The following is a 71454-nucleotide window of genomic DNA, read 5'->3' as shown; positions in this document are numbered from 1 at the left end:
GAATTTTTTTTTTTTTTTTTTTTTTAATATTTTGCTCCTTCAAACTAAAAATTCTAATTTTGCCCCCAAGAATCGAATGCCCCAAAAATGGTTATCATTTTTTTTTTTTTTTTTGATGATTTTGAACCAATAGAAACCTTAATTATGTTCCTATTATTTGGTATCCATTTTCCTGTCTTTTTCAATATTTCTCTCTGTAGCGGGTTTTCTCTCCTGTGGCCGAGAAGGTGGGTGAAAGTGGTGTAAGGCCGTGGGAGTTAGCCGCACCTGCAGAGTTTCTAGTTGAGCTGAGTTGGAGAAGAATGGAACGTTTGGCTTCTTAACTCCACTAAAACAGGTTTGGTTCCTATATTAGTACACGAATAGGCTTATTCAAGTATAAGAATTCTTCTATTCTGGTTTTGGTATTTGAATTGTTGCTGTTTGGTAGCAGGATCACAATAACCCTTATTTGATTGCCATGAGACTCCCTTTCTTTTTCTTTTTTTTTGTTCTTGATGGTTTGATAAATCTCATGAGCCATAGAGTAATTGTATTCTCATGAATAGATTTGCCTCTATAATTATAAAAGCAGGTTGAGTTGGTCTCACAATTTTGTGAGGAATCGTTTGATTGTTGCAAACGGTGAGTTGAGCGAGCATGGGCAATCTGTTGAGCTAGCGAGCCTAGCATCTCTTTCCCTTCGGATTGACCAAATTTATGAAAGTCCGACCCAACCGACATTAAAAGGGTTCCCAGCTATCACGGGTCGACGCCCATTATGTAGATTAAAAAAATCGGAGCAGTCGATTTCGGGGCCCGGCCCACCCCAACTTCCTCCCCTTTAGGCTTTATCCTCCCCAAGCGACCTTGAGGCAGGCTTCGAAGGCCCACAATAAGGCCCAAAATGACCAAAATTTGCCAAACAGGTAATAGAAGGATTTAGAGCATTTTTATTGGGCTAGCTAAAAGTTATTTTGGTTGGTCCAATAATAAAATTCGGCAAAAAAGTAGCTTTATTCTACTAGTCATTTTAGCTCAAATAAATACAAATGAATAAAAAATTTAATTTAAAAAATCAATCTAATTCTCTTTCATTCTTGAGAATATTGAGAAAGAAACAATATTTTATGAAATAGTAAAAGTGAATAGATAAAATAAAGAGGTCCTTAAAAAAAAAAAAAAAATTAACTTATATTTGGATGAGGCGTAAGACATGGGTTTTACAGCCTCCAATAATATGGTTACACCTAAGATAAAGCATAAAAATAGCACAAAAATACCATAGAACAAATACAAACAGATTTTGGACTCAACAGAGAGAAAGAAGAGAGACAGAGAGAAAGGAGAGAGACTAGCTAGACCCACGGCCATGACCTAGCCGTGGGTCACCCTCTCTGGCGCCGTGAGTCACCCTCTCCAGCCTTTAGGGTAATAGAATCCCTAAAGGATTAATTTTCCACTTCTAGGTATTAGTTTTAAATCCATAAACGGGTTTTGAAGCATTGTAAACAGGTTTTGAGGCATCCAGAAATGGGTCACGGCCAGCCAGACGCCAGACCCAACCGGTGGTGGGTTTTTTGGGTTGTCGGTGGTGGCTTGCAACGAGTGTGTTTTCTGTTGGGTGTGTTTTCTCTTTTCTATTTGGAATGGGGGTGGTGCCCGGTTGGGTGGCAATGAAGAAGAAAGGGGGCTGCAAAACATGCTTTTGAGAACGTCAAACCTGCTGAAAAAGAAAGGGGGCTGCAAAATAATCCTGTGTTTTCAACCCTATTCTATAAGATGAGTTTAGCTGAGTTTAGCTTACATATCAAAAATGTATTGGGGCCTGCAAAATGGGTCTTTTACGCCAACATCGGAGAATAGGGGCTCTAAAAAATAAACTAATAGTTAAAATAGAAAATAAATAACTAAAATTTGCTAAATTGATTTGAATGCTCGTACTATTGATTGGTCTTTTGGAGTCACCAATTTGCCGTGTACAAATTTTCTTGCCGTGTAATGGGGTTTGACCCGCAGTCAGCACTGGAGGGAGGAAGACCCAAGTCTTCTGGGCTCCCTTTGATCAAATTTTCTAGCCGTGTACAAATTTTCTTGCCATGTAATGGGGTTTGACCCGCAGTCAGCACTGGAGGGAGGAAGACCCAAGTCTTCTGGGCTCCCTTTGATCAAATTTTCTTGCCGTGTAATGGGGTTGGACCCTTTTTCACTATGCTTATTTAGAGGGTCATCACCAAAATGCTATAAGTCCTTTTGGTATCACTCTCATATGACTCTTGTGTCCCTTCAAAAATAATATAATTTTTAAAATTATAATTAGACTTGTGATTAATCATAATTGAATTTTGATTAAATTATGATTTTAAAAGTCACCTCATTTTTAGAGTGACTCAAAAATAACACAATAAAGACTTCTAGAATTGCTCGAGTGATGAGTGGCTTGGTTGGAATTTGGGAAACATGGTTTGGAATACGTACCACACTTGTCTTAGTTGCCTTTTAATAAGTTGCATAGTATTTCTCCTATGATTCCTTCACACTTCGAACAACTTGTTAGGGCGGAATAATTCTCCACCAAAAACTACAAAATTTCAACAATAACCAGTAATTCAAAATCCTCATTCTCCAATTTTTCTAAAAGCTCACGTTACAAGCCCCAGTTGCTTTTTGATGTACGGGAAGTGGGCATGTTGTACTTTAATGTAACAATTCGTGAACATTGGCAGGAAATTCTTTGAATTTAGTATATTAAATTGAAATTTGTTTTTAAAGTATTTAATCTTCATATGCATTTTAATCTGATAATTTTATTCAAAATACATATCTTTTAAAAACATATATCAATTTAATAGGTAAACTAAAAAGAAAACTTTATCCATAATAATTAAGCTATAAAAAATGACAAAATAAAGTTGATTGTCATTGGCAAACACGTAACCAATTACAGAAGATTGTTGTTCTCAGTCAGGATATTGTCAAGAAGGTCCTTCCTATTTCCTAATAAGTCTCCTCTTTTTACACCATTTGTTTTGGGTATTTTGCGCATATAATTGGAAGCCAGCAAGAAAAGGGAGGGCTGGCTCTTTTCTTTCTATGGCCATTACTTGTTTTTGATTGTACTCTGATTTGTAATCAAAGTCTTGTTAGTTATTGTATAAAAAAACTTGGGTTTAATCAACTGCCCCCCCAAACTCTCCTTTAAATATTTAATTAAAAATTATAGCTTATTATAAAAGTTTAAACTTGTAAAAATTTTCTTCCTTTTTTTTAAAAAAATTTTTTTTTTTTTCTGAACAATACATGGGAAGAGGGAGTGTGAACAACCCAGAAGCTACAAAGCAGAGAAAACAGTCATGTTTAACAGAGAGGGATAAGAGCTGATGTGATATTTCTTATGATTGGAGGCTTTGGAGCAATCTGCCAATCTGAAATAAGAGAGGGATTTTTGATAGCCATAATGACAATCAAAGAATCTCTCCTTCCACATGTTTAACAGTCAACAGATTGGAATTCTTTAGATATGTCGTCTTGAAAGCATTGATCTAGAGAGGATCTTCTCCCTTCAACAGTTTTCATCCAAGTTTTGCAAGCAATGCTTTATTCGAAGCCCCCTATGGATTTTAAAGTAGATATTTGACTCCAAGCCACTGGAATGAGATTGTGTTTTTCTCCTCCTTTTAGCCCCCACCCAAAACCTCTTTAGAGTGGAGTCAATTTGATGACAAAATCAGTAGCATTTACAATCCCTAGCTTCACCATAAACCTTGATAAAATCATAAGAGTCATGATTCACTGCACGCGGCGTGCGTAGCACGCCCGTGCAGGAATCACTTTTTAAAAAAAAAAAAAAAAAAATTTTGCACGCGCCATGTTTACTCTCAAGGCTCTTTGTATCTTTACCCAAATCATAATATCTCCTGAACCTTGGTCAATCACTGGGAGAGACCAACTCACGCATGGCAGCAATAGTAGCAGCAATAACTCTTTTATCTCGCTCTGAATTTTTTTTTTCTTTTTATGTTTGAAATAAGATAAGGTCACCTTTGAATTTTGATTCACCAAATGTTTAGTTCATTAGAAATGATTAACTACTACTGGGAATAGAAGAGTATGGAATAGATTAGCTATTCATATTCATTTATCTGGTTGTAACACTGAATAAGAACACTGATCATGTATTCCTTTGTTTGGTACAATGCAATATGTTGGTGAATGGAATCATATTGTGATCAAATTTTCTAAAATACCCTTATAATACAAATACAATTTATATTATTAAGGACTTTCTTTTTTTAATTTTTTGAAACATAAACAACTATACTATAATTTTTTTTGTCTCTTCTCTTTGTCTTCTTTGTATGTCTCTCACACATTTGGGAGCAGATGCACCTCACCCTTTTCTTTTCTTCTTTTTTTTTTGTTTTTCTTCAGTCGTTCATCACTTTCACACGTCTCACTTACAAACTTTCTATTTATTTATTTATTATTTTTGGAAAAATGCCCAATTATCAAATCTTGCCATTTTATTTTATTTTTTTCAGATTTGATAATTGGGCATTTTTCCAATCATAACAAGCCTTGCTAATTATCAATTTGAGAGTTAGGAGCTTACCAATAAGAACATAAGATTTGGTATTTTGATTTTCCGATAAGGATTCCAACTGAGATGGTTCGTCCCATCTAACAGTTTCAGTCTGAGAAATCAGGTCTTGAAGGCCTGTGTTGGAAGCATCCATTGAGTTGATGTGAGTCTTGAAACACAGAGGCGATGCAGAAAAGAGGACAAAGTCTGAGAGTGAGAGAGGGTTAGATGGGACGAACCATCTCAGTTTGAATCAATCTTTTTGATGCAGTAATCAAAAAACGAATCACCCAAAAAACTGGTATGTCATAATCCGAGAATGCCATTTAAAAAAAATAAAAAAAAATAAAAAAAGAACAAAAAAAGGAATAAAAAAAACAGAGAAACAGAGAGAGGCATGAAAATTTTTGTCGAGAGGGTGGAGTTTTTTGTGTCAATTTACACGATTAATTTAATCCTATAGAAAATAATTAGTTAAGCAACTCATTTTTTTAGTGATTTAGTTACCTGTGTGTATGAAATTAGTAGTCCCATAAAAATAAACTATTCTTAGGAATATAGTGTTACCAAACAAAAGAATAGCTATACTTAGAGTTAACTAGTCTATTCCAAATTTTTCAAAGGACTATTCTGCAACCAAACGGGACCTAATAGTAACGATAATAGAGTTATTGGGGGATTGATCCTCGAATTCAAATAAAGAATCAAACTGACTACTCATCTTTCTAATATATATGGGATTAAAGTGTTACAATAAATGCACAGCTATTTGTTACCAAAATAATTTACATACATGCATGTACGTGTTAAAAAAGTAACGCCGTCCCAACACTTCATCAAATATGTTTTAGCTCGACACAATTTGCTTAAATGAATTTCCAAGAAACTGTAGCGTTCAATAGTATGTTTCCAGGAAAATGACCATTCTTGTCAAAGATGCTCTGCATTAGACCCGTAATTAGAATATCTAAGTTATTTTAATCTTAAAATTCCTCGTCAGAGACGATTTGTATCAAATATATTATGTCTAAGTTATTTTATTCTTGGTGAGAGACGCTTTGTATTATATGTTATGTGACTTATGTATTAAAATAACTTACGCATGCGTCTGTTATTTTAATCTTAAAATTATTCATATACTATAACAGACCCGTTGATTGTCAAGTCTTCCATGAAGTTTCTCTCAACAATTAAAATCTAGCATGCATCCCCCGCTGATCATATTATAATTAACTTGTCAGAGACGCTTTGTATCAAATATGTTATGTCTAAGTTATTTTATTCTTGGTGAGAGACACTTTGTATTATATGTTATATAACTTACGCATGTGTCTTTTATTTTAATCTTAAAGTTCTTCACATACTGTAACAGACGCTTTGATTGTCAAGTCTTCCCTGAAGTTTCTCTCAACAATTAAAATCTAGCATGCATCCCCCGCTGCTCATAATATAATTAACTCGTCAAAGGCGCTTTGTATCAAATATGTTATATCTAAGTTATTTTATTCTTGGTGAGAGACGCTTTGTATTATATGTTATGTGACTTATGTATTAAAATAACTTACACATGTGTCTGTTATTTTAATCTTAAAATTCTTCACATGCTGTGACAAACGCGCTGATTGTCAAGTCTTCCCTGAAGTTTCTTTCAACAATTAAAATCTAGCGTGCATCCCCCCGCTAATCATATTATAATTAACATATTTAAAAGATTATTGGACATGACTTTTACCAAAAGTTGACCCAGTTGATAGAAAAAAAATAAAAATAAATTCGAAAGAAATCCTCCACTACCCCTATGAAACGCTGATCCGCCATTCACCGTTTACTACAAAAAAAAAAAAAAAGTTCTCGATCCACTATGATTATTTATTATAAAGTTATAGTTTTTAGATTATTATATATAATGCGAAGTCACTAAGAAAGAGTAGCCAATAGCAATACAAATACAATCCCTGTGGTTCACTTGGGACATCAAAACCAGCAGTGGCATCTACTAAAACCTTTTTTTTATCTCTTACCCACAAAGATCGAGAAGGTGAAATAAAAATGAGAGGCCCTAATTATGCTGAATTATTGGTGTTTCTATTTCTATGTAGTGCGACTACTCTTTGTTTCGCTTTCAATTTGAGTGATTCTGAGGTGATCATGAGATGCATAGAGGAAGAAAGACAAGCACTCTTCAAATTCAAACAAGGCCTTGAAGATAATTTCAGTATGCTGTCTTCTTGGGGCAGTGATGAGGAAGATTGTTGCAAATGGGAAGCAATTAAATGCAGCAACCAAACAGGTCATGTTGAAGCGCTTGATCTAAGCGGTAAATATTTATCAGGTGAGATAAGGTCTTCATTACTTGGATTGCAACATTTGACTTACCTCGACTTAAGTTACAATCATTTCTCCATCCTCCCAAAGCTCATTGGTTCACTCACTAAATTACAGTATCTCAATCTTTCCGACAACAATTTTTTTGGAACCATTCCACCGCAGTTTGGAAATCTCACAAATTTGATTTCTCTTGATATCAGCGGCTATGTTATGCTGAGTGTGGACCATGGGCCGACAAAGGTCCTTTTTCTGACTGAGGACTATAATCTTGACTGGCTCTTTCATCTCTCCTCTTTAAGACACTTAGATATGAGCGGTGTGAACCTTAGCAAGGTAGTGAATTGGCCGGATAAGGTTAATATGCTCCCTTCTTTGTTACAAGACTTACGTCTAAGTCATTGTCAGCTCTCCATGCCTGTTCCTCCTACACTTATCAATCCTAATTGTTCTTCGCCACTTTCATTCCTTGATCTCTCTGCCAATCAATTCAACTCCTCAATATTCCCTTGGTTGTTCAAATATTACAATCGCCTTGTTCATCTTGACCTCCATTTTACCAAAATAGAAGGTCTTATTCCAAAAGCTCTTGGGAAAATGGTGGCTCTAGTTCATCTTGACCTCTCTTACAACAAGCTTGAAGGGGTGATACCGAATCTTTCAAAATTATCTTTGTTGAGAGAGTTGCATCTGTCCAATAATCAATTAAATGGGAGTTTAGACAATGTTCTAGGAAAACTTTCCAAGCTTCAAGTTTTGGATTTGTCCTTAAATTCTTTGAAAGGCGTCATCACTGAAACACATTTGTCGAATCTTTCCAACTTAAACCAATTGGACTTGTCCTATAATTATGATCTATCTTTGAAGTTTAGTCCAGACTGGATTCCACCATTTCATTTGGATTACATAGGATTGAGATCTTGCAAATTGGGGCCAACTTTTCCTCAATGGATTCAAACACAAAAGAATTTTTCATCGCTTGATATATCTGATGCAAGAATTTCAGACACCATCCCCAATTGGTTTTGGGATCTTTCTTTCAATATAAAGTACTTAAATATCTCAGCCAACCAAATCACTGGTACCATACCTTTTGAATGGTTTTCGACAAGATTTCAAAGTTCTTATGCAATAGATTTGAGTGATAACCGCTTCAGCTGTCCACTGCCACAACTTAACTCTAATTCATGGGTGTTGAATCTCTCTAATAATTTGTTCCAAGGAACTGTGACATTCATATGTGAGTCCGATGGATCCTTGGAATTCCTTGATCTTTCGAATAACTTATTATCTGGAGAGCTCCCCAAGTGTTGGCCAAAGGTGGGGCCAGCATTCCTTAATTTGGCAAACAATAATCTCTCTGGGAGAATTCCTGAATCCCTTGGAAAAAATTGTTTGAACTATAGTCATTTTGCATCATTGCATTTCCAAAACAACAGTTTCATTGGAGAATTACCTGTGTCATTGATGAACTGCTCTTCACTGAGTGTAATAGATTTTGGAGAAAACAAACTATCTGGGAGGATACCAACATGGATCGGCACAAGCTTACCGCAATTGATGATTCTTCGCCTGCCATCAAATGAGTTTGTTGGTAGCATACCCTTACAGTTATGTCAACTAACATCTCTTCAAATCTTGGACATCTCTCACAATAGTATTTCAGGGACTATTCCTCGGTGCATCAATAATTTCGCTGGCATGACTCAAAAACAGAATTTAAAAATAAGTCGTCTTGATTTTGGAACTACCACAGCCGAGGGTTCTATGCGTATTTATTGGCAATACAATGAAAAAGCATGGGTGAATACAAAAGGAATGCCTCTCGAGTATAAAAAAATTCTTGACTCAGTAAAAGTTATTGATCTTTCAAGTAATAGATTGGAAGGAGAAATTCCAAGAGAAGTAACAAGTCTCTTGGAATTGATTGGGCTGAACCTATCTAGAAACTTATTGACTGGCGTCATCCCTCAGAATATTGGTGACCTGAAAAGCTTGGAGTCTCTGGACTTGTCAAGCAATCACCTTTCATATGTAATTCCTCAAAGCCTCGCTACTTTGAGCTTTTTGAGCTATTTGAATTTGTCAAACAACAACTTGTCAGGTAGAGTTCCAACAGGCACCCAGCTCCAGAGCTTCACTGCTTCTTCATATGCAGGTAACTTAGATCTTTGTGGCTTGCCTCTGAACAGGTGTCTCGAAGATAACATGGCTCAAGGTCCTCAAATTGGAAGCACACATGAAGATGGCAATATTGAAGAACATGAAAACTCCCATGAACACCTATGGTTTTATATGAGCATTGCAATTGGATTTATTGTTGGATTTTGGGGGGTTTGTGGATCGTTAATCCTAAAGATTACTTGGAGGCATGCATATTTTCAGTTTTTAGACAGAATGGGAGACAGGCTCTTTGTTACAATAGTTGTCAACATGGCCAAGCTGTTGCGGAACTTCAAGACTCAGTGCTACCAAGAAAATGTTTAGCAGAGGTAGGCATATTATTTACGGTTGCTCCACTATCTTCGAATAATTATGTTTAACCATTCATTGTCCTTCAAGAAAATCGTACAAATGTTGCTCTTTGTACGATTAACTTTTACTTTGCCTCTATTTAATTAAAAACCTTTTTCATATACAAGAAAAGTGTACTTTTTGAATACTTGGGCTAAAATATTTTATGTATTTTTGTTCTTTTTCTTTATCCATCCTATTGGCATAATTAAACATAGTCATCTTGAATTTTCTCTAGCAACATTAATTGTGTTTGGGAAAATTCTAAAGTTTCTAAGCTACTTGTCTCGTGTCATCCTAAATGTGATATGACTTCTAAAATCATCAATAAATCATGACTCATATAAAAACTATAATCATATCATATCATAGCATCTGATCATTGCCACGTAGGACCAAGAGGCCACATCAGCCTAATCCAAGATGCATGGTCATTGCAGGAGAGGATAAGCAAGAATCAAAGTAAGCAAGAGAGGCTGAGAAATGCAGAGGGAGTTTGCCTGACTTCTTGTTGTATTTTGGGAGACCAACTCATGCATGGCAGCAATAACTCTTTAACGTTGTTGTATTTCTTTTCTTGTTATGTTTCTATCTTTATCTATTATCGCTACTGTTTTCTTATTTCATAATAGTTGCTTAGTCGTGGTTGTTTGCAGTATTAAATAAAAGGGAAAAAATGTATGGGAAAAGGGTATTCAGAATTGATTAAGTTAATTATCTTGTGGTTTGTCATCAATCTTAATTGGAGTTCATTATTTATAATATTTTTGTTATTCATGGTGAATTTGTAGAACGCTCTTAAAATTAATTAACTAATAATTAATTTAATAATATTACAAGATAGCCAAATTCTCATAAAGCTATAATACCAAAAATATTATAACACTGATAAATCGACACATCAAGTATCTAAATCCTAAACAATTAATTTCCAAAAATAACATATTAAGAACGATACATAGAATAATTCCACTAATTTCCTCCACACCCTCTCCCTCTCCCTCTCCCTCTCCAACTTTTGGGAGAATGCAAATGGGAAAACCCCTAGGATTGCAACTAATCTTTTTTATAGGATCTCCCAACTCCAAGTAAGTGCATTGATAATAACAACATAAGATCTACAAGTTTCAAATCTTGTCAATTCTAAAAGAAAAGTAAAAGGAAAGTAAATGTCCTTTGGCTATTCTAAAAAGAAAATGTTCCTCTTGATGGTTTTTGGGTGTTCTCTTCATAGTATGTAGATATTGTTTTTTTAAAATAATATGAAGAAAAAAATTGCTCCACCAGTCATTTCATTTTTTTTAAAAAAAATATATATATATATATATATAAGGAAAACACCCGAATGAAGCAGCTGGAGGAGCAGGCCGCCAGGGCCGAGATTTCCGGTGCGCTTAACAAGATGAAGAAGGAGACCGAGGAAGAGCTGGAGCAGAAGCTGTCGGAGGGCAGGAAGAAGGTAGAGGTGGAGTTGGAGGAGGCCTTGGCCAGTTTGGGGGTGCAGAAGGAGGAGACCATTAAGGCCCTCGATTCCCAGATTATTGCTCTCAGTCAGGATATTGTCAAGAAGGTCCTTCCTATTTCCTAATAAGTCTCCTCTTTTTACACCATTTGTTTTGGGTATTTTGCGCATATAATTGGAAGCCAGCAAGAAAAGGGTGGGTTGGCTCTTTTCTTTCTATGGCCATTACTTGTTTTTGATTCTACTCTGATTTGTAATCAAAGTCTTGTTAGTTATTGTATAAAAAAACTTGGGTTTAATCAACTGCCCGCCCAAACTCTCCCTTAAATACTTAATTAAAAATTATAGCTTATTATAAAAGTTTAAACTTGTAAAATTTTTCATTTTTTTTTTTCCTGAGCAATATATGGGAAGAGGGAGTGGGAACAACCCAGAAACTACAAAGCTGAGAAAACAGTGCAACAATATGAGCTCTAAAGTTTGCTTTCCTCCCTACTTTGTGGGCTTCCCAAAGTGACAAAGATGAAAGAGCTATGATTGGAGAAATCTGCCAATCTGAAATAAGAAAGGGATTTTTGATAGCCATAATGACAATCAAAGAATCTCTCCTTCCACATGTTTAACAGTCAACAGATTGGAATTCTTTAGATATGTCTTCTTGAAAGCATTGATCTAGAGAAGATCTTCTCCCTTCAACTTTTTTCATCCAAGTATTGCAAGCAATGCTTTATTCGAAGTCCCCTATGGATTTTAAAGTAGATATTTGACTCCAAGCCATTGGAATGAGATTGTGTTTTTCTCCTCCTTTTAACCCGCACCCAAAACCTCTTTAGAATGGAGTCAATTTGATGACAAAATCAGTAGCATTTACAATCCCTAGCTTCACCATAAACCTTGATAAAATCATAATATCTCCTGAACCTTGGTCAATCACTGGGAGAGGCCAACTCTCGCATGGCAGCAATAGTAGCAGCAATAACTCTTTTATCTCGCTCTGAATATATTTTTTTTCTTTTTATGTTTGAAATAAGATAAGGTCTCCTTTGAATTTTGATTCACGGAATATCATGTTAAAGCATATGGGAAATAATGAAGAGGAAGGGTGATAGAATTAATTCATTTGAAATGAAAACTGAGCAGTGAAAATTTTTTTAAAAGAAATGGCCACTCTATAAGGTCAAAGGCATTTTCCATGTCCAGTTTGATTGCCATGAGACCCCCCTTTCCCTTTTTTGTTCTTGATGGTGTGATAAATCTCATGAGCCATAGAGTAATTGTATTCTCATGAATAGATTTGCCTCTATATATATAAAAGCAGGTTGAGTTGGTCTCACAATTTTGTGAGGAATTGTTTGATGGTTTGAAAGATTTCAATTGAAGTAAGGATTGAATGCAAACGGAAGAGATTTGATTTTATGATAAAAGAGGAAATGAGGAATGGTTGCAAACGGTGACTTGAACAAAATATTAAGAAATTGTAGCGAGCATGGGCAATCTGTTGAGCTAGCAAGCCTAGCATCTCTTTCCCTTCGGGTTGACCAAATTTATGAAAGTCCGATCCAACCGACATTAAAGGGGTTCCCAGCTATCAGGGGTCGACGCCCATTATGTAGATTAAAAAAATCGGAGCAGTCGATTTCGGGGGCCCGGCCCACCCCAACTTCCTCCCCTTTAGGCTTTATGGACCTCCCTAAAAAGTAAAAACCACTGGAGCAATTCCAAGCGACCGACCCGGTTGGGGTACTTGAGGCAGACTTCGAAGGCCCAGAATAAGGCCCAAAATGACCAAAATTTGCCAAACAGGTAATAGAAGGATTTAGAGCATTTTTATTGGGCTAGCTAAAAGTTGTTTTGGTTGGTCCGATAATAAAATTGGGCAAAAAAGTAGCTTTATTCTGCTAGTCATTTTAGCTAAAATAAATACAAATGTATAAAAAATTTAATTGAAAAAAAAAAATCAATCTAATTCTCTTTCATTCTTGAGAATATTGAGAAAGATACAATATTTTATGAAATAGTAAAAGTGAATAATAAAATAAAGAGGTCCTTAAAAAATAAAAAATAAAAGGAGTTTAACTTATATTCGGATGAGGCGTAAGACATGGGTTTTACAGCCTCCAATAATATGGTGACACCTCAGATAAAGCCTAAAAATTGCACAAAAATACCATAGAACAAATACAACAGATTTTGGACTCAACAGAGAGAGAAGAGAGACAGAGAGAAAGGAGAGAGACTGGCTTGACCCACGGCCTTGACCAAGCTGTGGGTCACCCTCTCCGGCCTTTAGGGTGATAAAATCCCTAAAAGATTAACCTTTCACCTCTAAGTTTTAGTTTTGAATTCAAAAAGGAGTTTTGAGGCATCCAGAAATGGGTCATGGCCGGCCAGACGCCAAACCCAACTGGTGGTGGGTTTTTTGGGTTGTCGGTGGTGGCTTGCAACGGGTGTGCGTTTTCTGTTGGGTGGGTTTTCTCTTTTCTATTTTGGAATGGGGGTGGTGTCCGGTTGGGTGATGGGTTTGGCTAGTGATGAAGAAGAAAGGGGGCTGCAAAACCAGCTGAAGAAGAAAGGGGATTGCAAATAATTCTGTGTTTTTAATCCTATTCTATAAGATGAGTTTAGCTTACATGTAAAAAATGTATTAGGGGCTGCAAAATGGGTCTTTTACACTAAGACCGGATAGTAGGGACTCTAAAAAAAAAAAATGATAGTTAAAATATAAAATAAAGAAATAAAATTTGCTAAATTGATTTGAATGCTCGTACTATTGATTGGTCTTTTGGAGTCACCAATTTGAGCATGCAACTGGGGCTTGTAACTTGTAATACTCTGTTGTCCGGATCAAACAATTTGCTTTTTGACGTACGGGAACTTGGGAAGTGGACATGTTGTTTGTATGTTAATGTAACAATTCGTGAACATTGGTAGGAAATTCTTTTAATTTAGTATATTAAATTGGAATTTGTTTTTAAAGTATTTAATCTTCATATGCATTTTAATCTGATAATTTTATTCAAAATACATATCTTTTAAAAACATATATCAATTTAATAGCTAAATTAAAAAGAAAACTTTATCCATAATAGTTATAATTACGCTATATAAAATGACAAAATAAAGTTGATTGTCATTGGCAAACACGTAACCAATTACAGATGATTGAAGATGCAAACAAACAATTTCATGCACCAATCCATACACAAACCACCTCTCTATGTTGACCCGTAATTGCAATATATATCCGCCACTCATCATTCTCAACAACTGGGGATTTTTTCTTCTTTCTAATATATATATATGTGTGTGTGTGTGTGATTCTCATATTATATGCAATTTTTACGTGCTCTATAAACAATTATCAATTTTTTTAACCTAATTTAGAAGAAAACATGATGCTATCATTTTTTTTCGAAATTCTTCTGGCGAAACTTATGGGACAAGCATCTAGCTTGTACTTCCAGCTAACCCTAATTTTCACCATATAATTAATACAAGTTCTTAGCTACTCACACATGATTGCCAGCACAGCATTGCAATGAGTCAAAGATGTGAACCTTCATATATGTTATGGATCAACTCACGCAACATATACAAATGGTTTCATTAAATTTCCAATCACCGTTGAGATTAAAAATATAAAGCCAAAAACAAGCATCTTCCACTAATAATATAATTATATTTAATAAAATAATCATGAATTCATGAATCATACATAAGCTGCAGGCTGGCTGGCTACCGTTAAGGTTTCATTGTCTCAATTTAATTAGGTTGTCTTGTTTACTCTTCTTTTTCATTCGAATATTGCAGCTAGAAAATCCTCTATCTAGCTAGGAGATGTTTGTGTTTGAAGCTATTTTGTCGTAGTCATTAGTTAAAGTTAATTAAGGAGGAAAAAAATTATTTATAGACGATAAATATATATCCAATAAAAGTTTTCGTCCTCAAATCATATTTCTTTGTGTGAGCCAATAGATTTTATTTTTAATTTTATGAAATTTATTGAGGTCGGAGATTATCATACTAGAGCCATTAAATGAGGGAGTTGACATTTTTTTGGGGAGGGGGGTATGTTAATACTTCGGACCTATATCTTAATTCTAAGTGATATTAGATTTTTTTATTATTTTTTTTTGGAGTAATTATACTTATCACATCATTATCCTTCTAAAGTTGATGAGGCGTAGTCCTTTCAACAACAACAAAATAAAAATCAATCTAATTGCACGAGATACTATAGGAACCAACATTAGCTCTGAGAGATCAAACAGAAATAAGAGGGTAATGTATAGCATTACTTAGATCGGACAGATATAAGCTTTTTAGTATGGTCTAACAAAATTAAAGACAAAAAGAAGTTCAACAACAAATAGGACAATTTTTCTTTCAAATTATTCTTCCAATTTAGTTTAAACTGGTGTGCTTTTAAAGCATATGATTCTCATTTCTCACATGCAATTTTAATAAAACATATGATTTTTATATTATTTTTAAAAATATATGTAAGAATCACATGCTCGAAAAATATATTTCAGTTTAATATACTCAAAAAATACATGTTAATTTAGTAGATTAAATTTTAAAAAAAATAGAGAATGTTTGTAACTATAAATTTGACTACAAAATCATTTACAAACTAAAATGAAAATCCATTATTGGTGAAATAATTAAAAGAAAATGAAGAGTCAGATAGTTTGCTTAATTATTTACCAATTATAGATTGCTACGTTAATTTATAAATAACTTTATAGTAAAAGTTATAGTACTCTTAAGACTACTCTTAAAAAGAATTTGACTTAGGTATTGTAATAGAAGTATTAGATTTTGTATATGTGATATAGTTTTTTCAACTGCATAGACTTCAATCCAAGTATTTTATGAGAGAGAGAAATTAAATTAGACCATTGAAAAAACTATAACAGAAATAATATATATATTTCAAAACACATTAGCAGATAATCGTGAATGAACGGTGATTTGACACCCCCAAATGGCCCTCAAGGTCAAGATGGGAAATTCCGGTGGGCCCATCAGAGATACCGAAAGCCCGAGGGGAAAGGGGGTTCCTTTCCTTTCAGTTTTCTAGTCTTGATTCATTGATTCAGCTCCTTGCAGTGGGTGTATGTGTTTTTGTGTATATAACCGTCTCTTTCCTTCACACCAAAATCAAAAATATCTCTCCCAAACTCTCTCTTCCCTCCTTTGGGATTCCAGTCCCAGAAGCTCTTTCTCTCTCTATTCCCTCTCGCTGTTGATTTTCATTCCTAATTCGTCGACACCCCACTTTCTGTAAGTTGTTACTTTTATCATTTAAGCTTTGTTTGGTTTTCACAAAGCCCCCCCCCCCCACCTTTTTTTTTGTGTTTTGATTTTTATGCAGAAATGAGGAAAAGGGTGTAGTTAACTTTAGGATTCTCTACTTTTCCTTGGTTTTCTCGGCAGCCAAACGTAGGCTGGGAATTATTTGTATTTTATGCTGAGCTCAGCTTAGTGCGTGGTATTTAGCTTTCTTTCTTGGTGTCATCATAAAGTTTTTGCTTTGATTTTTGTTCAGTTATTACTATTTGGGTATGCTCTATGCTGCTAATATTTGTGTCTGCCATTAATTATTAGAGGATTAGTGCTTCAATAATTAACTAAAAAACTTAACTTTGTTCGATAATCAAATTCATGTTGATTTATATCAGATTGAGGGAATGGCTAAACAAATTGTTCCCACACAACCGGGTGCTTCTTTTGAGTACGAGCTTCTTGAAGATGATCCCGACCACCCTACAACCGTTGTGGCCTCCTCAAGCCAGATAAGTCCATGGATTGAACCTTCGAAATTGAAACTTAGACACAGAATCGGGAGGGGCCCATTTGGGGATGTTTGGTTAGCAACTCATCATCAGTCGACCGAGGACTATGATGAGTTTCATGAAGTGGCTATCAAGATGTTACAGCCGATCAAAGAGGAGCACACGAGGGCTTTGTTGGATAAGTTTGCGGAATTGTTTTCTAAGTGTCAAGGGGTAGGAGGTGTTTGTTGGCTGCATGGGGTTTCGGTTATAAGTGGAAAGGTAAGAGTATTTGTATTTGTGTTTGTATTTGATGCACTGTGGGGAGATTGTGTAGTCTGACATCAAGGTTGCTAAAGAATGATTTTGTATTTGATATATTACAGATATGCATCGTTATGAAATTCTATGAGGGATCGGTTGGTGACAAAATGGCTTGCCTTCGTGGGGGGAATCATTCATTGCCTGATGTTTTGAGGTGGGTTGGGTTCAGATTAGATAGAAAAGTATGTTTTTATTGTGTTTCTGTTTAATGCATAAAAATATCAAGCATTGAGTGTTCAGTTTTGAATGTATGTTACTGGTTACAGGTATGGTATTGATTTGGCTCAGGGAATTCTGAAACTGCACTCAAAAGGGATTTTAGTGCTTAACCTTAAACCTTCTAATGTGCTTCTTAATGAAAATGATCAAGCACTTCTAGGAGATTTTGGTATTCCTTATCTACTGGTTGGAATCCCATTGCCAAGCTCAGATATGGCTCGCAGGCTTGGAACACCAAACTATATGGCTCCAGAGCAATGGCAACCGGAAGTGAGAGGTCCAATATCCTTGGAGACCGATTCATGGGGATTCGGGTGCACCATTGTTGAGATGTTGACTGGTGTTCAGCCTTGGCGTGGGAGATCTCTAGATGAAATTTATCATTCAGTTGTCAAAAAGCAAGAAAAGCCATGTATTCCCGACGGCCTTCCTCCACTACTTGAGAATGTTCTTATTGGTTGCTTTGAGTATGACTTGAGGAGTCGTCCTTTGATGACAGACATATTGCGTGTGTTTCAGAGGTACCTCTCCCCTTCAATTGTATGTTTTGTTTTGTGTTTACAGATATCAAAACCTCACCTGATATAGGAGGTTTCCTTTTGAGTTAGCTGCAGGAAATTGTCATCATGTTATACTTAGTTTGCTCATTGGTTGTCGTGTATGGGCACATGAGTATTTTTTATTTTTTTCCTTTATAAGTAATTCAATCTTATTAGAAAGCGCAAAGAGGCGTGCAACCCAAGTATATATGGAGTATACACAAGCTACACCCACTTAGGGAGGAGAAGAACACAAATTAAAAAATTTGAAATTATAAAAGCGAGAACTGTTGATAGTAACCATCCACTTATAAAGAGTTTTGAACAATATATCTTTTAACTCTACCACCGTTCTTTAACAAGCTTCAAAACTTTGGGAATTGTGTTCTCTCCTGATACACCACATCATGTAAAGGGGAGCCATCTTCCAGACTTCTAAAGTACTGTGACTATTAAATTGGCCTCTCCAACTAGTCAATAACTCCACCATCCGTTGGGGCATTACCCACTTTATCCTGAAACGATGAAAAACTAATACCCACAACTCTCTAGCTACTTCGTAATGGAGCAAAAGATGATTGATTGATTTCCCGCTCTTTTTGCACATGCAACACCAGTCCATTGCTATGGCATTTCTCTTTCTTAGATTATCCAAGGTCAAGATCCTCTCTAACATTGTTGTCCAAACAGAGAAAGCCACTCTCAAAGGTGTCTTATTGCTCCAAATGCTCTTCCGAGAGAAAGAAAAGCCAGCATGGGGGACTAAGCGCATGATGAAAAGATTTGACTTGAATATCTGCCTTTTGGAAGGGATCCAAAGCTGGATATCCACTTCGTTGCTCATGTTATTTAACTTATCTTGACATGCAAGATTTAGTTACAGTTTCTTAGGTTTTTGGTTTTGCGGGTTTTACCATCTGAATGATTAGATTAAAATCAAAATTTACTACTAGAAAGGTCTTGTTTAGTGGATTAAATGTTTAATTTTAGGGAAAAATATAAAAAAGCCCCACAAACTACCAGCCGTTTTCGATTTAGCCCCCTAATGTTCCAAAAGTGATAAAGTAGCCCCCCAAACTACCAAATTATTACATTTTGGCCACTCCGTTAGTCAAAACCGTCAGTTTGGACGGAAACTGCAAAACGACGTCGTTTGTTACGGGTAAGTTACTACAATGCCCTTTTGAGAAAAATATAAAAAAGCCCCCCAAACTACCAGCCGTTTTCATTTTAGCCCCCTAATGTTCAGAAAGTGAGAAAGTAGCCCCCTAACTACCAAACCGTTGCAATTTGGCTACTCCGTTAGTCATTACTGTCAAATATGATGGAAAATTCAAAACTACGTCGTTTTGACAATGGTAAGTTACTAAAATGCCCTTTTAGAAAAAAAAATCATATTAAAACAAGCACGCTAAACGGCGCCGTTTTGCTTGAAATTAGGGTTTCCTTACACTTACCAAAACGGCGCCGTTTTGATAAGTGTTAGGAATAAAAAGAAAAAACCTTAGACACCACGCAGAAAAAACCCCCAACCCCAGTTTATCTCTCTCCCCCAAACCGCCGACCACCACATCGTTCTATCTCCGGCAACCTTCTCCCTCAAGTGAAAAAAACGCAACGCCCCTCTCTCTCTTTCTCTCAAAACGACTGCCCCTGCCACCACCATCCATCACCGCCGGCCACACCATCCACTAGCTACGAAGCGTCACCGAAAAATTCTTACCCATTGTAGAAATCAAACAAAAAAATCACGTTCGTAGATAAACAACACCGATCCGATAGCTATACCATGAAATACAATAAAAAGATTGAGTTATGGGTAAGATTTACAGGCTGTCAGAGATAGACGACGTGGTGGTCGGCGGTTTTGGGGAGAAAGATAAACTGGGGTTGGGGGTTTTTTCGTGGGTCACCTACGTGGGGTCTAGGGTTTTTTCTTTTAATTCCTAACACTTACCAAAGTGGCATCATTTTGGTAAGTGTAAGGAAACCCTAATTTCAAGCAAAACGGCGCCGTTTTGCTTGCTTGTTTTAATATGATATTTTTTTTCCAAAAATGGCATTTTGGTAACTTACCATTGCCAAAACGATGTAGTTTTAAATTTTTCATCATATTTGACGGTAATGAATAACGGAGTGGCCAAATTGCAATTGTTTGGTAGTTTGGGGGCTACTTTATCACTTTCTGAATATTAGGGGGCTAAAATGAAAACGGCAGGTAGTTTGGGGGGCTTTTTTATATTTTTCCCAAAAGGGCATTGTAGTAACTTACCTGTAACAAACGACATCGTTTTGCAGTTTCCGTCCTAACTGACGGTTTTGACTAACGGAGTGGCCAAAATGCAATAGTTTGGTAGTTTAGGGGGCTACTTTATCACTTTTTGAACATTAGGGGGCTAAATCGAAAACGGCTGGTAGTTTGGGGGGCTTTTTTATATTTTTCCCTTAATTTTAATTGAAAATAATGACTCCAATTTCAAGCAAACTTTATTAATGAAAATACTGTAATAGAAATGAAACTGTGGAGTGTGGATCAAAAGTTGACAGTGTAGTAGACAGCTGGTTTTTGAGGTATCCATTTTTGGTTGAAAATAGAGTTTTAATTGATCACGTCAGGAAATGAGAAATTGACTTCCCTAGTTGCAAAAGCAGTATGTGCCAATATCATAGTCCACCCAGTTGGGAGTACACGAGCTTCTTAGGGTTTGCAACATGACAGGTGTGTTCTTGATGGCAGATGCATTCATGAGAAGTGAAATAGAAGGAGAGGAAATGATTGACTCAAACTCAATTGACGTGATTCTTAGTTGCAAGTTTGATTATTTTATGGTGCACGAGGATGTGAACACTAGGAAAAGAAAAGAGAATAGTAAACGATGGAATACTCAAAATCTCTTTTCTCATTCGGATGGATATCATCTCATAGTTGTCCATGACTATTTATGCTTAGGTTACACTTTGCGCTTTTAATGATATTTCGATTACTTATTAAAAAAATAAGATTGTCCATGACTATTTATGTCTATAGCATGTCTACATTAGACGTGTCATGCGTGTATGTGTGTGTTTTTGCATGCCTACATACATCTTTGTCTTTAAGTCAAAAGACTTGTGCTATGCATATGTTGAAGTTTCATAAATGAAATCATGATAGTCTTGATAGATATACCTGTCTATGAAAATCTATTTGGATTTCCATGGTTGATATTATGCTGCACTCAGTTGCATTTTGTTGCTTTTATTGTTTGTCATTCTTTGTAGATAGCTTACATTATAAAAATCTCTCTAAGCAGCCGTCCCCAATAAATGATCAAATTATTACTTGTGGTTTGGAAGCAAATTACTTTGTGTAACCAGTTGATGTGATTATATACAACAGGAAAAGTTGGTAACTTAAAAAAGTGTGCAAAATAAATTAGAGGGCTTCCAATAGTGGTATACATTATGAAATCACTCATTATTCTGTTAATGTCTTTTCTTACATTTAAAAAAAAAAAACTATGTCTTATTTTCCTTAATTTGCAGCTTGAAGAATACCATCAACGATGATGGAGGCTGGGCAGGTCTTGGAAGTGGATCAATCTTGGAAAAATCAAGTAACACTGGTTACACAGAGTGGTTCCTTTCAAAGGATCATCTGCAAGTGGGTGACACGGTGCGTTCCAGAAAGCCACCAAACTCGTGCAAACCTGAAAACATGGAAGTCCCAGAAGGAACAGTTGTGGGTCTAGAACACGACACAGATAGAGATGGTTTTATTTTGGTGAGGGTCCATGGCATCCATGACCCATTAAGGGTTCATGTCTCAACTCTGGAGCGGGTCACAATTGGCTTGGCAGCTGGTGATTGGGTACGCTTGAAGGAAGAAGACAAGAAGTACTCACCAGTGGGTATTATTCATTCCATCAATCGTGATGGAACTGTGGCTGTTGGATTTATAGGGATGCAAACTCTTTGGAAGGGAAGGTCTTCTGAGTTCCAGATGGCAGAATCTTACTGTGTGGGCCAGTTTGTTAGACTGAAAGCCAATGCTTTGAGCCCTCGATTTGAATGGCCTCGTAAAAGGGGTGGCGCTTGGGCTACAGGGAGGATTTGGTGGATCCTACCCAATGGGTGCCTTATTGTCAAGTTCCCAGGGATTTTGACTTTTGGAGATGAGTTGACCCCCTACTTGGCTGATCCAGCTGAAGTAGAAGTGGTTACATTTAACACTTGCCCAGGGATGGTAAAGAAGTATCAGCACCTTGAGGATTTTCACTGGGCAGTGAGACCACTTTTGATTACACTGGGCCTATTTACAGCCATGAGGCTAGGCATCTTTGCTGGAAAGAAAATGGGGATGTCGAAAGCGAAGAAGCGTCAGGCCAGTGCTATACAAACAGACAGTGAACACATGGATAGCCAAAATGCTGGCAACCCTGGATGGATCCCTCCAAAAGTGGCAAATATGCTTTTCAGAGAAGGTGTTAGCACTGTTCGGTAGTTTCTTCTGCTTACTTTATTTGCCCCAAGCTAGTTAACTTTGCTACAATGCTCATATAAATTGGCGTAGCTGGGATGTTAGCTAGTGCAGGGCATTTTACTGACACTCTTGGCTGAAGTGCAATAGAATCTAAATATTTGTGCCAAATGTTTATTTATAGCTTCAGCTCAAACATACTTCTGGCTGTTCATAAAATTGTAAAGATGCACTCATGCTAGATCAGTAATATGCTGTAATTATTCTTATATTCGTTGGTTTAGCTGGTGCACATGTTCTTTCAAATCTCTGGAAAACTTTGTCCTCAAACACAGACAGGTTTATGAATATGCTGGCAGCTCGCAGCTGTGGGTTTATAGATTCTTGGGAAAATTACAGTTTACCCTCTCAAAGTTGACAACGTTTTTCAATTTGAATACCAAAGTTTCAATTTTTGCAATTCATCCTCCTAAAGTTTCAAATTTTTGCAATTTGACCAATTGTATCCAAAACTTTCCATATTGTCCCTATTTTTTATTTTTTATAAAAAAAAATTTTTTTAAAAAAAAGAAATTCGGGGTGGCTCCTTTGGCCATTTGGCTATTTTTGCACTTCCAAATTTTTTTTTATTTATTATTATTTATAAAAAATAAAAAATAAAAATAAAAATTAGGGGCAATATGGGAATTTTGGGATAATATTGGTCGAATTGAAAAAATTGAAACTTTGTAAGGGTGAATTGTAAAAATTGAAAATTTAGTGTTCGAATTGAAAAATGCTTGTCAGTTTTAGAGAGGTAAACTGTAATTTTTCCTAAATTCTTTTTTGGGCTACTTCCAATGATGTTGAATTTGGACGTATTACCGGCCAAGCAATGTAGAAGAAAAACCCTCATGAACCAGGTTAACCCAAGCTTCCCTTGTCAATTGTGATGTGGAGTTGTTGCCCAGCAATTAAACAAAAAAGGAAGATTATGTGGTTTCAGAAGAAACCCTTCGGAAGAAATAACTACTTGCACATATCAATTGTTTGTCATATTACTGGAATTTTGTTATTCAGCTTCCTACGCTATATTTCTATTTTCTGAACCAAATGGAAAAGCTCCTTTGAATTCTTGCGACAATTTTCATGTATGATATTTTTAGGGCCGATAATTATTTATATTATCCATGAACCTAACAAAAGTCGGTACGAAATTAGCGAATTAGGATTGAAGAGTCTAATTTGTTTAATTAAATGGATTAATTTAATGTTAACCTATATAGTCTTATATTTATGTTTCGACATAACCTAAACTTGACATGTGACATTTAAGATTGATAATTTTTTACATAATATGCAAACTCAATGTAAACCCAACATAAAATTAGTGAATTATAGTTGAGAGATTTGATCCATTTAATTATATGGATAAAGTTAGAGTTAACTAATATAGTTTTACATTCATATATCAACACGATCCAAATGTGCATGTATGGGTTCACTTTTCATTGTAGATACACCAATAAACATAACCAAGATGGTAAACTGCATTACTTTATCCAATACTAGGAGAGAGCGAGAGAGAGAGAGAGGTGCTGGGAGCTCAAAAGAGGTATCATTCACATGATAATGGCTTCAACCCCGGATTCATTATCAAAAGATCTAAAAGAACAAAATTTTAGTTAGCATACAACAAAGAAACAAAGCCTTCTTCACATGTGGAAATTGGATGTCAAGAAGGTTAAAACAGTGGAGCGGATCGATAATGACTTTTAGCTCACACAGAAGTCAAAGCTGTAAGATATCCATTTACACTATCTGGCCACAAGCTTCATAGTTTACTAATCCGCACAAACAACAATACCAGCCCCTCGCACAAGCTGCTCCGTCAAAGCAGAAAGCCGTGCAACTTCCGATTTAACAAGCTCCGCTGAACATTCACTATGATCAGCCACACCTATTATAGTATCAGAGCCATTTTGAGGGAAGACACTTCCATCACTATCAGCATCAAGGCTAAGGAGGCTAGCTTTATTTAAAAGTTCTCGACTCATGCCGGCGAGTTTGTGGAGGGCACTAGTTGCAGCTTCAACTTCCAGTTGAGCTGCCTCAAGTTGAAGCTTCTCAATTGCCAAGTCCCCAATGCTTCTATCACCTATCCTCTCTTGTGCCAAAGCGTAAAGCTTCCTTAGATCATTAGCTTCTTCTTTCATTTCTTCCTTCATCTTTTTTAGTTCTTTCTCCTTCCCATCTAATCTCCCATGAACAGTTCTGAGCTCCTCGTCTTTGACTGTTAGAGCCCTCTCTACAGCTAGTAATTCCATTTCTTTCATTCTTAAGCTTTCTATGGTCAACTTGAGCTCAGTCTCAAGTTGTCTTTTCTGCATGCTAAACTCATCCTTAGGTTTCTCCAATAGTAGCTCGAGTGAAGTGTGGCCCATGTCATCAAATGCTCCCATTGCGTTAGAGTTTTCAACCTTGATGGAGACGACCAGTTTATTTGTGAGCTCTACAATCCGTTCAGCCACAGTTTCAGCTTCAGAGGATTTCAGCTTTGCATCATTTAACTCATCTTGCATCATCTGAACATGTTCGTCTTTCTCCTTGAGCAAAGTTGTGGCCTGGATAAGCTGATCCTCTCTACTGTTCATAAGCATCTTTAACTCTCCGATTTCCTCGTTTAGCTCCTCCAACTTTGTCCTCGCATTTAAGAGTTCCAAGTCTTTCTCCTCCAAGATAAGCTGGAGTGCAGCCTGCTCAGATTTCAAATGCTGGATTTCTAGCTTAGCGTCCACTGACTCTGACTCTTTAACCTGAAGAATATTATGCATCTCTTCAAATTCTTTGTTTTTTTGCTCAAGCTCTTTCTGAAGAAACGACATCTCCTGGACTGCCTGCTGCAGAGAAGATTTCTCTTTCTTCAACTCCTCCTGCAACTCCTCCATTAGCTCTTTCTCCATGGATAAGTCCCGTTCAAGCTCCTTATTTCGAGCCTCTGCAACCCTAAGCTTCACTCTCTCAGTCTCTACTTCTATTTGGGCATCCTTCAAACTCGCCATGTAAGACATAACACTTTTCTTCAGTTCTTCAAGTTCTGTTAGTTGCTTTTCCACCTGCACCTCCTGTTCTTCCATTTTCTGTCGAGAGGATACCAGAGATTTCTGAGAAGAAACCAACTCAGACCTCACGTCAGCAAGAAGCTTTTTTACTCTTATGAAATCCTCAAGAGTTTCATTTGTTTCCCTTGCATGTTGGGATGCTTCTTCCGCCAGCTTCTTCAGTTCTTCCTGTGCTAATAACCATTCCATTGTCCGCTTCTCTAAATTGGCCTCTGCGACGTTCAACTTCTCCTCTTCAAGTTTCCTCAGGGTCATAGAAACTTCAAGTTCTTCTTCTTTCTCCTGGAAAGCTTTCCGGAGTCCTCGAAGCTCATCGTCTTGTTTTCGCATGATTTCATTGGCCTCATTTAAGAGCTGAGCTTTAGATTTAAGGTCAGAATCAGTCTTGGCAGCTTCTTCACTCTTCTTCACCAGTTCATTTCTCATTTTATTCATTTCATCTTCTTTTAAAGACAGTGCAGATAGGGTAGCTGCATTCTCCTCGTCTCTCTCCTTGAGTTGAAGCTTTAGATCTTCTATCTGTCTGACTTGAGAAGCTAAACTAAGATTAGCTTGCTTCAGCTCTTCTACTAATTGTTCATGCTTACAGCTAGCAGCACCAATTTCTTCTTCACGTCGCTTCAACTCCTCCTTTGCACGGTTTAAGTCACTATGCTCCAACAAGACTATCCTTTCAGCATCCTGTAGATCTTCTTCCTTTTTCTTCAAGGCTGCCAATGCAGCCTGAAGATCAGACTCCAGGATCTCAAGGTTAAGCACCAGCTGAAAATCTTCAGAGAGATGAGAATCTCCGCTCATCTGTTCTTCCAATTTCTGTGTCTGTGCAAACAATCTCTGAAGAAGAACCTTTGCAGGTTCACTCGCCCCATTATCATTAATGCTCAACTTCCTGTTATTTAAGACTGAACTGATGACCCTCAAGGAGCAGCCACGTCTTTTTGACGTTTTCATAAAAGTTAGTTTCTCCTGCTTCTTGTTGAGTCTCAAGGAACATAACTGCAAAAAACATTACACAAAAATAAATATTTGCTCAAACATTTGGAAACCTATTGATCCAAACGCATCAGTCCAAATTTCAAAGTCACTACCTTTCACTCCATTTTTAGTACGAATCCAATGTGAAGTGCTAGAAAAAATGTACTGGTCCAGAAAGGAATTACGAATAGAATGGGTACTACCCAAAAAGGAGATTCACGTCATTGAGACTAAATTCATGAGAGAAACGTGGAAGACAGTGAAGATACATGAAAAAATGAATAATTAATAAGTCAAAAATAATATTTAGATTTTGTGACGATCTCAAATGTCCAGGCGTAGGGACAAAATTGTCTTGCTGAGAAGCTCATGAAATCATTTGAAATTTCAAAATTCTGCGGAGAGCACAAAGTATTAAGTTTAGTTTTATCTACAATTTACCAAAGTTTTGTCCAAATATTGGCCAATTTCGTCAAAAAATATTTCAAATTCTTCGAAGGGAGTAGACAGAATCTTGTCAACTGTCACAAAAAATTATTTAATATAAGTATGAATGCAATGAACAAGAAACAAAATCATATAATGCTCTACAAACCACATTTTTACCAAAATATGCCAAAAGTTTCAAATTTCTTTAGAACCATAGTTTCTAACATATAATTTAGAAATATTATACTTAGTGCATTGAAGGACACATCCTCGTCCTTTCAAATGAGCTAAAAAGGCATTAATGAGCACTGGCCATTCAATGGTTAAATGGGGTTCTTCAAGCATTATCAGAGGACCAGATTTTTCCCCGAGGGTCCTTTGCTAATGATTCATCTTTACTGTTGTCCAAGAGCTCCACCCCTTTTGCTAAATAACTTTTGATTTTGTACAACAATCCCAAGAAATAACACCACCAATTTCCCCCAAAAAAACAGAAACCTAGTTTGGTTCCTTACAGGTCAGTTCCCAAATGATCTATCCCTAGACTTTTTTATTCAAACCGAATGTGTATTTTGCTTTCTTAATTCAAGTTAATCAAATATTGATTTCACAAAGCATTGTGACAAATACTAGAATGAACAAGCCAAGCAACAAACCAAATTTCATACTCTACATTTCCGATTATTGTTTATATCTTCTTATTTTATTATCCAGTTCTTCTTTTCTTTTAATTTTTTCTTTCTCGGTAACCAAACTAGCGTTAACATTATATTATGCAAACATCAGAATCTTTAAAATTAAAAACCCAATAAACATGCACACACACACGGAGGGGTACCTTGGAGCGAAGGTGACAAAAGGCGGTGGGAAGACTGGGGCGAAGAGCGGCAGAGAACGCCATGGCGCACCTCTGGGGTGCACATCCGCGCTCCCTCCAACTATTTTCTCCGATCAATCGCTCGCCCTTTCAAACCAATCTCACCCAATATAGATTACACCAACACAAATTACAAGTTATGGGAGAGAGAGATTATAGAGTTATAGTGAAAAGAAAAGCGAGGGAGGGAGGGCTTTGTGGGTGGATAAAGGGATCGCAGGGAAAATGCTCACGTTAGCGTTAGCCACCACCACAAGTTTCCTTTCGTTGTTAATGGAAATAGGCCAAGTTCCGCCGCCGAAAATTAGAGATTGTTCCTCATGTGGAACGGAAACTGTAAGCCTTGTCAAAGAGGGAAAAAAAAAGCGGATTCAGAGATTCTTCTACGTGGCGATTAGTACAGTACATGGAGAGAGAAGAGTGAGACCACTGGACATGTAAGCCTGGACATGAGTGAGACCACTGGTTGGTCGTGGCCACTCATGTCCAGCCACCTGTCAATGTGCCTTGGCTGATTGGGCCATAGCAACCGGATGGGGCCGATGAGCCTATAGCCCCATTTACACTATATCATTTCTCATTTCTATTCCATGGCAATCACTTTAAAAAATAAAGTAAAAAAAATATATTAAAATTTATATCTAATAATAGTGTTTATATTGTTACATTCTTAAAAGAGTTTAAATAATGTAACACTATATACTCACTATATGTAACAAAATAAAATCTTTATTATAAAATGGCTTTTTTTTATTTCACTTAAATAGAGAGGATCTTGATTCATAAATAAAGTTAGTCCCGACACCTAAGCTTCTATCAATTTCACTTAAAAGAGTTTAATCGTTGTTTTCACATTTTTTTTATTTTAGTTTTTGTATCTATATTCTATCCAAAAATTGAACAGCCTGCCATATTAAATCCATTATGCGCCTGCCATGTGTCTCACACGCAACACCATTCTCGTCACATTAGTATTACTTAAAAATAAAATATAAATTTGGTAGAGGGGAGATCCCACCCCCGGGGTGGGTTCTTTGCCACCCATTGGGAGTGAGATCTCCCTGGCTAGTGGGTGGCGGAGATAATCTCCCCTTCCACTTCTTTTTTTTTTTTATAAAAAAAAAAAAAGAATTATTTCTTTATTATTTTTATGTATACAATGCCATGGAAGACACGTGGCAAATGCCGAATAGATTTGATGTAACGGGCCATTAAATTTTTTAACATAATATAAATGGAAGGACTAAAACACAAAATGAAAAAGGCACATGTACCATTTCAAATAGTTTTTAAAACCAAGGTTGCTATTAGGTAAAAGTACGAACCAAATTTTTTTAATCAAAAAATATTAGACTTAAAATTTGTTAACGCATGTTAGCACGTGATTAGAGGGTGAGAAATTTTATTATTATCTGAGTGGCTTCAATTGCATGTTAACAAGTCGTTAAATAACTGTAAATGGATTGTTGGTCTAGATTACACTTTTTCTTTTTTTATTATTATTTTTTTTTAGTACATCTATCGGACTTTTATTTAAAAAATCAAGATAAAATATATTAGTCAGTCAACAAGTACAATATTTTAAATGAAGACAAGACACGACACTCCACCAAAACTTATGTACGATATTTCTTTCTTTATTATTTGGCCAAGCGACATCTTTTTAAAATTCGCAAACGGGTGGGCGTTTCGTTAATTATTTACGTCTAACTTGGACTTTTTTCAAAAAGGGATGGGCCTTTTTGCCATTAAAATTTGCACAACTTTTGGGCCTTTTATTCATATATATAGCTGCCTCTTCTCACAGAATTGGGCTTTTCTTAGAAAATGATCAATGAACTTCACTTAATCGAATCAACCGGATCACTTTCTGGCCCAAAGAAAATGATCCACATTGTTCTTTTTTTTTTTTTTTTTTTAAATATCCACATAAAAGTAGAGAGGGGGATTCGAAATAGTAACCTCAGTTTTATTAGACGTGGTCTCAGCCGATTGAGCTACCTCTTGGAGACAACTTAAGGCCTATTTGAGACTGCACTTGAAGGATTTAAAAATACTTTTAACACTCAAAAAATTCGTTTGAAAAAAAAGTAATCGTTTCGTAAAAACAAATTAAAAGTGCTTTTAAGGGTCAAAAAGCTTAAAAATAGCCAAAAAAAAAAACACTTTTGACAAAAGCTTAAAAATGAAGTTTTTGCCCATAACTTTTTTTGACTTAAAAGCTCTGTTTCTCAAACACAATGTCAAACAGACTCTTAATAGTGCTCTTAATTTAATAAACATGATAACTCATAAATAATGCCTTTTTTCTATAACAAATTATTTTTTAAATTGAGTTACCAAACAGCTCTTAGGCTATGTATTAAGAGGTAAAACAATGGGCCATGTATTATATACCACTTGCGCAAGTTGACTTTCCATAGAAGCCAAGAAAACAACAAACTACAGCAAGAAAGAAAAAGAAAAACAGAAAACATAAATTAAAGGGGTAGTAGATCTTTTCGACTATAAATGGGGATTGAAGAAAAGAAAGAAAAATATGTGGGAATGCAGTCAGAATGAGCTCTGGAAAACGTGTGCTTTGAAAAAAAAAATAATAATAATGTTTTATTTTTATTTTACAACCATTTTATAATGTTGATGTGTCAATTTCAACTAATTTATGATTTTTTTTTATTTTTTAACAATTCCTAGTCCAAGAATTGGTTATGACTTGTGAATGCCACCATGCCAATATTGTAAGATAATTGTGTAATAGAAATGTGATTTCTAACATTTATGTTGTAATATATTCTTATATTTATACGATTGATTTATATTTCATACTGTATAAGTCAATTTAGGTTTATTTGTATAAATCAACTTATTTAACTATAAATAGGAGATTTATGTACGGTAAACAATTAAGTTAAACGAGAACACAATGTAGCCATAGAGGTCATGCAGAGTGATGGACGTAAATGTCTCACACCAAACGACCTGTAATTCTTTGTTTCTCTTTTCTCTCTCTTCCTTCCACTAAGCGTAAAATCGCACTCCTTGCTTGCGGTTTAGAAACTTAGATTACCGCTATATTTTTCAAATACACTTTTAAACGTGACACTTTTGAGAGAGAGAGAATCTTAGTTTCACAAACTCAATCTTAGAGAATGGGGCCCAAAGTATCAATTTTATAATGAGAGAAGATATTATAATATAGTGGAAATAACTAAAAAAACATATGAATAGAATTTAGATGAGATTAGGAATAATGAAGATAGGCTAATCATTATTTCATGGAATGAAGGTTGCTGGCCATCACAATGTTTAAAAGTAAACATCATGCACTCACATACGTGGTCCGAATCTTAAAAGGATCTAATATCATATCATCCACAAAATTCAAAAGCACCACTGCATAAAGGATGAGAGAGACTGAATTTTCCCTATTTTCTCGTCCCCTATAAAGCAATTCCTCGAGCGGTCCACTATTTCTCATCAATAATATTAAAAAATTATTCTTTAAATTTATTTTATAAATTCTTATTTCATATAATTTTATTAAAATGAGTTTTAAGAAAGATTCTCCTTTTGTTTAACTTTAAAATAATAATAATAATAATAATTATACATCACCCCCTTATCTCCCAATACTTATATGGTGGGTTCCTTATAGCATTTCTTGCATAGAGATTAATTAACATTAGAGGACGTGGGGTAATGAGTATCATTACTCATAATTATATAAATAGTCCTTTAATCCCACATTGATTGTAGATTGTGAAGCCAACGCCTATATAGATACCCTTCTCACTCTAGTTCTAATTTGAGCGATGGAGAGAGAGATCGACGCCTAGTAGCGGTAACCCCTCCCTCATCACGCTCATGGTCAATAGTTTTCGGCTGCTATGAGGTACACTTTGCACCTTTATACAAATATTTTGTGCTTTTGTTCATTCTCAATTAAAGGGTGTTTTGTTATTCTTGACCCTATTCTAGAGTGATGTTTATCGTGAATTAGGCTTCATTATATCATGAAAACGACTTTAGAAAGAGAATGAAATGCATTTTGAGTCAATTGCCATCATGTCTTCCTATTTTTCCCATTTTGAATTAATATTTTTCAACATAATATAACAATAATAATAATAATAATAATTCAATCTTATTGATTTTCGTCACGTGGTTCATGATAAACACTAGATGTTGTACTTAACATTCCCATCATATAGTTCACTGTAAATATTTTCTGATGGGATTTTTGTTTTTATTCTAATTTATCAATCAAAATTATCATAAAAATAATTTATTCAAGAGATTGAAAGAATACTTTAATTTAAATCCTACTGCCAAAGCTTCGAAAATTGATAAATATTTATTTATTAAATTTATTATAATTGTTTCTGAAAGCCATTTCAATAATATTAATTAGCTGTATTTTCATTTTATAATGTTTTTTTTGGGCGTGGGCGCAGAAGCTAGGTAGCAGATGATCGATACCCTTAACTTTTTGTTTGACTTTGAGTGAAGATCTCGCATGCATGATCTTTTACCGCACGTCATTTTGAACGCTCAGGATCTTGAAGTACGATGGCGGATCTGTGCCGTCCAAAAGGACCTCATAAAAAGATAGGAAACATGGGATATCGTAATCTAAGAGATTTGAGATGTCGTCTATCCAGAGTTCTTAATGATCATGTTATCATGTTTTCCTTGGTACGCTCGCGTGCGTGTGAACAGTAATCGTGTACGTTGATTTTAACTCGTGGGACCACGACAATATAATGTGCTGGACCACGTGCTCCCGAGCATGTTTCTAACACTTGCATATCAAAGTGGATATACTTGATCAATAATTCATGTATAAAGGAACCAAGGGTCCATAATTATTTTCTTTTCTAGCCCACATTTGTATTCTTCCACCAAAATTTTGACAATCAATTTGACTTTTAGCAAACTTGCAACTTAAGAAAATAATTTCGGATAAAGTTTTCCTTTCAAATTCAATTAAAGAAAGATTCTTTATTACATATTCGTTTTTAGTTCTAAGGACAAATATATGTAATTAAAAAAAATCTTACTTTATAGCTTTCAAAAAAAAAAAAAAAAAAATCTGACCATAATAGGTATAATATTATCATTTCACTTTTCTTTTTCCTTTTTACAATATTATCCCTCTATAACATATAAGGGACCAATTCCTCTTCATTTTATTTGAGGGTGTGTTTGGCAAAGGACTTGAAAAAGGAAGTAGAATGGAACTGTAGCAGATTTGATTGATGTATAAAAAAATGAAAAAAAAAAAAAAAAAAAGATTTGTTTTGTAGTGATTTTTTTATTTAAATAGTAATAAAAATTGATTAATATGATGTAAAATGTAAGACTATTGGAGTTCATTTTGAAATGATTTTTTAGGGTCTTTGGGTCAAAATGCACTCACAATTTTTATTGACTAATATTTATGGTTTATTCTTCTTCTTTTTTAACCCCTTTTTTTTTTTTTTTTTTTTTTTCATTTGAGGACCTTAGATAAATAGCCTAAGTAGCCTACCTTTTGTGCTTGCCTCCGCTTATAATACTTCATTCTGACATGCATCTTTTTAAATTGCACGTGGGAATTGCATGCTCCAAAGACATATGTTACTTGAATTTGAAGAAAAACTTTATTCAATAATTTGGTAGCAAAGAATCACAAGTTTTTTTAAACCATGAATGCTATGTACTATATTTTTATTCTACAACTATCCACAATGCAAACATTGTAGTCACAACAAACTGTTATTTTTTTTTTTCTTTTTTCTTGTTAACAATGATTGATTCATGTCAGTATTATAAGATAAAAAATGTTGTATATAACATTATTCTTTTAAAACATGAAGTGAAGGGTGAAGGGTGAAATTAGATAGCGGGATCCAAAAAAATTTAAAAATTAAAAATTTAAATTTAATTTCCTCCAACTTATAATAAGTACGTAGTTTTTTTTTTTTAATGATAATAGAGGATTAAATTTATTTAAAAAAAATAATAATACAATTATTTTGACAAATTTTTTTTTTTTCAAATTAGGTTAAAGGAAATTCTTCAAACTAAATTTATTAAACTAATTAATATGTGTTCAAAATACATATAATTCTTACGTGTGTGTTTGCCAAAGGACTTAAAAAAAAAAAAGACCCTACTATTTTCTTAAAATCAACCCCGACATTCTTACTTTTTACCTAACATCAATTACTTTTTATTACTATTCAAATAAAAAAATCACTAAAAAATAATTTTTTTTTCTTTCACTTTTTTTATACAAAACATTCTTATTATTTTTTTTTTTTAATTAATCAAATCTACTACAGTTCAGTCTACTTCATTTTTCAAATCCTTTGACAAACACACTCTACATGATTGACACGTGTCAATTTAGCAGAATGAGTTCAAAATCTATGAAATGTTATTCCATTTATTCTAACAATTTTGTTGTTCGAATAATCCAAAAAAAGAAATATTCAAGTGGATCAAGAATAGTCCAAATAAATGGGCTCCATACAAACTTTTTTTTCGAATCTCCAAATTGATTACAATGTAAACAACACATTGCTAGGATCTAGATTTTATTTTTGTTGGTGACGTCTAATGAACGGCTAAGCTTATCACAATCATGGGTCACGTTTTAGCACTTTTTACAAGGGGATGTTAGCGTGCTCTTTCCACCAACGACAATGAACAACAAAATGTGAGCGTGATCCACAAGTTCACGCCTGAGGATTTTGGTAGGTTTTGCTTTGCTGCATGTGTTATACAAAAGGTGACGTCGCTCGTATCCAACTCCTGGGACCCACAAAATATAAAAAGACAATATATTATTTACAATAAAAAGACAAAAACTCATAGATCACAATCTCGACGCGTGTCAGTTTCTTGATGACCAAACAGCTGCACATTTCCTTTAATCGCGCCACGTGAACGGCCCAACAACTAGACACCCACCCTCTCCCCTCTGCTCAGATCGTGTAATGCCACGTCATTAATGCAAAGTCAGGGGGACCACCCTTGGAAGTCGGGACCACCACCATCCAAAATCTCAAAATCTACTGCTACTTGATTCTCTGCCAACCAGTAGCCGTCAATATCTCCGAAATGACGACAATGCCATTCCTCGGTGTTCTCAAAAGTACAATAAGCCTACTACCATTCTTGATCCTATTTCTACTAGCGTTACTATTATTATATATTATTAGTTTAAAAGAAAGTAATAAATGTCGTCCATCGTGGCCGTCCGATTACTGTTCCATCTTAAAAGCATAATTAATGAAGATAATATATAATTAGTTAAAAAATTTTTTTGGATAATGTTTTTAAATCCGATGAAATATTTTTGATGGGGGGCAACGTTGGTAAGGTTAGATACAGTGAACAGTGAAAAATATATAGAAGTCAGCCATTCTACAGCGGGTTGATGTTACTTACCAAGAAAACGGAAAAACTTAAATAAATAAAAAATAAAAATCCTACTTCCGAGGCTGCCGCGCGTGGAGTGGATGGTTGACATTTAGGCGTTGACTGGGTTCCCAATACGTGGAGAGAAGGGTTTTTGTCGTATGTGTAGAGGAGGTACGCTGTGGTTGTTAAACAACGTTAAATGCTACATGCGAGTAGGTGCAAAGTTTTAAGTCTCAAAAAAATAAATAAATTAAAAAAAAAAAAAAAAAAGGTTCTCAAAAGATACGATGATATGGAAAGAGATCGCTGAAAACGATACCTCCTTGATACGTAATCATATTCATTCGGACGAATAATAATACTACAGTTTTTTGTGAGCCAGCGTGAGATTTTTTTAGATTGGGACGTGTTTTCCGAGATATCTCTTCTCTTCCCCTTTTAAACGATACATTTTTCTTGTGAATGATGATATATTTAAGAAAAAAAAAAAAAAAAAAAAGCTTTTCTACTTTCTTGGGACTTTTTTTTTTTTTCCCCCATCCTTGAGCAACTAATGCACTATTATCTAGTTTTAATTCTCCTTCTTGTCCACTTTAAACTAATGTTTTTCTACTTTTTTTCCTTCTTGTGTTTATGCCCTAATGCTTCTTCATACACATCCAATAATTTTTGTAATGTACACCATTCAAAAGATTTGCTTTATAAAACAATAAGCTATCACCAACAAAGAATAACTTATTTAATTTAGTTCTACTATTCGTTATAAATATTTCTGTAATCTCTACTTCACGCTCCCCCTTTTAAAGAAGAGAGCTCAATCCTTCTGTACATAGAAGATGATAAGGGAATAACGAGACCTCTGATAAACAAATAAAACCATGGGGTTTTCCATTAATTAGGGTTTCTATAGTAAGTGATTGTTCGAATACAAGTCATAATCAAATTTATCGACCTATCTTCAATTCCAACCTTTCTAATTGTTGCCTTCAAAAGAATCTCATTTCACTCAACCATAGGCCTTACTCATGTCAAGTTTTAAGGCCATGTCTCTGATTTTGAGAGATGATGCACTGCAATACTCTCTATAGCCTATTAGCTAACACTTTAGAAATTATTTTATACAGGACATTCTAATAGACCAAAAACATATTTGGAACATCTCTAACTGAGGGACACATAGTAAGTTTTGAGATAATTTATTGTAAACCTCTTTTAAATATAAATATGTCTGATTCAAAAAGGAAGAACTTGCAACAGTATCTCAATTTAGACACTTTGAATGGTTATCAACTTTGAAAATAAGAGTTATAAAAGTAGAATTAATAGAAGCGTCAAGAATGACATAAATTAAAATATTGTGTAAATGCCTGATTAATGTCCTCCATCCTGATATATGATTAACCCCTATCATTTATTATTTATCCAATGTGATTTATATATATATATATATATATATATATATATATATATAAATTAAATCTCTTATAGTGTATCAAACCCTTCCCTCAATTGCAATGCTTCTATTTTTTATTTTTATTTTTTGAAAAAAAAATTATTTTTTGCTTGAGAATTATATATGACCATTCAAACTTTGCTTTACTCCACCAGGTTGATGCCTGTTGGCCACTTTGCAACTTCCTTTGAATATATATATAGTTAGTAATTGTAGTAATGAGTGGACATTATTATTACACTTCAAACGTGATAGAAATTAATAGAGACAATGATTGATGGTGAGAAATAATTACTATGGTGATGATAGTATTAACACATAAAATAAATATGAGTGGTGATTATTGTGTTATGATTGATGTTAACAGTGATAATGAGTTATACTATGAATATATAACGAGAAAAAGAGATTTGTAGTACAATGAATTACAATAACAAGAACATGATTGTGATGGATCATAGAGATGCTGATTATAACTTACAATAAAGAAGCTAATATTAAAAGTAATAGATGCAATTATTTCCTTTTTTCTTTTCTTTTATTCTTTGTATTTATTTATTTTTTTAAAATACAATAATTGACATACATATGCATCTTTTTTCTTTGGAATCGGAATAAGTTCAAATTGCAACACAATTTTTTTTATTTCTTATTTTTTATGTCATGTTATAAAACTTCCAATTTCAACAAGTTTCTCTTGTTAATGTGTTTTGTGTTTTTTTTGTTCTAAAATAGTATCATTATGTGAAATAAATATATTTAATAATACTTTTGTTTTGAAAAAAAAAATTGACAAATAAAACCGACTAAACTCGTCCATAACAATAAATTAAAAAAAAAGGCAAAAGTATACTCTATATATACCTCCATCAAATTATCTCTCAATTGTCAATGTCCTTCATAAACTATTAAAAAAGTAAATGTTTCTACAATAACAAAAATACCCTTCATAAAAAAAAATTAAAAAAAAAAAACTTCAAACTAAAAAACTGAAAAAAAAAAAAAAATTAATTTATTTTTCTAGTTTTAGTTTTCCTTTTCAAATTTATATATATAGATCTTTCGTCTTATTGAAAATGTTTTAAAGTCATTTTTGTCTTCTTGATAGCTTTGTGGGGGGAACGAGATATGAGTGATGTTACAGACACTCTCATTTCATCGTCAGTTAGGTTTAGTGTTCATGGTCATTTAAGTTCACACACCCTTAGTTAGTTTTTAAAATCATAATTAAATTAAAATTCAATAAAAACCCATCTCCAATTTAATAGTATTTTAAAAAAGCCAACTAAGATGCCTAAAAAAAAGTGTTAAGAAAGTGAAAGTGTGTATAAAATTACATTTGACACAAAATCACGGTAGTTTGGAGGACACAAATAGTTAGAGGGTAGTTGAGAGTATTAATATCATATATCCAGTTAGTTATATTGGAAAAGTATTTTAGACACAAATTTCTTTTAAACTGGTTTGAAAGAAATTTCCTTCAATCTACTTTAATAAGTGACAAGTATCATTCAATATGTAGAAGATGACACTTATCACATATTAGAATAGGTCGAAGGAGAAAATTTCTGTCCAGATATTTTTATTATATTAAAGTGTGAAAAAGATAAAAATACCCTTTTTGATATACTTTCAATCTCATTTGAACGGAAAATGATCATATTATCGGTCAAAGAGGGTACTTGTACTGTTTTACTTATTTATATAATTTTGAAAGAAAAAATATAAATAAAGAAGAGAGAGCAGGGCGGGGATGTCTGATGGGAAAGGAGAGACGCAGGCCATTAATGCTTGCATGTGGCGTGTTAAAGACGCGCTTAAAAATCGCGTTGCCGTGAACAACGACCTCAATCAATTTTCGAAATGCTTAATGCTCTGGTTCGGACAACAACAACATATTAAAGCACTCACAAATCACAATAACTCTCTCAACATAGAGAAGAGAGAATTTTATCGTCCACCTCAGTTTAGGAGGGAAAAACCTAAAGCTCTGCTATTCAAGACGACACACAGAGAAAGAGAGAGAGACAGAGAGAGAGAGAGAAAAAAACAAAATCTTTTGGTAAATAGTCTCTCAGGAAAAAAAATGTTTGCAGCAGAGAATGGACTCAAGGGAGACCCAAGGCTTCAAGCCATTTCAGAAGCCATAAGGGTCGTTCCTCACTTCCCAAAACAAGGTTCAATGCCTTCCCTTTTGCTTCCTCTGTTTTCGTTAGCTTTTAGCGACCGTATAAATCACCCATTATCTCATTTTTTTTTGGTTTGTTTGAAATTTTTGTGGTAGGAATTATGTTTCAAGATATAACAACGTTGTTGCTGGATCACAAGGCGTTCAAGGACACGGTGGATATTTTCGTTGATCGTTACAGAGACATGGGCATCTCTGTTGTTGCTGGTTATCACTCATCTTTTTTAATATCAATTTCCCGTTATTTTTTACTTTTTATTTTTTTATTTTTTGGTGGCTATATAATTGGGTTAGTGAATAAAGGAGTCTCTTTGTTTTCCTTGTGACACGAAAAAGAATTTCAGGGAATTGCCCAACAGAGAACGAGAATTGGTAGTTCCCAGAACTTTTTTCTTTGGTTTTGACCCCAAAATGTTGCACAATTTTAGAATAAATTCACTATTATACCAACACTTTTGCATTATTACTGGAATGGCTATGTAATTTTGTCAAAATATTTTGTTTTCCCCTATCTTTTTTTTTTGCCTCGATTTTGACAGCTTTGTTGCTATTTCTCCCTTAGACCCAGTTCATGGGGGTTGATTTGGAAAAGGGTGAATTGGGTTGAGTGACTAACATTTTTTTTTAGCAAATTACATACATTTGGTACATTCACTCTGCATATGAGTTTGTTTTTTAAACCTAGATAAAAACTTTTAATCATTGTTCCTAAAAGCAATTGAACCCCATTTACAGGCCTTAAAATCCATGTTTGTTGGGGGAAATTGCCATTTATAGGCCTTAAAATCATCTGGGTGGTTTTGTGGTTGACCAGGGGAATTAGTAGATGTACAAGATTTGAGAAGTGCAAAATGATAGTTTTGGGATTAGATTTCTGTAATATTGATTGCTTCTCTGCTTCATTTGCGTGCTTCTTATGTTATAAGTAAATTGTTTCTAGGGGTGGAAGCCAGAGGATTCATGTTTGGTCCGTCCATTGCCTTAGCTATTGGAGCAAAGTTTGTTCCTTTGCGTAAACCTAGAAAGTTACCAGGTAAGCTGAAATTAAATGGTGCTTCTAAGAGGGAGTGGCATATATATATTTTATTTCATGTGTGAGTGTGACACTGTTGCTTTGTTGTTCACATTGGATCTGTTAACAAGCCATTTTAACAAAAATTTGATTCAAGGAAAGTTTTATTTATTTATTTATTCTGGTGATGAATCACAGACTTGTCTACCTTGTATATATTTTAACCATTTTTTACAGGTTAGTCGATATTTTCAGATAGAGATGAATGATGTTTTGAAAATAAAAAAAATCCCTTTAGGGCGGTTTGTTGCTTCTGTAAAGAGCAAGTGGAATTTTCCACATGTTTCATGTGTAGGCGAAGTAATTTCGGAAGCGTATGTCCTGGAGTATGGAACTGATTGTCTGGAAATGCATGTTGGGGCTGTTCAGCCCGGCGAGCGTGCATTGGTAATCGATGATTTGGTAGCTACGGGTGGGACTTTATCGGCAGCCATAAGACTTTTAGGTGAGTTCTAGACCTTTTCTAAGCATTTCTGTTTTTCTAGTTTATTGTGTTCTCTTCTACTGGTTCAGTAGGTAACTTGTAATTAGTTTATGGAATGCAAATATGCTGTTTATCTAGAACGTGTGGGGGCCGAAGTGGTTGAATGTGCATGCGTTATTGGGTTGCCTGAGGTTAAGGTACTGCTTAATCCCCTACAACTTAAGTCAGTTTGTCTCTTACTTATTGGTCTCCAATTAGTTCAGCCTGTCTTATTCATTAATATCATCTGTCATATATTGGCTTTAGATATATCTCTCTGATTATTTATCTTCCTACCATGACCATAAAATTATTTGACGACACTGACAAATAACATGTAATCATTTATATGTTCTCTCCTTTTGTTACCCATTTGGGCGAAATAACTTACTATGGAAACCAATGGAAAAGGAGAAAGAACAATGAAACTTGCCTGTAAATAGTACGGAGCTCCATGCGTGTATGATTCTGTTGCATCCTTATTGAATCTAATATGGTTATAGAACATTTAGAAACCGTGGGAAGAATTGTTCAAAGCACGAATATATGATTCTAAATGAATGTTTGTTAATTGGAAACATTTTTCCTGATTTCTATCTCCATTATTGCTGGAAACAGAAAACTGATTTGAGATGCAATAAATTGTTTCATAATTAAAACCATTTTACTAAGAATGATACAGGAAAAGGGCTTGAAGTGAAAGCAAGAAAAGATGTTTAAACTTTTTTTTGGAAACGAAAACAAGAAATGTGAGTCTATAAACATTTTCAATAAAGCAATGCAGGTAACAATATCTTATGTCTACCTCACATACTCTCTTTGGGTGGGGGCTGTGGTAGGGAGGGTTTCAAAGTTTGAAGGTTTTCCTTCTACAAAAGTATTGCATAATATGCATGGAGCATTTTCTTTCATGTTGATAGCATTCAGCGTAAACGAACTGTACTCTTATGTTTTGCTGAAATATTACTTGAAATTGACATTTGGAATTGAGTTGCTCTTTCAAAAATGCATGCTTTTCAGGGACAACGCAGGCTTAACGGAAAGCCACTTTATATCCTTGTTGAGCCACGCAAAATAGATAATGGCTATTAAGGTACACTATCGTTCTGGCTTTAAATCAAAATTGTGCACTTAGAAATCAAAACTACATGAACAGTGGATTATCATTTCATTTCAGCAGCTTTCTATTTTGTGCTAGGTTTTATGATCTTAAAAGAAAGTTACAAATTGTGATACTATGGAAGCCCTGATTTGCCATTGTCTTTAGAGGCATATTTTGAAACATGTTTAGTTCTTGTTTGAGATCTCAAACATGTAGTTTTTAACCTCTGTGAAGCCGATTCATCAACTGCACTAACATTATTTCATATCAACTGCACGCCGATTAAATAGACTGCTATTCCCGTATGCATTTCTTTGTTAAGTGTGTAAGTTATAGCTGGGGGCTTTGTACCACATTTCATGCAAATGCTGTTACCACATGCAATGAAATTTCTTCATCTATCTAAATCTCAAATCATGTTTAATATTTATTCACAAATCACCTAGGCTTGCAGAAAATCCTGTGCTTTCTGAATTATTCAAAGTTGATAATTTTTGGCTTCTCCATGGCATAGATTTGTACTGGCTACATGACCAGATTTCAGAATTTTGTCCGGAGGACGAAAATTTTTCTAACCTCATATCCTTGATAATGACACATAACTAATAGAAAACAATAACTTTTATTTTTTTCAAAGATGAATGCTTGTATTTCCATTTAGACACAGCAAATAATCGTCCCCGATTTGTTCATAGTCATTATAGGCTGCTATCAGAACCATGATATTATCAGAGTTTGCTGATAATTTACTCCTTTTGTGCAGATCTGTGGTTTGATTCTGCTTGGGTTGACTTATAGAAAAGATGATGCTTCAGCAAACAGGCCACAATATGTTTCTCAACCGAGTTTTGGCTGGGTCCAACCCTATGGGGATCTGTCTCTTCTGTAGGCTGTTATGTCCATTTATAGTTTTGAACAAGCATGGCTTAAGAATTGTTGTCCCATGATGTTGATTTTTTTATTAGGTATCATTTAGTCCTCATTATAGCAAATCTTTGGTTGAATGCCCTTCTTCCTTTGGGCTGATTTAGGCAGTTCTATTTTTCAGCTTAATCACTATTTCCTTGAAATACATTCTCCTCTTAGGGGCCCAATGGGATGTGCTGTGTGGGGTATATAAGTAAGCATCAGTATCCCATCAACTAATTCTTGGACTGTGCCAATGGTCAAAATCTCCTAGAAGAATATAAGAGGTGATAAGATGTTGGGTTCAAGGGATGGGGTTTGGCTGCAAGCCTGCAAGCAGCCAATCTAGGTAGCTAATGAAAGGGCTTTTTATAGGGTCTATATGCCCGAGTTGGTGCCTGGGCAGCTAAAGGTGTGAGGCTCTTAGGCAGGTGGATCTTATCAGGACTCTCTCATTGGCTGCAATTTACTAGCTGAATTGTAGCTTGTTCAACGGGTGGGTCTTTCTCGTTAAAGAGAGATCTTATACATGGAGGCCACTTTGTCAAATAATTTCTTTGTTGATAAAGTTTCTAATCACCCGAATGGTTGGATCCTTCTGACCCGTTCAAATTCCAATCCCGGTAACAAATTTACCCGTTTCTATTTATGCTTTCAAAACCCAACAATACATCAAGATTTTGTCAATACAATATGTCAAGGGTCAGTCCCCAATTTGTTCAATTTTTTTTATTCTCATTCAAATCACTTCTATTATGTGTTCCTTTATTCTATTAGATGTTTTTTTTTTTCTCATGAGTTCCCGCCAAAGCCTTTTGCTGTATCCACAATAAAAAAACGGGTGATCAACATATTCCATTCAACTTCTACAAAAATCTGTTGAACTTTTGTTCAATAGCTCTAATGAGCTGTTTAGGTAAGATAAAAGATAGTTGAACAATAAATCTGGATACTATATAATACAGAGGGCACCAATTGTAATCTCCCAACAAAGGAAATGTGTTTTGAAAACCAAGAATCCACTCTCCCCAAAATCTTCTGCAACTACTCATAGTCCACAGCTGATAGCTTCGTAGAGATTGAAGGCACACCTAGATACCTAATAGGAAGGACCCCCTCTCTCATTTGTAGACACTCACTGATTTTCCCCTTCAATCCCCCATCAACCCTGGAGCAAAAGAAAGTGCTTTTAGAAGAATTAGGATTCAAACCTGAGAGTGATGCAAAATCTGTAGTCAATTGAGCTGTTTAAATAAAAGACACAGATAAGACATTGCAGGGATGAAATCCCAGTCAATTGAGTCAAAGAATCAAACTCTGTAGTCTATAAGCCTTACAACACTCTTATTGAGCTCTTTAAATAAAAGTTAAATTTGAAGAGAAAAATTAACTTTTTAAAATTTGAAGAGCCACTTTTAATACTAGAAGCATTACCACCCGAATTCAAAACTTCTCTTTGAGCATGCTCTAATCTCTCCTTAACTTGCATGACTCTCTGCAATCTACCCCCATAGAGCTCCTTATTTGCTTTTCAACACATTCTTCACAGCTTGCAATTTCACATACAACCGATACATTGGAACCCCCCATCACCCTCATACTGCAACCTTCGTCCACCCAAGAGAAAACTTTCATTCTCAGCCCAAAAGCCAAAAAATTTGAAAGTCTTAGGGCCAAAGTTCTGGAACTTACCCATTGTAGCAAGACCTGGAGAGAGTGATCTGATACCCCTGCTTCTTGAAACTCCACTAAAGACTTTCCATGCTCTTCCATCCACGCCTCATTAACTAACACTCGTCCAGCTTCTTATCCACAAAACCCCCATTCCTCCTCTTTTTTTTTTTTCTTTTTTTTTTTTTTTAATTTTTATTTTGTTATATTTATTATTTTAAATTTATTTTATTCAATAATGGGACAAGAGTTATAGAGACAAACACAAATGAAACGGGGTGGGTTCCCCAACAACAAAACCCAAACGGAAAAGACAATACAAAGATGGTAATTAAAACAAATGGTAGGCAATGAAACCAAAAAAAGATCCGGTCCTCTCTAAGGACCGCACGAAGCGGTATACAAAGACAAGACTCCCTTCTTCCCTCTTGTTACCCAAAGGATATATTAATGGTATCAACATCTTCTCCTAACTTACCCTTACCTTTATTCCTATTATCCACATTCGAAAGACAATTATCCTTTATATGTATATCCAAAATATTATGAATACTTACTGTTAGATTATTATCCTTTGAGCTCTCTCCCATTTCAACTTCTTTCTCCTGAATATTCAAAACCTCAAAAGTGTTTGCCCACACTAGTTTTCCCTTCTTAGCAATCATATCTTGTTTCTGCCCCCTCCTACTATTTCATCGTTGGGTTTAGTAAAACTTTAATCTACTATAGGTCCCACTCAAGAAATCTCATTCAGATGAACTACAGCCACAGATCTAGTTCTACAATAATTAAGCTATTTTAGATATTTCAGGAGATTGTCTCTCAAACACTACATAAACATATTAACCATTATCTCTCACCCACCAGATGAATGTGGAACGACTATATGGAAAACGGTTACCTAAAACCCTACAAAAGGATGCAAGGCATCAAATAAAGGGATCGGTCGATTCATCTCCAAAAACTCTTAAGCTCATTGCTATATTCACTTTCTAAATAAGAATGCTAACTTAAGAATCGGAGTTTCCTCGGTCTCCGGACCGGTGGATCCATTGACGCTTTTACTATTTTGCAGGTAGCCTATCGTTGGTCAGGCCGTACCAAAAACTGCTCTAACAAAAACTATTATCTTTCTTACAACCCCTCCTCATCCCTTCAATCTACTGCCATTTTTCACCTTCTTTTCCTCTTTTGTACAAGTGTAGCTAGTATGCCCAAAACTCTTACAAGTGTAAGAATACAAGTGATTTTTTTTTTTTTTTTGATAATTTAAAGCTCGTTAAAATATAATATGAAACATATATGTATATTTGCTTTGATATATATATACACACACGCACAATTTGTGGGTGTGTTTAAATATTAAAAATTAGCCTTTTAAGTTGTAGGTGTAATTGTGTAATACAAGTGATCATTCTCACACCATTCGAGTCTAATACCAGCAGTCGAGTAATTTCACATGATATATCTTGAATAATTTGTCATAAGATCCATCATTCCTACCGTCTCCCTTCTCTCTTCCTCACTCATTCAGTCCTCAATCCAAACTTTCCACTTTTCTGTTACTTTGACAGAAAATAGTTGGAATACAACTTTTACTACAATGTTTTATAAACTCACGTGATAATCAATATAATTGCCATGTAATTTAGCATAAATGAAAAAAATTAACAAAACTTGTTAAGTAAAATTAATTTTTTAGTGGTTAACATGGTAAGTGTCACATAAACTGACATATCAATTTATCAAGAACTCGTTGTACGCCTAGGAGCACTCTACACCCAGTTAGGACTGCCAGAATCCTACACACTCTTATGCACTCCATTGCTTACCCATACAATACAATAACCATAAACATCCCCTTTGCCCTACTATAATAACTATGGACTATATATCTTCTGAAGAAAAATATATTTTACCTCCTGAACTATCCACTTACTTACACTTTTAACCTCAATGTTTAAAAAGTAACACTTTACCCCTCCTCCCCAAACTTCCAAATTATTGCGATTCATCTATTTTGACCTTTTTTTTTTTTTTTTTTTTTAAGTTGGAAAAAATATATATTAAAAAAGTTTAAAATTTTGAAAAAATTAAAATTAAAATTAAGGGGTGGCCAGCCACCCCAACCGGCCACCCTTTTTTTTTAAAAAAAAAATAATTAATTTTTAATTTTTTTTTTTAAAAAAAAACTTGGTATGGGGCGTTTTGGGAAAAAAAAAAATCAAAATGATCGAATTGCAACAATTTGAAAGTTTTGGGGGGATAAAGTGTCACTTCTTAAACATTAGGGTTAAAAGTGCAAATGAGTAAATAGTTCAAGAAGGTAAAGTGTATTTTCCCCTATCTTCTGGGATGAGAACAATGGAAGAGCAAACACACATTCAATTTCATAAATGGATTTGCTGTAATCTTTTCTCATTATTAAAGTAAGAACACAAAAATATTCTTCTAGTCCGTTTCTCAGAAGACTTTGTATGTGGAACCACAAAATTGAGTAACTGTTACATTAGTGAGATCAACTATAGAAAACAAGCAGATCATCATCGGCCAGAATGGGCATCCAGCCCGAGGGAATCATAGCTCAAGAGGGGAATATAATTTACAATGTGTATATCCATTTCATCGTTCTAAAGGTGTATTTACTACATTTTTTCCTGAAGGAGCCTCATCTTCCTTCTTAGACATGATCTCCAGTTTAAGAGCATGACGTGTAACATAAATCACCTGTTTTCTTAATCTAGCATTATCCGTGAAGATATCCGCCAGCATCTTCCTCAACTCATCATCTATTGTCCTTGTCTCATCATCGATGTCATGATTTTCATCGACTCCGGAAACAGTAGTTTCATTTTTTCCAGTTAAGAGTTGTGCCTGATCAATTTCCGGAAAATGTCTATATAAGGTATGGTTGATAAAGACATTAGAGACATATTTTTTTAACTGATTAACATACGAGCATGCTGCAACAATCATTGCTATGAAGATTAGACACAATAATCCATACAAATAGAAGTTAAACTGAATGTTCACCTAAGAAGTCCTCAGTTTATATATAACAGCAAACTTGGTATTCGATATATCAAGTTCATGACTTTCATGGCACCTGTGAACAATTCAACACTAGTTCACCAGGTGAACAGCCATGCACTTGGGCTACTTCCCATGTCAGTTTACTGGGTTCAACCCCTTTGATAACTAAGTTCAAACTCAAGCTGTTCAAACACAAACCCGGTGAGGGAGAGAGAAAGAATGAACTCAAGATTTCAAGATTTCCATTACAAAAGACAAATCTCTAGACAAGTGATGAATATTGAGAAAAAATAAATAAATAAATAAAATGTGATAACAAAAAGACTGAAGAAACATAAAAGGTACCTCTGCAAGTAGGAGGCCAATACGGTCATCAGATGTTGTTAACAGATCTAAAGCGTCGGTGAATGATGAAGAATCCACAACCAAGTCATGTTCATCCCCTGTAGTTAAATTGATATGGCACTCTTGAAGCCGATTGCGAAGAATATTGCATTCATTCAGCAGATTTTTCCTCGCAGTTTTTTCATGCTCTCTCATTTGTCTTTCATGTTGAATGAGTTTCTGGAAAAATAAATAAACAAAATAAACAACCAACGATTCCATTGTAGTCTTTGATTCATCTTCATTCGCAGTTAAGATAGAAAAGCATTGTCATATTAATTCTAATTAGTCTTTTCAATAGACAAAAAGAAAAAAAAAATAATGACTCGAATGAAAGGAAACTACATGAGGCAGAGTATTTTTGAAGACCTCCCTAGGAAGCACCAGAACCACAATGGGACGCAGGTAGTAAATACGACCATACAACAATTTCGACATTATTCAGGTATATGTACAATTTTTTTGTTAAGAGTTTCCATGAACTTGTCAAGATATATCTTTTTTATTCAATGATGGAAGACATTGAGTTCAGCAGAATTCTATCCCATCACATCACTTAACATCTTAATTTGATGAAGATAAAAAATGATACATGCTCACAATTAGGTCTTTGAGCTACCCCATTACCCCATATATAAATATTTATAACAAAGCTCTGTTTATGTTATAGTCTCACTTTGGAGACTGATCATAGAATATACTAGCCCATCAAGGGCAAGATTGTCAAATGGCACTCAAACGCTTCCTTCAACTCCAAGCCAAGTAAGTTGGCACAACCACAAGGCCTCCTCTCACGCTCCACCACCACCACCTCTGCCAAGCATCTAAAGAAAGTGAATTGGAAGAACAGTGACTCAACCCTGTCCACCTCGGGCAGTACATCTTGCCATTCACCCTCCTCCTCCATGAGTTGGGTTTTGTTAGGTTTTTTTTATTTAATTTAAGTGGTAGCAGTATCCATCCATGTCATGACCGTATCAGACTGGATCCAAAATGCAAAAATATCTTCTTAAATTTCAGACATGTATCCAGCAGTATCCGTGTCCAATACGTATTGGACATAGACACTACAGGGGTTCTGTATACATGCCTTCTAGGTAGTCTTTTGCTTTGGCTACTTGTATATCTATTAAAGAAGCAGCCCTATGTAGAACGAACACACTTCATTTAAACAGAAACTTCATATGCAACATACATTCCAGCAGATCAAAAGACTACCTCAGCTTCAGACTTTTCCTTCTGCATTCGACTAAGCTCCTGCTTCAATTCTGTTTGGGAACTTCGGAGGGATTTGACCTCTTTAACAAGAACTTTGATATCTGCTTTCGATTTCGCTTCTAGCTCTTCGTATCGCTTCAACAAATTTTCAAGCTGCTCTTTACTAGCATCCAACTCCTGCAGCACCACATCTTTCTCTTGGACAGTATTTTCTTTTCTCAACTCTGTACGTGACTCTTCATCCTAGTATCATTCCGCATATCATCATAAAATGATAATAATTAAGGAAAATATATAAATTCAAGAAGAGAATAGTACTAAGATATATAACCTGTTCCGACTTCAATTTCAATTCCATTTCCATCGCCTTTCGCCGAAGTTCCTCCATATCCCACTGCATTTGTGTATATCTTTCCCTCTCGATCAAAAGAGCTTGCTGCAGATTTTCTTTACTTTTCTGTTTGTTAGTTTCTACTTCAACTTCTAAATCCTTGACCTGAGCAGATTCAGTCAGTTATGGTAATGGAATAGCATCCACATGTAATATTCAAACAATTACTGGGTCTATAAGCAGAGAAATTCCACACGGTAAATGATCCTTCGATTTTAGAACTTTGTTATGGACAGCAGGCATTATGTTCTTGCATAAAAATAAATACCACTAAAACTACAACGCAAAATCCAGGCTAATTAATTCATCAATTAACAATATAGCAAGGTGTAACTCAGTACTTACTCTCGTCATGCAAGCCACTCAAATGCATCTCTGTGTGTGGTGGGTGGGTATGAGTGAGGTATGAAATTCAATAGGTATTTTGGGATAAGAAAAACTTTCACACACCATAGAATGAATATAATAGGTGTAATGAGTTGTTTCTTGATGACTAAAACTGCTACTTGTAATGTAAACATTTTGCAATAGTGAAGAGTGATGGAGTAACTCCTGTCTTGGACAAGAGTTACTTTTCAATAAGTAACAGAAATTAATTAAAGAAATTTGAACAAAATTGACCCTACAACACCCTACCAATGAACGCAAACAATTGAGAAAACAAAGGTGTACCACTCCAAAAGCCTGTTTCAAACCTCAAAATGTCCCGAGTAATTATTTTTCAGAGGAAAATTTTAAAGTTAAAATGTATGAAGATTTATCTTTAATCAGTACACTATAAGAACATTGATGTACAATTAAGCTAGAAATGAAAATGAAATTCATTTACCATTCAAGTAACCAGTAAGACCAAACAGTAGTGGATAGCATGATTGAGCATACCTTGGTTGCAAGGTAATCTTTCACAGCTATTTCTTGATTTAGTCTTGCTATAAGGTCCTCCATGTCTGTCTTTGCCGTGACTAATCTTCTCTGCATTGTGAATAAAACCCTGTTCAATTTATGGCGCTGATCCGATGGAAGAACTACTTGAGCATCTCCTGAAAACTGAAAGTCAGTGTTGCCAAGAATTTCCGTCATCCATGAACCCTCAGCACCTCCAGGAAGGTCAAGCGATCCGTCACCAGATGAATTTGGAATCCCAGAGTTAGACATTTCACTACCTCTCAGAGAGCTTACATCGCTTCCAAAACTCTCATTTGATAGCTTGCGGGCATGACCAGTTACCTTACCATGCTCTGGCCCTGAGAAAAGTTCCATCCCATTGCCAAGTAAAAATGAAGCTTTAGAAGCATTTGCATTATATTTATCCTTTCCCATAACATTGTTGAGATGCCTGTCATTCATTTTATGTCTAGGAAGGCCTTCCAACTCCTCCAGAATAGTCTGGCCCATAAACAGTCCCTCATCAATATCGGACATGCCATACTTCAGAAGCTTTTCTATCGGACTTGTCAAATCTTCATCCAATGTTAGATCCTCAAAACCGATTTCAGAATTGTCATCCCTTCCTAGCCTTGGTGTTCCTAGCTCAGACGTCTCATAAGCTGTATCACTACCATAATCCGTTGTGATTGATGAACTACCAGCAACAACAGGTAAACTTGAATGCGGTGGCAATTCAAATGAAGAAACTGTGCTATTGGAAGCAGGACTAGCTTCTTGCTGATTAACATCTTGGAATGCTGAAAGGCATTATGACATGGAAGTAGATGTTTAACTGTGGGTAATTCCAAGAATAAAACAATATATATATATTTTTTTAATTTATGCTGAAAGATATGAGATTTTAATTAAATATCCCCAAACCAGAATGTGTTTTGTCCGTAAACATATAAACATACATATAGCACAAAATTAAACATTTTCCTAAGTACACTTGAAGAGGTAGAAAGGTACATACAAAACCTAGCAGCAGCTTCTAGTTCAAGAAAGGATGCCACAGCAACGCTTCTTGATATATCAATGTCAGACAGTAGCTTTGTCACCCACTCCTCCAAAGAGCACCTTCGCTGCAACAAAGGTAAGTCTTTTAAGAACAAAGTCACTTCTGCGTAAACGTGTGTGTGTGTGAAGATTGCAAATAAGGCTGTTTAATCTTACTCATCCAAATTGTTACTTTTGTGTTATTAGTAATTTCAGTGTCAAAACTTATTAAGTTGCAAGTCTAGGTTTAGGGTTGAAGTCAGTCTTTAAATGAGGTTCAAAAACTTGGTTGAAATTGAAGTACATAATGACAAATTCATATGTCAAAACATAGTTTCTGGGTTGTAATGTTCAGGTTCGAGTAAAGGATTAAGTTGGTGTACAAGTCAATCCAAGCTTATGAATGTTGTCCACCAAAGACCTGGTTAGAGTAAAATGGCCAAATCTTTTAATTCCGAATATCAGATGAAAGCAATCTTGATGTCTAAGAAAGTTGATTCAAAGGGCTACAACTTTGTATTTCACGAAAATTTTCCAAATCTAATACTTACTAGGTCAAAATGGGTTATCAATAAAAATATGAATAAATGCAAAATCAGTCCCTGTAGTTGGCCTAAATTACAAAACGCTTATTGTAGTATCAAAATAAACTCAGAGGTCCTTGGGATATGCCAAAAAAACGATTTAGTCCCTGTAGTCAAATTCTGTTAAAAAATTTAACAGATTCCGTTAGTTGCCACGTCACCACGAATGAAATGGTGACATGTGTTACTCTTAATAAAAATATATAAATATATAAAAGTAAAAAAATAAAATAAAAAATAATTTTTGTTAAAAAAAAAAAAAAATACATTGTGTTCTCTCTTCCCCCATTTCATCATCAATCCTTTTCCCTAGACCCATTTTCTCATTTCCCCTAATTTTCTTCCCAAACACATATTCCCCGCCCCCCCAATTTCCCCCTGTGCAACGACAACCACCACCGTCGGCCTTCCCCACCGTGTGACGACCTGTTCTACCACGCCGGAGACCCTCGCCGACCCAGTCTTCTTGTCTATTACGGTTTTTTCGTTCTCAATTTTTTCATGGGTTCTCAAATTTTTCATGGGCTATTCTCTGTTTCAAATGGGTTGTTGGTATTTGCTTTGTGGAAAGGAAGCTCTCTATCATATTTGAATTAATTGCGGGTTTGCTGAAGAAGAAAAGAAGTCGGTTCAATTTCCTTAGCTCTTCCTATCCTCTCACCTTTGTTGAAGAAGAAAAGAAGTGGGTTTAATTCATCCAAAAAAAGTGGGTTTAGCTCGTCGTCGGAGATGTGGTTGGCTCATCGTCAGCGGTGCTCGGCATCGTGGTCTTTGTTGCCGGCCATCGGTGAGGGGAGAGGGAGAGATGAAATGGGGGAAGAGAACGATGAAATGGGGGAAGAGAGAACACTGTGTAGTTTTTTTTTTTTTTTTAAACAAAAATTATTTTTTGTTTTTTTTTTTTATATTGAATATATTTGTATTTTTTTATTAAGAGCAACACGTGTCACCATTTCATTGGTGGTGACGTGACAACTAACGGAATCTATTAAATTTTTTAACGGAATTTGACTACAAGGACTAAATCGTTTTTTTGGCATACCCCAAGGACCTCTGAGTTCATTTTGAAACCACAAGGAGCATTTTGTAATTAAGACCAACCACAAGGACTGATTATGCATTTATCCCATAAAAATATGAAAATTTGGTACAAAGAACCTCGTTCGAACGAGATATAGAACATGATGTCTCGATTGAATCGCGTTCAAACGAGACAATGAATCCTTTGAAACCCTAGATCTCATTTGAACGAGACAGCCATAGGGTGTTTTAAACCTAAATTGACTTGACCTAAAAACATTTGTTTTGTCCCAACCTATAAATACTTAATCACCTACGATTTTCAAAGGGAGTGAGAAGTAATTTTTCATTTTTCTTAGAGAGTTTTTTAAACACCATTGAGCCTAAATAGATTTTAATCCTCTTATTGATTTTCATCTGTCAAACCACAAAAAAGCCTACAACCACTAGAGTTAAGGGTTGCAGCGGACAAGATTTGTTCGTGAAGGTGATTCTTGCAAAAGCCCAAAAGTTCTAGAACCACTGTGGTGGGAGGTGAATGGATTGTTTGCTGGGATTGCAAATTGAGTTGTGAGTTAAAAAGGTTTTGTAAGTAGATGAATTTGTAACATAATCTTCAAAGTGGATGCATTCGGTGTTGGATGACCCCCGAAGTGGTTTTATTGTTTTAGAATTCTTAAACAGATTTCCACTTCATTACAAAAACGTTTGTGGTATTTATATATGTGGTGTTTGGATTGAAAAATTATAATCTTTATAATCAGAACTCTGTGATAAAATTGATATTTTTTTGAATTGTTAAACTTGGGGTCTAAAACGTATTTTTCAAAAATATCAAAACTTGCAGTTAAATTCTTAGAACAAAATCCAAGCTCAAGTTCGAGTTCAAACATTGCTCACATGACCAAAACAAAAAGAATGTAGTTTCTAATTTCCACCATGTCAGAATTCTGGATTCAAAAAGCACGGACCATACTTTACATAAATCCTCAAGATAAAACTGATACAGCCCAACAGACCTCTTTTTTTGGATAAATAATAAGTTTAAAAATACAAGAGGAAATAACATCTAGTACATCCTGGAAAGCAATGGCTAAACTACTGCTAGTACATCCTGGAAAGCAATGGCTAAACTCCTGTTGTCTAAAAAGCTAGGATTTCTTGTAGTCGCGGTTATAAATTATAACCAAGCAATGGGGCAATGAACCTTGCTCGCCACTCGGTGCTCTTAAATTAACATCCTAATCTGGATTTATATCACTCCATTATATCAACTTGCTATCTTCTAAATATCAATTTCAGATGCTCTCACATTTATTTATCAATTCTACTGTGCATCAAATAATGAAATGCTTCTAGCAATAATTACTGAAACAAAAAAAAGAACATCTGAAGAAGATGCAACCTTCACGTCTATAAATTGACAGCACAACTAATGCAAATATTAAGCAAAGAACACATTGGTACCTCCTCTAACAGCGCCCGGCTTTTCATCCGTAACAGTCCCTTCGGTGGAGCTAGCGGTAGGTTCTTCTTGGGAAATGCCTTTTTAAGCTGCAAAAGACAGCCAATAACAAGATAAGAACATCGTTAAATCAGTAATTATTAAAAATGAGAAACCAACAGGGATTTTTTCCATAAAAAGAATAACCAAGTTGTCACAATCTGATTCAATTTCCTAAATGATATATATATCAAAATGAAATTGAAATGTACAGGCTTACCACAGAGTATAACTTCAAAAAATCATTAAACCTTCTTAATACGCCACGTGTTGTTGTAATCCCTTCTGGTGATTGTACACCAACATGAACCCTGTAAAACTGTCCCTAAGAATGTTAAAATCAAGCATGTAAAGTGATAAAAAAAATTTAAAAAAATTAAAAAATTAAATTTTTTTTTTTTAAAAAAAAAATGGAAGTACATCAAATTGACAAGTCAGCTTGAAATATAATCAATCTAAATACTGCCTTTCTGAAGTGTACTTTCCATATTTCAACCAACATGTCTACTTTTTATAGAATTCAGATAAAAGTCAAATTAGGGGAGCATCTGTTAATATGAAGCAGCAAGAATATAAAAAATATTTGAAAAAATAAATCTTATCAAAATATGAAGCAGCAAGAATATAAGGAGCACTCAGAGAGAAACTAGCAACACTTGACCAATAAAATTGAACAGTGTCTTTGGCAAAGAGGAGATACTGTAAATAATTATTCAAAATTTCAAACCAAGCTGATAAAGAATGGACTTAATAAATACGCAATGTGAGTCATGACACATTATTTATTTTTCTGGTGTATAATATATCAAGGTAAATATGTTTGACCTAAAATTGGAGAAGGAAAATCACAGTTCATGATGATTGACGATGCAAAATATCCGACAGATTCACCTTTGATTTATTTCAACACAAAAGTAACTTGCACCATGGGAATGAACATTGAAAGCCCAAGTCCACTAATTTTCATTAGTCTGTTTCATTCAATGGTTGGACTTTGGCAATTATAAGATATGTAAGTTTCTATAATAAAAACTTTGGCCAAGAATATGGAATGCCCATTTTCTAGTGGAAATTATGAAACAAATTATAAAATCATCAAATATCAAAGCCAATAGCCTTCGGGCCAAAAAAAACAGCATCTAACCCTTAGCATAGATAAACACTGAAGAGTAATTTAATTTGAGTACCACTATGGGATCTGAATCTCTCGATTTTGGACGGACAACCCAGGTAGGTATTGTGACACAATAACTCCATCCTGAGCGAGGATCATGTGGCCACACTGTGTCACGCCCTTTCTGCATGAAGAATATGAACTTTAGGACAACTGACAAAAAAAATAAAAAATAACTTGTAGAGGCCACAATAATTCAGCTAATATGGTTTTCACAGGTTCATAATCAATGAAACAATTACTCTTTTTTTTTCTTTTTTTTTTTGCGGGGCGGGGGTGAGGGGGTGAACTCAACCCAACCCACACTACATAAGTGGTTATACAACTTGTTCAGCAAAAGATGTTTTGCACTTTTGAATGAAGAGGCCTTTTCAGGAATATTGTAAAAATTGGACAGTGCAAGACAAAGAAACCTTTTCAATAAACTACATTTCTGTAACTCAAATTTTTGGGCGAGTTTCTATTTTGATCCTTGAACTTCATGATTTTTGATAATTTTAACCATAAACTTTGTGATTTAGTCCAGTGCAAATCTTCTGTTAATCCGCTTTCATTTTTGACTGACACATTGAGGAAGTGACAAGAAATGTGAGTTATGTTTGCTACCAAATATAGCTATATCTTGTCATGTAAAGCGAGTTTTTGAATGACGCTTTTCCTGTTTTTGAACATCACTGAGATAGGCTTTTCCCCGAACCATTGACCCTTGTTCAGGAGGGAGAAGTTGATTCATTCAATGGAGCAATATTTGTTTGATCTAGTAAAGGGGGGTGTTAGAAATAAGAACGAGATGTAGCACGCTCAAAGAGAGAGGGAGCGAAAAAGAGAATTGCAGTTGTTTTATTGCAGGTAAGTGATGCACATGCCTACATCTTTGAAAGCTGAACATTAACATCTTTGAAAGTCTTTTTATAAAGGTTTAATACAATATGTTGGGATACCTTCCTAATCCACAAGATCAAACCAATAGATTTGGATGCAACATTACTACATCAATTACTCATTCTTGTCACTACCATCCAATGTGGGACTTGGGCACTAACCAATCATGCTACTCATACATGAATATTTCAACAAATCTCCCATTTTATGCGTGTGTCTTCTACCACACTACGTCAAATTATAGTCTGGCTAGCATCCCCCAGAATGGAAGCCTTTTCTTAGCAATCCAAGTGCGTTACCACCAAGAGTCCAATGCTTACTACAAGAGCTTTACTCAACAATGGGTGGAGATAACTTGGAAGTCACCTCCCTCTACTATAGGAGCCATCAACACCACTCAATACTGTTACCTCTAGTACTTGTGAAACCATTGACTTTGATATCACTTGTTAAAATCTTGTGTTTGTGAGAGTTAAATATTAATAACTTGGTAGTTAAAATTTTTTGGATTAAGGTGATGTTCCAATTTGTCGTATCAAGCTCACAGAAAAAGGCACACCAATGAGTTGACTATCGATACTCAACTCTCACAAATGCAAAATCTCAACAAGAATTGGAATCGAGCTAACATAAGGTTTACATTGAAACACATTGTACAATTTTTGATAAGTTTTTCCAACATCAGAAGTTGAGTAATCAAAAAGAAACTCACCCTATAGTTTGAGGTGCAAAAATAGAGTTTATCTTTTTTCCCCCTTAAATTAGAAAGGAGATGAAATGCATTCAAATGCATGTGCGCGCGCGCACACACAAATATGTTGATTTCACCTTAGTGGAACTAATGCAATATTTTTCTTATGATCTCAAAGATAATCTTAAGACAAGAACCTTCTTATTTGACGATATTACTTTCAGCTTAGTGAAACTATTGAAATATTTTTCTTATGATCTCAAATATAATCTTACGACAAGAGCCTTGCCATCATTAAAATCATTTCGTAAGAGATAGAAGATGCAATATAAAGTGGCGAAGTTATACAAGGAGTAAAATCTACACAGAGAAATGAGAACATTATCACATTGTAGATATCAGGTTAGATGATTATGTAGGCTCGACCGCCATGGGGCCAGCCCAAAGCGAGCCAAGGAAACCGAGGGGCATCAGCCCCATGGAAGCAAAGCCATAGCCCAAGCAACCCCATCAACTTGCCCAAGTGTAGCACTGGGTGATATTAACACCATCTGCGTGCGCAGGCGTGTCGCCAATGAAATCACCAAGCATGTAGGCTCGACCGCCATGGGGCCAACCCAAAGCGAGCCAAGGAAACCGAGGGGGATGTAGTGAAGCTTCATTAACATTCACATAACATATAACCTTAACAAAGGTATCCACCTCCTAGTCCACTAATACAATCCAGCCAAAAAGGAAATCAAGAGCACTAAGATAGCATCTCTTCCCAAGTAAGATCCCAACATGACAACCCATTTCCTAACAAAGGTACCCACCTCCTAGTCCAATAAGAAACCCACATAGGTATCAACTGACTTAACGAAGATCCAGAGATTCTATTAACAGATGAATTCCAATGATCCCTTTTCCCATCCTTAACCACCTCAAAGTGCATCAAAATAAGCACCATGACAGTCCAAACGTCCTTCTTTTACATGTGAAGACCTAAAGCTAGTCATCACTTACTTTCGGCACAATGCGAGTGCAATATAATTCCACTACAAAGACAACAGAGAACTTATAAAACTTAACTCCTATAGGCCGACCAATAAGATACAATGCACAAGTTAGAATTTGAGCTTAATTCGGAGGAGGTCCAATCCTAAACTCAGTGTTTAAGCCTAATATAACGATGGCTAGTGCCCATTCACACATATGTATCAACATGGAAATTGCACCGAACAAATCAATACAGAACTGTCACAGTCGCTCCAAATTAGAAATTAATGATCTTGATGAGCTCAGATTACGAAATTCAATAGAAACAAGTAACCGATGAGCTCAAGATTTAAATTTTGTAGTGGATGATCTCGAAATTCAAACTCATAGAAAGCCAACCAAAAAAAAACAAAATCAAACTCATTTGAAGGTCCACAGTTCCTCGATTCCGAAATAATTTCCAGGAATATGATAAAACATAAAAGGAAAGCAAAGAATATACCCATTTTTTCGGAGGAGGACTCCAATCCATCCCCAGAGGCAAAGGCGAAGTCCCATCGTGCCTGTGCTTCGGAGGACTCCGACTCTGCATCCTCCAATCGCTCTCGCTCTCTCTACAATTCTCTTTTCTCTCTCTAGGAATTGAGCTTGATCTTTCTAGAATTTTCTCTCAAAGCATCAAAATCTGATCATTACTATCACTCTCTCTCAAGAATTAGGAGAGAGCAAGCTAGGGTTTTGGTGATCGGATCGAAAGCGGCAGAGACATGTGGCGTCCGTACAGTCTCATTCTTTGCGCTGTTGAGTGCAATTCGACGGCGCACGTTGACCGGGGAGTGGTCGAGTTGGGCGGTTACGTGGCTTAGCGCACCGAGCCGTGAGTGCAGCTTTGTCTCCTGATTCTTTTCTGTCTCTTTTCTTCGGGTTGGGTCTAATCTAAAGGAACAAAGAAGAAAAAGCAGAAACAAAATAAAATAAAATAAAAAATCTCACCTAACTGTCTTCTTTTGCAAATTTGCTTTGAGCTTAACGGCAACGCTGGAAGCGGAGAGTGAGAGGCCAATTAACAGTTGCCGCTGATGAAAAAAAAAAAAAAAACAATTTTTTATTTTTATTTTTTTAAAAAAATATTGGCTTCCTTTTTACTAAATTACTAAATTGAGAGGAGTGTTATACATCCAAAATTTTCTTCCTAAAAGTTGGTTTCTAAATGATGTGTTATCATCTCATGAGATTTATTATTTTGGGAAGTGTATCTCCAACTCATGGGATGGTGACACATCATTTGAAAACTAACTTTTGGAAATAAAATTTGGGATGTTTAGCATTTCCCTTAAATTGATATTGGTGTAACCTGAGTAATTCTAGAAGTCCTTCTTGTATCTCTTTTAAATCCCTCCAAAAATGATGTGGCTATTAAAATTATCATCTGATCAAAATCTAATAATGATCAATCGCAAGCCCAATGGTGATTTTAAATGCTACATCATTTTTGTAGAGACTCAAGAGGGACACAAGAGGAACTTGTAGCATTACTCGTGTAAACTACATGTAATTTTTATATATATTTTAAAAAAACACTAATAAAAATAATTTATTTTAATTAAGTTATATATATATTGGTGAAAGCTATAAAGATTTGCAGCACTCCTCCCATTCATCTTTTTTCTAAATTAACTATTAAAATTATAGGATCCATAGGCATAGCAATAAAAACTATAAAGATTCCTGTAGTTTTTTTAATAGTTCATATTTAAATTTAAGGAAATGCTATGTGTTTTTTTAGTATTCTCCTTGTGTTATTCCAATTGTGATGTGACTTTTAAAATTATCGTTGAATTTGAGATTATCATTATTGACTTTTAATTTATTGGTGATTTTAAAAGCCACATCACAATTGGGAGTACACCAAAAGAACACCTAACATTTCCCTACTATATATTTCTCATAAAAAATTGAAAATCAAATCTAAGAAAAAGATCATAAAAGACTTATTGTAGTAGTTCATATTTAATTTCACTCTATCTTTCTAATAAAAAAAACTGGAAATTAAATCTAAGAAAAACTCATAAAATATTTATTGTAGTAGTTCATATTTAATTTCACACTATCTTTCTCATAAATAACTCAAAAGTCAAATCTAAGAAAAAATCATAAAAGATTTATTGTAGTGTTTTTTTTACAGAGACACACATCTTTATTAGACTATCTGTTTGATTATGTGATTTCCCAAGTTTAAACAAACTCCCAAAAAGTTGGAAAAAAAAAAGTTACATTTTTAAATTACAAGTAAAGAGTAATAAAAAAAATGTTATATATTAAATATTTAAAGGAATGCGGATGGAGATATTATCCACATCCGCATTCACTAAAATTGTTATCGCATATGTGGATAGCGGATAATAGATAAATGCGAATAGTGAATGCAGAAGGTTATTATCCGCCTGCAAATTAAAACCATAAATTTTGAAATAATCCCTAATAGGGTTGTTCAAATGGGACGGTTATAACCGCTAACCTCTTTGATAAGCAATAAGCGGTTAGCGATTTTTGGGTAGTGAAAAGCGATTAATAACCGCTAACTGCATACCCTTATATATATATATATATATATATATATATATAATACCAAAACGGAGTTTGGTCGTGTATGACTATGTATGTGAAATATAATGTGGTATGTGATGTTTTGGAACAAGCCTAATTAAAAAATGCCCAAAAAATACATGTTCTTTTCATCTTTTTGGAAATACTTTGGCCAAAAATGTTTAAAATAAGCCCAAAAAATAGACCCAATGATGGCCCAAAACACTTAAAAGGCTCATATAAAAAAAAAGATTATAAAACCACTGGTTATTAGTTTGAATAACCGGTGGTTAGCGGTTATTAAAAATTGATAACCGTCCAAAGAGGTTGCGGTTAGCAGTTATAGCCAATAACTACTAACCGTAACCTCTTGTGTAGCCCTAATCGCTAAATCAAATGACATTTTAAGTTAAAATAAATTTTCAGAAAACTTTATCGGAGTTAAATTGGCCCGTTTATGTTTGCGTTAAATCCGATGATGGTGACGAAAAAAGGTCCACAGGAATGAGAAGTCTGGGCTCAGTCGAAATCTTGTACATGGGTTTATAGGCCAGCGGTCAGTGAAGAGATCTTTTCCTCACTGCCGTATGCCTGTATATATGGTTTGAAGAAAGATCACATGCTCGTCTCACATTCAGCGTGTACTATAAAAATAGGAGAATAATTATTAACTTTTAATTATTCAAATTAGCAGTTTGAAACAAGTTAAAAAAAAAATAAACAAAAACACTGGGTCAGTGGATCGTAGCCAATCTACTAAACCCACTAGCTCCACCCAAGCCCAAGAGTTTTTGGAGGGACTTATGCTACAAGTTTTTTTTTTTGTATTACTTCAAGAATGATATGGCTCTTAAAATTATTATGCTCAGAATTAATCGCCGCCGCCGCCACCAAACCAACTGCACAACGACAAACCCAATTCAGAAATCATAATCGAGGGCAAAAAGAAAGAGCCAGAAAACTCAGAGAGAGAGAGAGAGAGGTGTGGTCCAAAAACTCTTGGTCCAGCTAACAGCAGTTCAAACAAACAGCAGTTTAACTAATTGTATTAATTAGTTAAGTTTGTTTATTCAGTTAGTTTATTCGTTTAGTTCGATCAGTTAGTTTGTTAAGTAGCAAATTGTATTAACAAGACTCTGTTCTTGATCAATTTTTTTACACTTAATGAGAATGATTCAGGATTTCTCCCAAATTTCATCTTCTTTCTCTGGAATTTGATCCACCACCACCCAACCAACTACACAACCACCAGTCCGATTTAGAAATCATAATCCAAGGGCAAAAAGAACGGTGCCGATGTGGTCTAGCTTGGGCGGTGCCACTAGAAAATCTGAAGAGAGCTGCATGAGTTTTGTTTTTAGTAGATTGGGTATGATAAAGTGTTTTTGTTTATTTTTCTTTACTTGTTTCAATTTGACTCGTTCATCTCTTATTGGAGGGCACAAAATATTGAGTTTGTATGTACCACAATCATGTTAAAGTTTTTCTCTAAAAATAGTTGTTACATTGCATTGATCAGAATATTAATCGATTAAATACAATATAATCAAATTTTTGAGATTAAGATCTTCGAGTACTTTCCCAGTGAAATTCTTGTAAATATTAATTATTGTTTTTAAATGAAGGGTTAAATACCATTTTGACATATGACGTAATACCATCTTTAAATGTTATTAATAAGATTAGATTATTAATTCCAACACCTGATTTCTCGCCCACTTTCTCCCAAAATAGTGAAATAGAGAGAATCCATGGTGTGACGTTATTTTTAAAATTTAAATGATGTGACAATATGTGCATTGTGCATCATCAAATCTGTGATAAAAAACAAATAAGATAAACTTTTAAAATTACTCAAAAAAAAAAAAAAAAAAATTGATCACGAGGAGTCACTGTTTTACCAGACAAAGACAACACATTTCCCGACAACATATTTCCCGTCCACAGCACTCTTGCCGGTCGTTACCACCACAGGGCACTGACACACATGCCTTGGTTAGGGAAGAAGTGTTTGGAAGTGACCACTGACCTCTAGCTATATGAAAGAATCGATATGTTTTTTGTATTTTCATGACAAGTGTACAGCAATCTAATTCTATTTTGAAACAAACTGTCCTGTAATCTCAACATTAATTAATTATAAATGCAACAAATTCTTCAAGTGAAGTTACAATAAAAAGAAAATAATTACTTTTATTTATATTGTCTTTAATATGGCATTAGCGTAATGATATTTAATTTGAATTCTAACTTTGCATTTAAACATTTTACTTGTTGGGCCTCATTTGTTGAGACGGAGTTTCAAAGCCCACGTGTAAAGTAATGATTTAATATGATATAATAACAAACTATTATAAAGCAAATTGTGCATATATAAACCTTACGAAAATATGCTAGAATAGCCCTGGGATGTGGTTATTGATTCCACCAGTATGGGAGTTGGGATCATAGTGAGAGATTACAGGGGTCAAGTTAGTACTGCTAAGAGCCAGACTCTTTATGTTTTTCAAGAACTTGTTATGGCGGAAATGACAGCTACTTTATGTGTTGCGGAGTTTAGTCAGGATTTGGACTTGTCTAGCTAGCATTGCTTTGGAGGGTGATTCTCTGGAGGTTGTCAATGCTCTTACAAAAAAAGTCAGAGGTGGAGGAGATACGGACAAATTGTGGAGGACATTCAATAGGTTCTAAAGTACCTCCATTCTTGCCAGATCCATTATGCCAAAAGGGAAGCCAACTTTGCTGCACATGGGCTAGCAAACTTTGGGATTAAACAAATCATAGATAAGGTTTGGATCGAAGAAATTCCTTGTTGTACCCGTGATGTAGTAATTTTAGAGCAATCTGCTCTTGTTGTTTAGAGCTTTTATGTTCTGAATGTTCTCATCATGATTGAATGAAGAAGGATATTATTTTTCAAAAACAAAAAAAGAATTTCTATTATTCTTTTTTGTTGACAAGTGTCCCTTTAATGTTCTGAATTTCTAAATTGTTGACAAGTGTCCCTTTAATGTTTTAGGCTGCTCAAAAATTTTGACAAGAAAATTGGATTATATAATCTTTTATTTTTGGCTAAGTATTTATGAAGAATAAATGTTTGCTTAAAATAGTATTCTATTATTCTTCAATTATATTTACAAATACACAAATTGGGTTACATAATCTTTTATTTTCTGCTAAATATTTATGAAGAACAAAAGTATACTTAAAATAGTATTCCAAAAGTTTAAAATTGTGAAGTGTCATATAAAAAAATAAAAAATAAAAATAAAAATAAAAAAAAAACCTAAAGTTGTCAAAGAAAACGTCTTACTTAAAAAACAAACCACTTCAATAGAGGATTGTTGTTAGGCGGTTATCACAGTTAGCAATTTTTCAAATCAATAATCGGTGGTTTTATAACTGCTTTTTATTTTATTTTATTTTATTATATGACCTTTTGGGCTTTTTTAGGTGTTTTGGGCATTTTTTTTTGCCTATTTTTTGGGCTTATTTTAAATTTTTTTGGTAAAAGTGTTTCGAAAAGTAATGAATTTGAAGAAACTCTATCACTAACTTATATTTAAAACAGCACCGTTTTGGTGATAATTGGTTTTAATGTTATATTTTTAATATAAAATATAAAATATAAAATATATATTTATATTATTATATATAAGGGAAGGCTTTTTCCTCATTTAAAACCACTAACCACCCTACCCCAGGCGGTTAGCGATTTTTTAAAAACCACCTATCAAAGTAGTTATGCGGTTATATAGTTAGCTGTGGCGGGGCAGTTATAACCGCCACATTTGTACACCCCTTAGCTCAATTCAAAATAGTTTGTCTTTTTATTTTTAAAAATATATATAAAAGGTTTTTTTTTAAAGATCTTATTTTTTTGTACCAAGATATGAGATGAAAAAATCGGAAAGTATAAATCAAATCATAGAAGTAGGAACAGATTTTTATTTTTTATAATTTGATCATTGTATAATTGGCTTTAGAAAAGTTTTGTGTTTTAAACCTATTTGTAATGTCTTTTTAGACGGAAATTTTTGTCACCTTCTAAGTTTTACGTTCTGTTTGGCTGCTTAGAAAATTTCAGCGTACTTACGATGAGGATAATTAATTACTACCCATTTTTATCCTTCTAGAGTAATTCTATAAGTCTTTTTAGAGTCATCCCAAATGTGATGTAGCTTTTAAAATCATCATTAAATTTGAGATGTGATTTATTGCCTTTTGATCTATTGGTAATTTTAAAAACCACATCACATTTACAATAATTCTAAGAAAACTTATAACATTACACTTCCTTCTATGAATAGGTGGTGTTACTAAATATGATTCAACCAACTAGTGTCATATATATATATATATATATATAGACATCAACCAACCAAAACGGCTGCAGTACTTTTATAGTTGGAATTGAGGATATAAAGAGTACTATTTAGTTAAATGTTTGTAATCCAAATGCGAGTTGCATTCTGATTACCACCTACTTACATATTTAACTTATAGACGTTAAGCAGAACTAAAATTGTTTCGAATATGTTATAATAAATGAAACTTAAGAATATTGAAGGTGAAAAAGTATTTAGGAAGATAAAAATGGAAAAATATACTTTAACGTACTGAATTATTACTTATTTTTGTAATTATGCCTCAAAACTTTAAAAAGTGACACTACGGCCTCCCATGCTATCATTGTATGTTAAATGAGATACTTTTACATTTTTTTTTTCCAAAATACCCTTAAATTTACTAAAAAATAACCATTTGAAAAAGTTAAAATTATTTAAAAAATTAAACAAAAAGAAAAAAACTAAAAAACCAGAAAGGGGTGGCCCTTTTCATATTAGCCCCTCAATTTTTTTTTTTTCAAGTGTGTATTTAATATATTTTTAAAATTTTATCTATTAATAACATCAAAGGTATTTTGTAGATAAAATGCAAAAGTATCTAATTTGACATGTAATGGTAGTATGTGGGGTTTTAATGTCAATTTTTAAAATTAAGAGGAGTAAGTGCAAATGGGATGATATTTTAGGGGGTTAAAACGTATTTTTTCCAAAGAAAAAAAAATATAACAAATAAGAAAGAGAAGAAACTTTGATACTGAAATATGATTTTAACTCTGATGTGAAAGAATTTGTTTGGGTTTGCGATTTCAAAAGTGCCATTTAAAAATTACGATTTTAAAATGTGACGTAATTTTTAAAAGCACAGCTAAGCGTTTTGCAAAATAGCAGTTTGACCTTTAAAATCGAATTTTAGCATTTAAAATTGTGTGTTTTCAAAAAAGAATCTCCTTATCTAGGATTTAAAAATACGAATTTTTTACTTTTTTAAATTGCAATTTTTCAAATTGCACTTTTTATATATGAAATCATAATTTCAAACACACCCTTAAGCCTACAAGCTCGGCTTGTATAGAGCTTGAGCAAACTAACTTTTTGCCCAAAAAAAAAAAAGTCTAATTATTACATAAGATCAAACTCAAGAATAAAATAAAGATTATGCAAAAAATTATCTAGTAAAATCCGGTAATAAAATCACGGCTAAAACAAGACAAGAAAGTATTTCCTAAATTGACCAAAAAAAAAAAACTTAAAATAACGATTTGAAGGAAAAACAATGGATTTTGGGCCGTTGGGTGACCACGATCACTCCAAAAAGAGTATTTTCGAATTATGGTCATACATGAGATTCTAAGGTCCATTTTAAAAATTACGTTTTAGAAATCGTTACATTTTAAAATCGGAAAAGCGTTTGGTAAAACATGTTTAAAATTATTTTTTTATTAAATATTTATTATGAGAAATCGTAATTTTGGTTTAAATTCGCGTTTTTTTTTTTTTCAAATAAGCACTTACTAACTTGCTTATATAAATCACAGCTTTTTTTTTTTTATTCATATTTTAAATTAAGTGTTTTTTAAATCGTAATGTCAAACACCTTAAGTTTTGTGATATCTTTTAAAAACACATATTATTATTGCGAAATCGCAATTCCAAACACACCATAATATTCATATATAGCAAAAGTTTATTGTTGTATCGCCACTATTATGTATGATAGTAGCGATTCTTTTTATTCTCCGCTCATCTTTTCTGTTAAAATATTTTGGTTTCATTAATTGAAAATTTAAGGGATAATTTCACTTTAGACCCTTAAACTTTCAATTGTAGTCAATTTGAACCCCTATGTTAGATTTAGCCGTTAACTTCTAACGGAAATACCTAAAAAGACCAAAATATCATTGATTTTTGTTTTTATTTATTTATTTTTAATTTGAAATTAAGGGTAAATTTAGAATTTTATAAAAAATCCAGGAGTATAAATGTCACTATCTCACTTTTAACGTTTAAAATCTGACAAACGAGTTCAAATTAAAAAGTTTTAAACTTTAAGAAAGACTTATTAAATAGCGTAATACTTTAAAGATAAAAAATGAAGTTACCCCAAAATTTAACACCTTTGCAAGTGCGGCGCGTGTGCATCAATTATATGTACCAAAAAGAGGTTAAATTACATGGCCAAATGTTGACGTACGCAACATGCTGGCTACTACTTGTAGACATTGAGTGACAATGGCCACGTACGCTGACCCCTCTTTGGGCAATGCAGTCTCCATTATTTCCTTCACCAAACTAAAGTACCATAATCCACTTTGTGTATCACGGCCGGCCAGTTCATGTTTGTGATGATTTAACCAATGCCTAAAATGTTTGGGATCAAGAAGATTGAATCTTTGTGTTAGAATATTAATCAATTAAAATTAACAATTTTGAGATAAATAATAATTTAACACGAAGTACGAGTAAACGTTTTAAATTCAATTAAATTTATTACGTGTTGAATATTTGTGTTAGAATATTAATTAATTAAAATCAACAATTTCTTATCAATTTATTGGACTCATTTGGGTTTGTGATTTGAAAACGTGATTTTAAAATGCGCGTTTGACAAAATAGCGGTTTGACCTTTAAAATCGTAGTTTAACCTTTAAAATGATGAGTTTTCAAAAAAACACATTATTACTTGCGATTTGAAAATGTAATCCCAAACAATTTATTTTTCGTAATTTGATTTAAAATCATATTTTTTGTCTATGAAATCACAATGCTAAACGTATCCTTAAGCTTTGAATATAAGTGATGATTTAACATAGAAATCAACAAATTATATAGGTGAATCATATGCTCGGCATGCGCTTGAAGGAAATCAAACATAGGCAGGCTTTGCTTATGCCCCAAGAAAGTGCAGCATTTATCACCAACCATTTCTTGAACTTACCTGATTTTCCCAGTGGGCACGCTATGATCTCTGTGAGCAGATCATTAAAAAAACTATTTTCTTGTGGATTTCCTGATCGAGCTGCTACAACAGAGAGAGAGAGAGAGAAAGCAAGTTAGCTGATGATCATATGATAAGAGCAAATTAATTAAATGATAATTTAATTGATTGAATGACAGATTGAATAACCAACAGATAGCTAAAAAATACAGCAATTTTCCTACATGGAGGTTCTCAATCATTTCTGCAGATATCTTGAAGCCATGAAAATTTTGAGAAAACCTGCACTAATTAATAGGAAAATTATAAGTTAAAAACATAAACATAAAAGAATTAAAAAAAAAAAAATTGACTTTTAATTACTAGTGGCAAGCCTCTTACCAATAACCATATATAGGCAGATCAGTGGTTCAAAGGGACAAAAGATTAATTAATATTATACATATAAATATATAGAGTAATTAATTAACTACAGATCCTATCAGCAATTTTCCACAGCTTTCTTGAATTGTGTGTGTCATTTTTTTTGCATGGGATCATCACTTTCCTCTGAAGAAGCTCCCCAAACACAGTTCAAGAAAGCTGTGGAAAATTGATGAGAGGACCCTCTAAACCCCTCCCCATGCAGATCGAATAATTGATCATCATTTCAACAGTACCATTTCCTACAAATTCTGAGAGAGAAAAGAGAAAGAGAAAGGGAGAGGAAAGGGATGCATTATGATCGATGAAGGATGATGGAGAGATAAAAGTAGGTATATTAATTTTTTGTTCGAGGAGAAAAAGGGTATATGTAAAAAGCTAGGCTGCTTTACAGTGATGTCAAATACATTTCCATGGCAGTGGTACTACTCCTCACCACACAGCTACAAAACAGTTTGGGCCCTCTAAATGTGCCCTTGTTTGCATGGTATCTTTATATTTCTATTGACTTTTATTTCACCCATCAATTATTAAAAATCATTTTTAATTTCAATAACACTCACGAGGAAGTTAATTAATTAATTCGCACAAGCTAGGGAAATCATACTACTGCATGCACACATGTTTTACACAACGTTGTCTCATGTCATATATGTCTAATTGTCTCTTCTTCTTCGAAATTAATTCATTCATTATTCTAAAAATTAAATAAAAAATTAATTTAATTATTTAATTAATACTTTAACAATGTGAAACCTTTACAAAATATCTACTTACGAGATATGTTTAATGCTGATATGTTTTTCTTTTGTTTTTTCTACGTTATATAGGAAAGGACTTGTTAGAAGTGAGTCGGATCAAAATGAATAGTAAAAGCAGATTAAATCTTTTTTTTTTTCTTTTATATGCGAAAAGAGTAATGTTAAAAATTATATTTTTATCCCACTCCCACTCCGCTGACTTATCAATTTCAATCCATTATTGTTTTTTATTTTTTTAAAAAAATTTAATGGCAAATTAACACTACCACAATATCAAAATAGGATAATAGTAAAGTGTCGTTTATAGCCTTGAACTAAAATTTTAAGTGAAGGGAAAAAAAAAAAGGGTAAAAATTAATTTTGAAATCTATCACACAAAAAATTTAAAATATTGGGGTGGTGGGTAGCCAATTTTGTAGGTGCATGCGAGGTAGATCTGTAAAGCAAATTATGGTTCGACGAAAAGGCTGCATCGGTCTTCACACCAATTAGCGCTATGTGCGGAAAATGTGCGTTCATTATGGCTCGCCGCTCTAGTATGGTTTGACAAACGATTTTGCCGGTTTATGGTTCTACACTATTTATCACATTTTTTTTTATTTTTTTAATATTCTCTTACTTTTTATATTATATCAATTATTTTTTATTATTATTCAAATAAAAAAATCACTACAAAACAAAATTTTTTTCATTTTTTCATACTAAATATTCTTACTTTTTTACTTTTTTAAAAAAAATCATTCTTACTTTTTTTCACATCAATCATTTCCTGCTACAGTATCGAACCAAAACCAAAACAAAATCGTTTATCAAACGAAGCCAGATCTGTTTGCGGATGGCCCCGGGCTGTTACTGTACTAGGGCCGGTATTGTAGTACATTTTTAGGTATATGTGTTTGATTGGTTTTAGTGAAAATGTTTTGTGGGGAAAAGTGAAAAAATATATTTTATATGGAAAAAAGTAAAAAATTTATTTTGTAGTGATTTTTTTATTTGAATAATAATAAAAAAATGATTAATGTGGTATAAAAAGTAGAGATGTTGGGATTAATTTTGAGGTGATTTTTTTTTTTTTTTGGGATTGAGGCCGGCCTTGGTACAGTACCAGCCCAGGGCCTTTGGCAAACAGGGCCTATATAACTGTTTTGAGCCGAGCTAGCCAGCCATTAGCCAATGACGTGTTCCTCAATTGTCGATGGTAATATACAGTTAGTTATAGTGGATGATTATTTTTATCTTTTAATTTTTTTAGGGAACAAAAATACCCCTCCACTATAACTAATTGAGGGACTGTTTAGGAGTGCGATTTCAATAAGTGCGATTTTAAAAATTGTGTTTTTAAAATCGCACAGGCTTTTGGTAAAACATGTTAAGAAGTACTTTTTTATCAATTGAGTATTTGGATACATTATCATATAATTGCGGTTTCATGGCCAAATAGGTAAATATTGCCCCAAATATTTTTTTAAGCGAAATCGTGATTTTAGTTTAAATTCACACATTTTCAAAGAAGCACCCTTTAGTCAACTTATAGAAATCGCGAATTTTTTCACAATTTTAAAATTTTCGTTTTTAAAATCGCAATCTCAAACACTCTAAAATTGCGATTTGGTTTAAAAACGCATATTATTTCTTTAAAAACGAACTCCCAAACGGACCCTAAATATTATCCAGTTCAAATGAAATGGAGAGGATCCTAATTCATTTGGAATAGGAGAAAAGTCGATTCTCGTAAAAGAGAGGGTAAATTTGTCCTTTCACATTTGCCATCTCTTTTAAAAAAATTAGTTTCATTTGAATTGGAAATTAAGGATCCCGTTTTTTAAAAAAAGAAAAAGAAAAAAGTTTTAATTAGAAAATAAAAATAAATGCAAAATTCAATATTTTTGGGCCTTCAACACCTTACCTCATCTTGTCTACGTTGATCCCACATACTTGAGAACAGGGGGAGACCCACGTGTAAGAGAATGGGGCTTCAAAAAAATTTAAAATCTTTTTTTTTTTTAATGAGTAAACCCCTCGAAGTTAATTTTTTTTTTTTTTGTCCCCAAAAAGTTTTCTACTAGTTTTTGCCCCCAACATGAAAGTAACTTCTTTTAGATTTGTCAATGATGTTTTGAATGCCATGTGAGTTTGCCCCTATAGCACAAATCTTGGTTCTCTGTTCTGCCCTTGCTTGAAAGGGTTGGTTTGAGTTAGGAAGTGGATTTTACTGAGGTTATGGCGGGTGCAGCTAACAATCTCAATATAATCCTTTAGAAAATAGACAGTTTTTCTTTAAATTAGGTTAGATGGTCATCGGTTGTCCAAAATGCATCCATGTGATTCTCTTATACATTTTGGGCACAAGTTAATTTAATAAACTGAGCTAGAGAAATTTAATTGTCAGTGCCGAAATTCTTATGATGGACTACTTCGATGGCAAATAAAGAACTTTCATTTTCCAAAGACATAAATTTTTCCTCTAAAGACAAAAGAACTTTCATTTTCTAGTCTATTAAATTGACTCGTTTCCAAAATGCATCTCACATGCTTTTTAAAATTTCATGCCAGAATCAAATGCATACTCTATCAAAAATGCATGTGAAAATTAATCACATGCATTTTGAACACATCAAATTAATAGACTGGATTGTAAAAGATTCCTCGATCTAATTCAATTTAAGAGGAAACCTGATGCAGGAGAATCAGCATTTGAGTTGTCATATACTGAATTAATGGTGCTAGAATATCTCAATAAAAAAAATCAACACAAAGACGCAAGTCGGGCCATAAGTTTTGAGGA

General features: G+C 34.4%; 5 protein-coding genes and 1 long non-coding RNA gene across 10 annotated transcripts; 3 read left to right on the top strand and 3 right to left on the bottom strand.

Annotated features, from left to right (window-relative positions):
• The first annotated feature begins 6706 nt into the window (after positions 1–6706).
• LOC132190308 (receptor-like protein EIX2) lies at positions 6707–9928 on the top strand. 2 transcript variants are annotated; one of them, XM_059605259.1, is made up of 2 exons: positions 6707–9378; positions 9794–9928. In XM_059605259.1, the coding sequence occupies exon 1, from the start codon at positions 6710–6712 to the stop codon at positions 9371–9373; it is 2664 nt and encodes an 887-aa protein (XP_059461242.1). In that variant the 5' UTR covers positions 6707–6709; the 3' UTR covers positions 9374–9378; positions 9794–9928. The 2 variants fall into 2 exon arrangements, with proteins under 2 accessions (XP_059461242.1, XP_059461243.1); XM_059605260.1 differs by having other exon boundaries at positions 9841–9903.
• Positions 9929–15894: 5966 nt separating this feature from the next.
• Positions 15895–22454, top strand: LOC132189807 (uncharacterized). The gene is made up of 5 exons (XM_059604602.1): positions 15895–16151; positions 16550–16924; positions 17029–17120; positions 17233–17706; positions 21250–22454. Exons 2-5 carry the CDS (start codon positions 16559–16561, stop codon positions 22205–22207), a joined length of 1890 nt encoding a protein of 629 aa, XP_059460585.1. The 5' UTR covers positions 15895–16151; positions 16550–16558; the 3' UTR covers positions 22208–22454.
• A 1304-nt stretch (positions 22455–23758) lies between these two features.
• Positions 23759–27923, bottom strand: LOC132190236 (uncharacterized). The gene is made up of 2 exons (XM_059605161.1): positions 27527–27923; positions 23759–26280 (listed from the first exon to the last, which is right to left on the bottom strand). Exons 1-2 carry the CDS (start codon positions 27587–27589, stop codon positions 24007–24009), a joined length of 2337 nt encoding a protein of 778 aa, XP_059461144.1. The 5' UTR covers positions 27590–27923; the 3' UTR covers positions 23759–24006.
• A 10399-nt stretch (positions 27924–38322) lies between these two features.
• Positions 38323–42332, top strand: LOC132190039 (adenine phosphoribosyltransferase 5). 3 transcript variants are annotated; one of them, XM_059604917.1, is made up of 7 exons: positions 38326–38605; positions 38713–38823; positions 39557–39649; positions 39984–40133; positions 40251–40309; positions 41172–41244; positions 42017–42332. In XM_059604917.1, the coding sequence occupies exons 1-6, from the start codon at positions 38515–38517 to the stop codon at positions 41241–41243; spliced, it is 576 nt and encodes a 191-aa protein (XP_059460900.1). In that variant the 5' UTR covers positions 38326–38514; the 3' UTR covers position 41244; positions 42017–42332. The 3 variants fall into 3 exon arrangements, 2 of the variants coding, with proteins under 2 accessions (XP_059460902.1, XP_059460900.1); XM_059604919.1 differs by lacking the exon at positions 42017–42332 and having other exon boundaries at positions 38323–38605; positions 40220–40309; XR_009441086.1 differs by lacking the exon at positions 40251–40309 and having other exon boundaries at positions 38325–38605.
• Positions 42333–46217: 3885 nt separating this feature from the next.
• LOC132189823 (PX domain-containing protein EREL1) lies at positions 46218–58572 on the bottom strand. Of its 2 annotated transcripts, XM_059604626.1 has the most exons (10): positions 58118–58572; positions 55078–55188; positions 54111–54209; positions 53854–53940; positions 50760–50868; positions 49739–50541; positions 48797–48961; positions 48466–48708; positions 47209–47427; positions 46218–46704 (listed from the first exon to the last, which is right to left on the bottom strand). In XM_059604626.1, exons 1-10 carry the CDS (start codon positions 58205–58207, stop codon positions 46453–46455), a joined length of 2178 nt encoding a protein of 725 aa, XP_059460609.1. In that variant the 5' UTR covers positions 58208–58572; the 3' UTR covers positions 46218–46452. The 2 variants fall into 2 exon arrangements, with proteins under 2 accessions (XP_059460609.1, XP_059460610.1); XM_059604627.1 differs by lacking the exon at positions 58118–58572 and having other exon boundaries at positions 54111–54201; positions 55078–55140.
• An 8117-nt stretch (positions 58573–66689) lies between these two features.
• Positions 66690–68074, bottom strand: LOC132189032 (uncharacterized). The gene is made up of 4 exons (XR_009441001.1): positions 67867–68074; positions 67710–67767; positions 67486–67566; positions 66690–66908 (listed from the first exon to the last, which is right to left on the bottom strand). It is a non-coding gene; the product is annotated as an uncharacterized LOC132189032 (long non-coding RNA).
• Between the last annotated feature and the right edge of the window lie 3380 nt (positions 68075–71454).

This window comes from Corylus avellana, chromosome ca8 (genome assembly GCF_901000735.1).
Source record: "Corylus avellana chromosome ca8, CavTom2PMs-1.0".
NCBI lineage: Eukaryota > Viridiplantae > Streptophyta > Magnoliopsida > Fagales > Betulaceae > Corylus > Corylus avellana.
The sequence above is the reverse complement of the archived record's forward strand: the minus strand, read 5'-3'. Positions and strand labels throughout refer to the sequence as shown.

Coding starts and splice junctions, on each gene's coding strand:
- LOC132190308 (XM_059605259.1), top strand. CDS start 6,710: ATGAGATGCATAGAGGAAGAAAGACAAGCACTCTTCAAATTCAAACAA.
- LOC132190039 (XM_059604917.1), top strand. CDS start 38,515: ATGTTTGCAGCAGAGAATGGACTCAAGGGAGACCCAAGGCTTCAAGCC. Junction 38,606..38,712: donor TCCTCACTTCCCAAAACAAG/GTTCAATGCCTT, acceptor TTTTTGTGGTAG/GAATTATGTTTCAAGATATA. Junction 40,134..40,250: donor GGCAGCCATAAGACTTTTAG/GTGAGTTCTAGA, acceptor CTGTTTATCTAG/AACGTGTGGGGGCCGAAGTG.
- LOC132189823 (XM_059604626.1), bottom strand. CDS start 58,207: ATGCAGAGTCGGAGTCCTCCGAAGCACAGGCACGATGGGACTTCGCCT. Junction 53,941..54,110: donor TTTTGAAGTTATACTCTGTG/GTAAGCCTGTAC, acceptor TGTCTTTTGCAG/CTTAAAAAGGCATTTCCCAA. Junction 50,542..50,759: donor AGAAGCTGCTGCTAGGTTTT/GTATGTACCTTT, acceptor AATGCCTTTCAG/CATTCCAAGATGTTAATCAG.
- LOC132190236 (XM_059605161.1), bottom strand. CDS start 27,589: ATGGCGTTCTCTGCCGCTCTTCGCCCCAGTCTTCCCACCGCCTTTTGT. Junction 26,281..27,526: donor TTTGTCACCTTCGCTCCAAG/GTACCCCTCCGT, acceptor TGTTTTTTGCAG/TTATGTTCCTTGAGACTCAA.
- LOC132189807 (XM_059604602.1), top strand. CDS start 16,559: ATGGCTAAACAAATTGTTCCCACACAACCGGGTGCTTCTTTTGAGTAC. Junction 16,925..17,028: donor TTTCGGTTATAAGTGGAAAG/GTAAGAGTATTT, acceptor GATATATTACAG/ATATGCATCGTTATGAAATT. Junction 17,121..17,232: donor TCATTGCCTGATGTTTTGAG/GTGGGTTGGGTT, acceptor TACTGGTTACAG/GTATGGTATTGATTTGGCTC.